A 72,089-nucleotide genomic window follows, 5' to 3' on the forward strand; every position below is an offset into this window, starting at 1 on the left:
AGTTCATCTGAATGTGAAGGAGGTGGATGTGTATGTCGTGTAAAGATTACAGCTGCCTCTTCCATAGCTCCCATTTCGCTCACCGCTACTACAACTTTCGCTTTCTTTCGCCAGGTTGTTTCTTGCCTGCCCATGGATTCGGCAGCAGATTGGAAGGTTGACTTATTTGGGACAATCTTCTAAAAATTAAGGAATCTGGTAGTCTACATTCCTAAACGCAGTATCAAGAAGATCAAGTATAGGCCTTTGGGCATATAGCCTTAAATAGATGGGCAAAAGGGTAAGCTTGCAAGTCTTTGGGTTAGCAATACTCGGCCGATTGCATGGCACTTTTACAACCCACTATTTTGCCGATTGCTCTTTACTTCCATTGCAGCTGGGCCATTGAAACTGTCAAATTAAAGCCACCAACTAAGGCTGTTTTTGTTTTACACTTGATTTTATGTTTGCGGTATAACAAACACAGCAAGGTGTTTGGTAACAAATCAAACTGCATTTTATACTATGGGATCTACTAAAAAATTGAGTTTGAAACACTGTTTTTTTAAAGCAGTTTTTACATGTTTTTTTAACTAAATTTTGTAAAACGCTGTTTGTTTTTGCGTTTCAATAACGCTTTTGAAAAAATTTGAGAATTTTTTATTTTTTTCTTTGCTTCAAATTAATATTTTTTTTTATGTTTTTAGATTATTTTGATGCGCTGATATCAAAAATAATTTTTAAAAATAAAAAAATAATTATTTTGATGCATTTCCAAGTAAAAAAAACTTTAAAAAGCAATCGCAACCACACTTCTAAAAAACATTTTATCCTACTGGATTGAGATTGTCGGGAATGATGTGGGTGAAAAAGATAAGAAATTCTTATCCTTTATTAATAGAAAAATGGGAATGAGAGTCACCACCTATTATTTTGGTCACTAGAAACCCTAACAAAGTCCGGGTAAAAGGATTGATTGCGTAAAGGAAAAATATTAACACCCCTAATACGCCTTACCTGAGATAAACTGCATTGTTTATTTGTCTGATATAAAGTAAGGTAATGTTGTGTTTTTTAACTGTTGGTCTATTTAGAGTTTAAGGAAAGTCATTCTCACTAAGAAAATTCTTATCTTATTAGGTTAAAACTTAGTCATTCTAATGCCAACATAAAAATAAAATAAATTGATTTTTTTATTTAATACCAGTAATACTTCTTACGTATAAGTTCACAATTCCACATATTAAAATAAATAAAATAATTTTTTTGTGGTATTTTTGAAATGTAGGTCAAAATCTTTTAGAATTTTACAAATTTGTTGTAAAATCTATGCAATATATTTTTTTAAAACATGTAAAGGATTTTAGATTTTTTTTAAAATATACTTAAATAATTTTAGGATTTTTAGCCACATGAAAGAAAAAAGAAAATATATTTTTTTATTTTTATTTTTTAGGCCTTTAGTTTTCAAAAACTCATTTTTCTTTATAATAAAACTACCAAAAATATGCATAGGGGGTGTTTGCCAAACACATTCTTAAACAAAAAAAGCCCTTTTATTAAAAATATGGCAAACCAAATAGGGTTTTAAACCTTTGACTTAATTTGACCTAATCGGGTCAACCTGACTGGGTTGACCCAACTAACTTGTTTTTAATTTTTTTGTTTGACCATAAACTGAACCAAGAATCCTGATTTGACCCAAAAATAATTCAAAAACAAAACTAAAGCCATAAAACAAATTAAACACCTAAAATACATAAAAACTTACAAATTCTTGAACAAAACGGATTAAACATAAAAAAATGATGAACACCAAGAATACCGAACATGAACCTAGCAACATGAGTTCCAAAACAGATTAGTTTTTTTTTAATCAAAACAAAGGCATATATATGCTGAAAATCATGCATGTATCAATAATCTAGCATCCATTCACTTTAATTATCTCTTAAACATCATGATTTTGTCGAAATGGGTTTCAATTAGAATCGAAACCCTTAAAAACCATTAAAATCATGTTATTGATGCAAATAAATACTAGAGTATTGGTTAATCATGCATAAGGAAGGGTTCTTTGCGACGAAATGGACCAAAACTGGTCCAAATTAAAGGGCTAAGACAATGTCCTTCTTAAAAACACAAAGAACATTGCCCATAAACTTAGAAAAAACTCAGCCATGCCCAACCACTGCAAAGCCCTAAAAATAGGCATTTTTAGCTTCTAAAACATGTTATTTTTATTCCAACAAGTTATAATACCATGCATAAACATGTTTAAATCCAAAAAACCAACAAAAAAAATACAGCAAAACATCAAAATCAAACATGAGGTATTGATCCAAAAACTACCAACCTCAAATAGTCTACATGTTCATGCAACATGGATTTAAAATTGATTTTCTGAACTCATTTTGTGCTTAAACAGACCTAGCAAACCCAAGATAAACACTCTTGCTTTAACATACATGGTTTCAGCTAAACAAAAACTCAAACAACATTATATATATAAACTTAAACAACAACTGTAATATATCAAAAACATTAAAAGACATTAAAAGAATATCATTAAATAAAAACCACAACAACAAATAGGGGAATGCAACATCACTTGTTAAGCATTTCAAATCTCTTTTCTATGCTTATAAACATAAATATAAAACAAAACAAATAAAAAAACAACAAAAGCAGGTCACAAAGGACTTACTTTTGAATCAACATGGCATACCTAGAACAACTACTCTCTCTTGGCTTTTCTTTGGAAAATTTTGCCTCTCACAAACTTGCAAAGTTTAAGAAAACTTTTGTTAAGGTTTTTGGACATTTCTTATTTCTATTTCTCTTCTTTTTCTTATCTTATCTTATCTTTTTATGTTTTTCTCCCCCTTATTTTTCAGCCTCTTTTTTTAATTATTATCTTGAGGGGGATATTTATAGGGATTTGCTAGGGTTTTGGGAGGTCTTGAATCTATTTCTAACTTCTTGATCTTAATGGAAGTATTGTAAACCCTTGATAAGAACCTATTGAGGAGCCTTTATGTGTGAATACATGAAAAGCAAATTGGTTTTTACATGATGGTTGCACTGTCAGAGCTGACTGAGTTGTCCATTTTCAAGGTCTCGTTAGAGCAATATTGATGTCATCGTCGTCTGAGACCATCTAAAGTTGATAGAGAGAGTGCACACCTTTTATTTATTTCTAACTTTGCTCAATATGGAGATCAATAGCTTCACATTCATTCATTTGAAGTTGCCAACTCGATCAGCCGAAACTGTCAAAATAGAGATGCAAGCTGAAAAATGACATGTCATTCACCTTCTTTTCAATAAGTTTGAATGACATGTTGTTTAAGGTCCTTAATTTGGGATTGATAAATTTTAATTGAGTTCCTATTCTTCCAATTGCTTTTAATTGTACCCATAATTGCCATTAGACTTTTAATTTCATGTAATTTTACCATTGCCAAACTTAATTGTCAGCCCCAAAGTTGACTGTTATTTTCATTTTAGTCCTTAGTTATAAATTTATGCATTTTGACCCTCAATTAACTAATAAACTTTCAATTTATTCAATTTGGCCCATGATTTGGTGAATTTCAGCCCCTACATTCACGTGCCTTTCTCGGTTTGGTTATTGGTTTTGAATTTCTTCAATCAAGTCCCTAATTGCCCATCAAACTTCAATATTTATGCAATTAAGCTCATAATTTGACTAAATTAACTTTTAAAAATTGCAATTCAACCCCTAGACTGTAATTTCTTCTAATAAAATCCTAAATTAACTTCAAAATCAATGTTTCTTGCAATTAAGGCCTCAATAAATTAAATTAATATTGAAAAATTACAATTAAGTCCTTAACCATTCAACTTTGATTTTTCCTCCTTAAATTGAATTTTCTTTGCCAATAAGGCCTTTATCAGTAAAAAATACACTATCAAATTTTTGAATCTTGTATATTTTGATCTTCCTCAACTAGTCTTCGATAATTTCCTAGGCATTATGGTATATTCTTCTCACTGAAATATTTTATTTTTTTCAATTGTTTTTTTTTGTATTTTTTTTATATATGTGGTGCCCTAAAATGGGTAACAATATATGCCCCGTCTTTACAATACTTATAGAGCAAAGTATTGTTAAATGCTTTGCGTAGTAAGTTTGTAAAGACAAATGAACTGTCCTTCAAAACTAATCTTTTTAAAGTTTTTAGTTTAATTTACTTGAAATTCTGTCTTTGCAGCAATCCCCTTTAATCCAGAACTATAATCCAAATGTTTACAACTTGATTAACCTGAAATCCCAATATAGGGATTCACTTTAACCAAAACTTCATGAGGGTGTCTTTAACTATTTTGATTGAATCCAAAACATTTTGATTGCAGAATTCAAAACTGAGATTCTTGATGGAACGGTTCCTAAAACTCATATTCTTGATGGTAGTTTTTCTTGTTCTTCCTGATGACAAGGTTTGTATTTTCTTATTTTCTTGAGAATTTTGTCATAGTAGGGTTCTTCTCACTTTTCTTTCTGATTACAGGGTTGAATTTCTTAGTGCTTCCTAATAGTAGGGTTGACTTAAAATTCTGTATCTCAATGGTTCCCTTAGAACTAAAATTTCATGCTATAGCTCGATTAACCTGAAATCCCATTCTGACTATTTGCTTTAACCAGAACCTTGTTCTTTGTCTTCAGCTCGGTCAACCTGAAATCTCAATTTAACAATTTTTTTTAATCAGAACCAAAATTAATGCCTTCAGCTCAGTCAACCTGAAATCTTAATTTGACAATTCCTTTAACCATAACTGAAATTTATGTTGATAGCTTGGCTAACCTGAAATCCCAATATGACGATTTCCTTTAACTAGAACTAAAATGTTTGTCTTTTTATTTAACTAGAGCTTTCCAAAAACTCCTTCTTTGTTAATCTTTTAACTAGTGTAAGTTTGATTTCAAGCATTTTTCATGTAAAATAAAACCTTGTGCAATGCGTTGGGGTTAAATGAATGCACCCTTACCTTGTTTGGAAACATAGGTCTCACCCTTTCTTTAGTTTTCTGTGAACTCCTTTTTGGTATGAGCTCGTTCATTTGCTCAAATTTGTATGCTTGAGCTAGGATCTGTTTCTTGTGATGCCTTTCTTACCTACCTCATTTTTGGGAAGAAGTCTCCAACTTTTGTTACTTGTGGGGCCCTTTCTTACTCCACTGAATATGTGATTTGACATTGCTTTCTATCATACTTTTGTCAATGCTTTAATTGCCTTTTCCACTTTAAAGGCTTTTTGGTTTTTTTTTCAACACATAAATCTTTTTCAAGAAGAAAATCTTTGAAAGACTTAGTTGTGTTCATGAAAACTGAATCTTTCAATGTATGCATCAAAACAGTTCTTTAAACAACTCCTTTGAGGGTTTTATTGATTTTAAAGTGTGGGTCGTCTTTAGGTCAAGATTTTACTAGAAGTGACCTCTATTTCATTTTTCAAAAAAGGTTTCAAGTATTTACTTGAAAATATATATAGAATCAAAGTTTTACCTTATATTAGAATTTACATTTTTCTGTATGAATAAAAGTGAGTCACTACTCATTTATCACTTCGCGTGAATGATAAGATCGTTGTTTATCAACCTAAGTTGTGTGTGCTTGATTAGAAAAGACTTTTAAAGGCATGTAATGCAAGTTAGACTTTCTTTCTTAATAAAGAGTCTCTCTTCAGGATCTTTGCTTTAGTCTTTAAGTATCATAATACCATTATTTCATTTCATTTTCCTTTCTTTTACTTCTCCCTTTTCTTCTTTCTCTTTGTTTTCTTTTTTATGATGATGCCCCCTAGTATTGGGTTTTGACTTTCATAGATCCATGCATGTATTTGTATTTTAGCAATTTGCTCATATTGTTTTGTTACCCCTAGTATGGGGTGTGATCCTAGTCAGAGTTTTTCCAAAGAAAAACTTATTTAGGCTCAAATGAGGACCACATGGGATGATATATTCTTAGAAAGTGAAGGGATAACAAAGATGACTATTCCTCATTTCAAACTCACATCGTTAGTATTGATAAACTTTTTCATTTTCTAAAAGAACTTGCAGGTGATTACACAGAGTGACTACCAGCCATTTATCCATACAACTCAAAATGCCATTCAAAGATAGGTTTTATATCATAGTTATCTTTGGTTTATTTGGTTTGGTCACCTCTTAATTGAAAATTGCTGAACCTTATCTTAAGCATAATATGATTCATTCCTTGCAATCACGCACAAAATCAGTTCTTTCAAGATTTTTTTTAGTAAAAGGATTTCAAATGTTGTAAGATCATGCAAATTATAAAGAAAGGTTCTTTACATGAAGAATTCATGGCCAAACTTCACTATATTGATGTGGAAAGAAAACTAGATACATCATACATAATATTTTTTTTACAAAATCGAAATTCACAGGTCTAGCTAGATCTTCTCCATCCATTCTAAACAACCTTAGATCTCTTTCTAAGAAAGCTTCTTCACTACATAAGAACCCTCGTAGTTTGGCTCTTATTTACTCCGGTCTTCTCCTGGTAAAGACAATATTTTTATCAGCACTAGATCTCTTTCTTGGAACTCTCGAGGTTAAACATTCTTGTCATATGCCTTAGCCATTCTTTTATGGTAAAGTTGGTGATAACAAATCACAACTACTCTTTTCTCATTGATCAGGTTTAGATGTTTATATCTTACTTTGGCCCACTCGGCCTCTTCTAGTGTAGAATTTATCAATACTCTCAACGAGGGGATCTCTACTTCTAAAGGCATCATGGCCTCCATTCTATATGCTAAAGAATACGGGGTAGCTCTTGTTGAAGTCCTGACTGTAGTGCGATATACGTGAAGGGAAAATGACAACATCTCGTGCCAATCTTTGTAAGTGATCACTATTTTCTGAATAATTTTCTTGAAATTCTTGTTGGCAGCTTCTACAGCACCATTGATCTTCGACTTGTACAGTGAGTAATTGGAATGCTTGATTTTCCATTTGGCACAAAGCTTTAATATCATCTTGTCGTTGAAGTTCTGTGCATTATCGGTCAATATCTTTTCTGGTGGATCATATCGGCAGATTAAGTCTTTTTCTATAAGTCTTTTCACCACTTTCTGTGTTACATGAGTTAGGTGGTGCGACTGGGATCGGACCTTCGACCGAAAAAGGGCACCCCACGGGAGGAACAGGTAGGTGACTTCCACCCCTTCTAGCATAACGTTAATTCCCTGAAGTGAATTTCTTATGAAGTGTTTTTTATTGTGTTATAGTTAGTACTAAGCTGTTATAGAATGTCTGTACGAATATCATGAAGGATCTACTATTGTGATATAATGAATGTTAAATTGTTATGAAATTTTTATACGAGTACTATCATCAAGGATTCATGCATGCACTAGGATTTTATCTAACAATCCCTCCTTATTGTTGAAAACACTATACTTACAAAGTATTTTAACATCCCTTTTTTATTTATTGATATTCAACACTTTTAAATCTTGCATACATTGGCCTTTATATTTATAGGGAGATTATACCTCTAACTATCATAATCTAATAAGGATTCCAATTAACTAATTAAACAATGATTCTTATTAACTAGTCTATATCACAAATCTTTTTTTTTTTTTTTTATCAAGGATTCCCATGTATAGTAGGATTTTATTTAACAATCCCTCCCTTAAACTGATGTTCTTAACACTCAGTTTCACAATAACAAACTCTTCTCTAAACAAGGTCTTCTTGAATACAAACACCAAGTAATCTCCTACGCATCACAAGCAATTCCAATTTTAGAGACTTGTTGAATATATCAATGACTTCATCTTCACTTTTGCAATATATTATCTCAATCGTTTCATCCTTTGTGAGATCTCTTAAGAAGTGAAACTTCACATCAATATGATTTCTTCTACCATGTAGAACTGGATTTTTTGATAGTTTAATTGTTGAGTTATTGTCACAAAAAATTATCATAGGCCCTTATCTCTTGAAATTAAGTTCTTTAAGAATTTTCTTCAACTATATCATTTGACATGCATATGAAGTCACAACCATAAATTAAGGTGGTTAATAAAGTGACAATTGATTGCTTCTTTGAAGACTATGAAATAACGCTTGAATTAATCTTAAAAACAAACCCATAAGTTCTTCTTCTATCATCTTGATCTCTTGTCAAATCTGACTTTTCTCTTTTTTATAGAACAATCTATACTCCACAGTACCTTTCAAGTATAAAAGTATCCTTTTAACAATCAAAAGATAAAAGTATATTAGATTCTCCATATATCTACTAACAATACTTACTGAATACATTATATTTGTCTTTGTTGTTGTCAAATACATCAAACTCCCTATAATTTGTGATGCAATCATGGCTATGACATCAAAAGATCGATTAGGAGTGTCCATTGGGTCTATTATAGGCCTAAATTAAAATGGATCCAAGAGGAGTTTAATCAGCTAAGTCAAGAGGCTTAGGTAAAAATGGTTCAAATTTGTCAATTTGCACCTTTGTCTATTTTTAAGGTCATATCTAAAGCTTCAAGAGGAGTTTTGATGCGATTCAAGTAGGTTGGAAAATAGACATTTATACCATTCCAAAGATATATGGTAGGCATTAATCTGGAAGAGAGAGAATGACATGTTTAAAGTTGTGTCTAGAATCTGCTAGCAAAGTACGAAACGAGAAATATATTGTTTCCTTAAGAGTTATGGATTCCATTCACTACAAAAAGTCTTTAATGCTATTGGGAACTTATGTGACAACGTTTAGCTTATTTATTTTACAAGGATTCCATATCAAACAAGAAGAATTAACTAGTCAGGAATTATTTCTTATTTTATAAAGCATCAAACTTGTGTTCAACAAGGATTCTTCAACAATTATTTATCTTAATATTTTTCACTATCATATGTGGAAAAAGGGTGAAAAATAATTTAGACTATTTTTTTTTTATTTTTAAACCTTAATTTAATTAGTTTGGGCTTTTATTTAAATTAAATGCATGTCCGATCCATTAGCATTAAGGTTTTTTTTCCAAGAATATAAATACTCTTTGTAAGCACAAAATATAAAGACTTGATAATACTATTATTGTTGAATTTATTCAACTTTTGTGAGAGAGATTTTTTCATTATTTGATTCTCTAACGAACTAAATTGACTTATCGAAGATTAACTGGCTTCGTGGTGTCTTTCTTATACTTCTAGTTCGCGAATTGGTATTCGTAGATGATGATTTTTATTCCAATGATGCTGGTGCCTTGGGATAGGTTTTGATTGTATCATACTCCTATCAAACTTGTTTCAACTTTTCGAGATTCATTGTTAATCTTGTTATGAGTTGCGTGACCACATGATCACGAGGTTCACATTAATTTGCTTGTAAAGAATATAATCAACTTTTTTTTTTCCTCCATGATCCTCATTTAGCTTCAAACTAAATTTAATTGGTGTACTCATGAATTACAATTCTTCATTCAAAACTTCTCTAAAATTTCTCAAACATATCTCTCTTAAGAAATAAATATTCTACCATTTTATTGAACCACTTCAAAATCATGAAAGTAATGTAACTTTCCAAGATTGACATATCAAATTGTTATCATAGGCCTTTTAATTTCTCCAAACATAACATCTTTCCTCCATCTTTAATTTTAATAAAAAAATATATTCTCATATAGACATCTTTTAGATCATTCATTCCTTCAATAAATAAGTATCTATATAACTATACCAAACTCTTGGAGCTTTAACTCATAAAAAACATTTTACAAATTATATACCTCATGCTCATTACCAAATTTCACATAACCTAGAGGTTGATCAACAAACACCTATTCTTGAAGATCATGTAGAAAAGCTGACTTCATATCCAACTGGAAGATAAGCCATGAATTTTGAGTTGCCAAATCAATGATCAATTTTATTGCATCATCCCTTGCAACCAGAGCAAAAACTTTTTTTGTAATCGACACCATGCTATTATTTGTAACTTTTAGCTACCAAGCGTGCTTTATAATTGTTAATTTTATCATTCTTCTTTAATTTTTTTTAAACACCCATTTTACACCAATGATCTATTGTCATTTTAAAAACTCCATCAACTCCCGAGTGTTTTTTTTTCCTCAATGACACCAATTTTATTATCCATAGTATTTTTTTATCACGGTCTCTTTAACATCATCTTTAAAATTCATTGAATCAAATGTTGTTTATGTGGGCTGCATTTAGAGGGAGGAAGATAAATTGCTCACAGGACATTCCAAATCCTCAAAGGACTTGTTTTTCTGAGTCAAATGTGGCACAATATTGTTTGCAGATGCTGCATTCCTCTGCTCATGCGAGTAGAATTCTGTCTCCCTAAAATATTTTTAACAATTCTCAACAAACATCAGACTCAGGAGACATGCCCTCAAATGTGCCTACTCTTGCTCTTGCTGCAAAAACAAGGTTTCTTCTCCACTTCAGAAGTTTTTAGGTTTTCAAATTTCTGACGAATGGCTGAGTTCTGATGGCTCTTCAATGAAGAGGAATGTGAAAACAATGACACCCTTATCAGGGGCAAGAAAAGGAAAAAGAGGAAAACAAATTAATCCAAATAAAGAGTGAAACAATCAATAAACACTCACTTGGGGATGTTCAAATACTTGCGTGTTTAGTTTCCAACAATTGGGACATGGAAGTTGCATGGTCATCTGCAGCAAAGAGTGCGACCTAATGCCAGTATAACGCTTAAGAATTACTTTGTTTTGATATCAAACTAATTTTGTTTGGGAGGTTTCTGAAGCCATTTCCCTTGAGCTAAATTTATGAAGCTAAAGCATCGATCATCTGCTAATTTGACTGCTTCAAATACATAACTTTGATTGTTCATTGTATCCCATCCAAGACCTGCCTTCTCAGGATGCAGATGCTTAAAAACAAAATTTTCTTGATCAGATACAGATCCTGTCCAAACCAGTTTATAATGCTCACAAACCAACCATGACCAAACACAAAGTCACTTGTTCAGTTTGAGATGATAAAAGTCCATGGTGAGCATTTCTTAGCAGCATGGACAGGTATTGTTACTATTACAGATAGAGCACTATAGATTTCAGAGATGTGGTTCAAGAAACTCTGCTCAATTCAACAAATTCCCAGGTGCTAATCCTTGATTCAGTTGCACTAGTTCTACTTCACTGTAACTCATAAGATGAAAAACTGAAACCTGATCTTCCCTCATTAGTGGATTTCAGTTCAAGCTTCTGAAACGGGCTGCAAGATAAATGAAGAATGATTCATTTCCATATTTCATTCATAAGTTTGTTTTGCAGTACAGAAAAGTAAACAGTGACTATACGGCGGGGACATGCTTGATCTAGTTTAACGCATATGATATTTCTAAAAATAGATAGAAATTGCCATCATAACATTTAATATCCAAAGAAAACAATAAGTAACGTTATGTAGAATCTCAAGCCCAAGGAAAATGGGAGAAGTACCTGCTGTTAGGATCATAGTAGAAGCCATTGATGGAACCATCAGTACAAGAGAAGCAAACATAGTAAAAACCAGCTATGGTCAACCCACAGTCTGTTCCAACGTTGACAAAGTATTGCTCTTTCCATCTCTAGACACAGAGACCACACAAAATCTCAAGTTACTAATTCTGATATAATGATTCTATCACCAACTGCTCAAATGTTTTGATCATGCATTACCATAAATATGTACGGATAGCTAATCAAGTCCAAAGACTTGCCACCATCAACCTTCACTTTTTCCTGTGAATAACAAAATCAATCAGAGAGCAGATATCCGGCGTATATGCAAAAGAAGTTCTGGATCTTACCAGAAATGGTTGGAAAGACGGAAACTTAGTCCAGTGCCTTATATCATCTTCTGACCTGTAAATTTTTTTGAAATAATTAAAAAGGAAAGTATTGTCCACAATCACTCATATCTAACATGATCCATGCATTAAAGATGGAGTTAAGACACATACGAAGCTTCCCATTTGCCAGTGAAGAAAGTGTAATTCTTGCCATCAACGATTTCTCCTTCCCAAAAAGTTACTACCTGACACACATCATAGCTAAACAAAGTAAACATAACTGCAAGTACATTCTGCATATTCACCAGACCACCATAAACCTGCAAGAATAAAAAAAAGGTAGCATTTTACAGAATCCATGCATCCCTTTGATTAGGTCCAACTGCATTCAAGTCCCGTCCTAAGGATACTCTAGCAGGAACAAATCCATTCCAAATTGGATCCATAAGAATTAAGAGCGAGAAATGAAATAGCAAGACACCAATATGTTACAATAACATGAAACACCCTACAAAGTTAATACCACAGGGAGATCCAAAGCACGTGTTGTTAGCTCAGACTGCAGGTGATCACAGAAGCATGGAAACATAGTCGCACATTAACAAATGAGTTAAATCCTAATTAAACCTTTGATTAGCCAAAAATGGAAGAAATTTTTTTTATAAAAAAAATACTTATTTTGCAGGTCTCAAAGTAGGAAGATAGAAGGAAATGGAAACGTACGGGAGTGTCAGCCATAGGAACATTAAGGGCTTCCATAGTACCACATAGGTAACCATGATCAAGGTCACATCCTTGAATGCGAACATTAACTCTCCAAGCTTCATCCTTCTGAAGACTAGAAACATTCTGGGTTCCAGAAAAGGCCTGTTTCAACCCAACAACAAAAAATTAAACAACGCACATGAATTCACAAAAATGAACAGCGAGAAATGGGGGGTATTTTCACCTTCACAGTGTTATTGTCATTAAAAAAATTAAAAGAGAGAGAGAGAGAGCAAAAGGCTTACCTGTCCAACAGTCAAAAGAGTACAAACTGGAGGTGAAGTGTGTCCTGATGAATTTTCACCTTCACAGTGTTAATTAATCATCATCATTGATTATTATATTATAATTAGATACTAAGCCTAATCAAATCGAATAATTGAATTAAAGGTGGTGGTTCGAACGAAGGAAGCAACGAATACCTGAAAGTTGAGAAGGTGCGGAGGAGGAAGAGGAGGTGGAGGAGGAGGAGGAGGTTTCTTCTACTCTCACCGGCATTATCTTTCTGTTTTATGTATTTTCTTTCTTGATCACTTGCTGTTGTTGTTTTTGCTATTTCCTTTTCAACATACAAATGCAATTTCACCCTCTCTCTCTCTCTCTCTCTCTCTCTGAAATGATTTTCTTTCTCTGCTATTGTATGACCTGTAGTCTATTATAAGTTACGCGTCGTTTCCAAGGCCCTATATATTTATTACATTGTTATTGATTAACTTAACAAAAAAATAAAATGAAAGAGGGGGATTTAACTTTATATCTACTTAAAAAATATTATTTATTTAAATAGTTTTTTTTTTCAATCTATTTTTTTATTTAAATTTTATTTTTCCATATTAGATTTACATATAATTATTAATTTTTATAATTTACTTTTTATGTATTATCTCAAACTCATGATTTAGATCATTGATTTAATAAGTTAATTAAGTTGACTTTAGTTTTTTTTTCTACTTGGCTTTTTTTTTTCAATTACATCCTTTAATATTGGATTTATTGATATTAGACTTTATGATTTGTTTCGGTTTTCTTTCTATGAGGTTATTTCTGCCTCATGACTTAGGTCATGAGTTTGGCAGGTTAATTCAGGTTGACTCGAGTTGTTTTTTTCTGTTCTTTTTTTATTAATTTTTTTTCAATTCCATCTTTCCACACCAGGTTGATTGAAAATTGAGCTTCATAATTTTCTTCAATTTGCTTTCTACTGCGTTATCATGGTCTCATGACCCGGGTCACGAGTTTGATAGGTTAACCTGAATTGACACGAGTAATCTTTTTTAATTGAATATTTTTTAGTTTCATCCTTTAACATTAGGTTTATTAGAAATTGGATTTTATAATTTTGCTTTAATTTGGTTACTAAGGGTTATCATGGTCTCGTGACATGACATGCGGATTGTCAGGTTAACCCAAGTTGACCCGAATCGATCCAATATGTAATCATTTCAATATTTATAAAAAAATCTCATTTTAAATATTTATTTTGAGTCAAATTATATTTTTATAAGTCATTGAGGTGGCTTTTGAGCCTGCCAAAGCGACCAGATCATATCGGGTCAATATCTACACGGTTTATTTTTTTTTACTAGAAAAAATATTAGCAACGCCTATATATTTTTTTCACTTAAAAAAAATTGTTCCGACCCACAACGTATCATAAGCCAATGATCTAGTATAAACTAAAAGACATGGGCAAAATATTATAGATACAAACTCATTATATTGTGGATTGCCACAGTGTAATTTTTTTTCATCCTTTTTTTTTTTTTCTCTCTTATATGATCAAATTGAAGGCCAATTTTAGTTAATTTGATAGGAAATGACAAGGTTAAAAGCCAAAGGACTATAGTGAAAGAAATAGAAGACATGGGTGGCGCTTTCAAAATTCTGGTAAAATATTCATTATAGTCCTTGTACTTTTTGAATTAAAAATGTTAGGCACTTCATATTTTTTAAATTTCAAGAAAAGTCAATTTTGGTCGAAAACTTATTTTTCTTATTTTTTTCCTCTATTTTGAGAGAGGAGAGAAAAAGTCATTGGATTTCAAAAGTAGAAAGAGAAAATCATTACTTGACACTCATTTCAGCCACAAAAATGATCGATCTTAGTGTCAATGAGTTCTATTTAATTAAGGAAGTTCCACTTAGCTATTTTTTTCACTTTCAAATTGCATAAAAAAGTAGATTTGACATCAAGAAAAAACCATTGGTTCTTATATGTGTTGTTAAAATAATTAAGATCAAACACAAAAAAAAAAGAGTCTAGAATTCTGAATGATCTGTATATTATGAGTGCTTAGTCTTAACTTAAATACAAATAAAGTATATATAGGTTAAACTGAAAGTACTATTCTACCCTTAATAAATAATACTACATAAATATTATTTAACATCTCCCCTCAAACTCATGATGTGGCAGCTACAAGCATCGAGAGTTTGCCAACCAGAAAACAAAAATGAGAGATGGAATGCGCCTTAGTAAAGAAATCTGCAATCTGCAAGGAAAAAGGAATAAAAGGTAAAGCAATGGTGCCATGCTTGAGATGATGACGAGTAAGATGACAATCAATCTCAATGTGCTTAGTTCGCTTATGAAAAACCGAGTTGTGAGCAATCTGAATAGAACTCTGGTTGTCATAATACATAGGAGTAGGATGAGAAAAGGAAACTCCCATATCAGTAAGTAACCAACGTAACCAAACAATCTCTTTTGTAGTAGATGCCATGGCACGATATTCTGCTTCGGTGGATGATTGAGAAACAATAGATTGTTTCTTGCTCTTCCAAGAAATAAGAGAATCATCTAAAAAGATACAGAACCCAGTAACAGACTTGCGATCTGTGGGATCACTACCATGATCAGCATCAGAGTATGCACGCAACTCTAAGGAAGAGGTAGATGAAAGTAAAAGACTCTGAAAAACTATACTCCGAAGATATTGCAAAATACGAAGAACAGCTGCCCAGTGAACAGTAGTAGGAAAAACAACAAACTGACTAACAATATGAACAACATATGCAATATCTGGACGAGTAATGGTGAGATATACCAAACTCCCAACAATAGTGCGGTATAAAGTAGGATCTATCAAAGGTAAACTATCAGAAGAAGAGTACCTCGCGTTGACCTCAACCCGCTCAAGAATATCTGCAACATATTTCGACTGAGAAAGAAGGTAACCTCTAGGTGAGTATGCTACCTCAATACCCAGGAAATATCGAAGATAACCCAAATCCTTCATTTCAAATCGTCTAGCCAACTCTGTCTTCAAGACTGAAATACCATCAATGTCATCATCAGTAATAATCATGTCATCAACATATAAAGACAGAATGATACGACCTGTATTAGTGCATTTAACAAAAAGAGCAGAATCATGTCTACTAGAAACAAAGCCAAGAGACGAGATCACAATAGAGAATTTCTCAAACCAAGCACGGGGTGCTTGTTTAAGACTATATAATGCTTTCTTAAGATTACAAACATATCTAGAGTCGTGTAAAATACCAGGAGGGAGTGCCATATAAACTTCTTCTTGAAGATCTCCATTCAAAAAGGCATTTTTAACATCAAGTTGAGAAATATGCCACTGACGAATCGAAGCTACGACAATAAGAGTACGAATAGTAGTCATTTTTGCAACCGGGGCAAATGTCTCCTCATAGTCCATACCATACTGTTGAGAGTATCCTTTTGCAACCAGCCTAGCTTTGTATCGCTTAATAGACCCATCAGAATTAGTCTTGATCTTATACACCTAACAACAACCAACAACACTCTTATCAGGAGGTAGAGGAACCAGATCCCAAGTATCTGTCTTATGCAAAGCAGAAAGTTCCTCATCCATAGCTTGCTGCCAAAGTGGATCAATAATTGCCTCTTTATAGGAAGAGGGCTCAAAGAGACAATGAATAGAAGCTAAAAAGGAAGTAAACGATGAAGAATAACTAGAATATGGACCCAAGTAACTGTACTCATTCGGATATCCCGAATCAACGAGATAATACTTCCCTACATAAAATTAATTATTGTTTAACGCTTACTTCCTATTTCATAGAAAAAAAAATTAGACCAGCTGAACAACAACCCTATTTTTTTGCGAGTGAATACCTTTCAGTGGCCTCGGAAATTGTATGTTTGTATTTCCAATCGCCTCATAAAATATTCTTGTATCGTGTGCACTACCTTCCCACCCAGCCCAAACAAATGTAAATTGCATGTCAAAGCTATATGCTGCCATTATATTTTGCGTTGGTACACCTTTTCTACCAATAAATGGGATTTGATTTTCTTGTGATACACATGCATGTACACATGCACGTACATGTGTTCCATCAATCGCTCCAATACAATTCTACAAAATCAAAAAATTTGTTGCCAAATCAATTTAATTGTACTTAAATATTTAATTGTAACCTTTTGAAATATTTAACAACTTCTAAAAAAGTATTTTTTTTTATCTTAAAATGGGGCATTTATCTCGGATTAATTGCAATTTTCAGTGGTGTTGCTGTGAATTCTGGATCTACTGGTCTGATTAAATCAGCAGCTAGCACGCACACAAAACGAAGAACTTCGTTGAAATTTCTGGACACAGTTTCACCTGAATGTTGAAATCTCTCCTGAACTTCCCTGTTCGAAGCACCTAGAGCTAAAGTGTAGAGAAACATGCTTACCTTCTCAATAACACTCATCTGTCTAGACGGTTTCAACCCATACATCGTTTCCAACTCAAAAGACAAACTCTTCAATGTGTCTGCATCCATCCGAAACATGTTCACACAACGCACCCAATACCCATTTAAAATTTCAATCAACCATCGCATTCCAGTGTTGTATGAAACAATACATGGTTCTTTATAAATATACGTATTGTGATACAAATCCAGTGCTCCAGCAGTGCATATTACTAATTTAGTGCGATCACACTCTTTATGCCAAAATAAATCGCCAACGTCATCGTCATCCTGTTGATTTTGGTTGTCATCCTCCACCTCATTGTTATTGTTCCCATAACCAGCACCGAAACTACCTCCAAAACCACGTCTAGAACTTGTACTAGCAAACCCATCAGACACATACCGAACAACATTATTCATAACATTTTCATACTGGTCATCAAAAAATGCATTAAACCAATCCGCATCCATATCTACAAACACAACTTAATATCAACTTTGAACCTGCAGAGTACCGATAAAAATACATGTTCATGGAAGAATATGTTTTGAATATTTTTAACGTTAATGGCGACCTTAACTTAACCCAAAACATTTACGTTGGAGCAATCCCTAATTATCGAACATATTTTACTTATAAGTAACTCATTCAATATTTTAAACACAACAATAATTTTAATTTTCAACCTGCAAAGTAACGGTAAAAAGACATTGTTCATTGCGGAATTTGTTTAGAATATTTTAACGTTAATGGCGACATTAACTTAACCCAAAACATTTACATTGGAGCAATCCCTAATTGTCGAACATATTTTACTTATAAGTAACTCATTCAATATTTTACAACACAACAATAATTTCAATTCCCAAAACAAAGCAATACACGTAGGAATGCTTGAAATATTTATTGGCAGCCAATGAAACTGTTTTGAAATGAGAATGCAACTTATAAATAGAAACACACATAAATGAACTTGCTTTATTGACTAGACAGTAGCCCTATCAGATTTAACCTCATAATTTGTTTACAAAACATAAGGATCAAGCTTTATTGACTAAACAGCAGCCCTCAAATCAACAACTAACCTTCTAAATTCAATACACTTGACGTGGCAGTGTCAAACCAGCAACAAAACCTTCTCAAAACAAAGCAATACAAGTGGGAATGCTTGAAATATTTGTTGGCAGCCAATGAAAATGTTTTGAAATGAGAATGCAGCTTAAATAGAAACACACACACAACACAAACCACTAATCTTTATTGCCATTCAACTCAGCAACCCCAACTTGTACCATGACCAACCATTCAACTCAGGAAACCCCATTCAAACCATTATCAGCCATTAAAGTCCGCAACAAGCATTCACAGCAGTATCAACCATTCAAGTTAGCAATAATCATTCAGTAACTAACATTCAACAAATTAACAGCCATTCAACTCAGAAACAACCATCAAATCCGAGAAATTACAATATCCAATTCAAGGCTGAAACAACAAACTCAACACAAAGTTTTTCAGCCATTCAAATAAGTCTATAGAAGTCAACATGAAACCTAAAATTACAGCTTGTAATAGGTACAACAACAGTTGTTACAGACATCTCAAACATAACCCATTATCCTACAGCTACAAATACAAAGGAATTGCTCAACATATCATACGTTACAAATTAGAAACCTGGAAAAACAGCAACGACAGAACCGTTTGCATCAACCATTTGGCAACAACACAACCGCAGCAACACCTTATGCAGTGCACCTCACCATAAGAATTGGTATTGTAATCTTTTAACTGCGAAAAACACATAACCATACAATATGTTAACGACTCATTAAAATAAAAACCAAACATGATAAGTGTGCTATACATTCAAACAACACTTCAAATATGAAATGCATGCAATGCTTACCAAAACATATAACACACAATAAAATTTACTTGCTGCTAGATATAATATACATAACTGTAAGTGTTCCCTATATCAAATGTACACTTACATCAAGGTCTGTAGTTTGCCCTTCGATCAAACATTAATTCCAGCCACTGAAATTTTTGGTCCATATCACTAATTGCTGCCCATATTTCCCTCCTACTTCTAACCATAAAAAACTCAGTTGCAAAACAATACAGCTCACTGCCGAAAACCACTTCCTCAATGGAGTGAAACTCTGTCATCACCTCTTCTATGCTACATCCTTTTTTATCCAAACCACTTGATGTGCATTCATTCTTGGTAGATACCCTATCAACCAACTTATCTAAACGCGAAAACAATTGCGATCCCCTTCCGGCACCCTTTTTTTTCTTATTTTTTTGTGAACTTTGTTGCACACCTTTTTTCTTCCCACTACTACCAGTGAGATTGCTTGTGCTGTTGGAAAAAATGACACCAGCAACCATATTACTGACATCGTCAACAAAATTTGATAGACTATCCTCCTCAGAATCTCCACTACCTTCCTCTAGATGAGGGTCCTCATTTACTGCGTTAGTTCGCCTTTCACTGACATCATCTTCATTAGAATTCAGACCCTATGATGGAGCCCAAACATAGTGACCGGTAGCAACAATGTTTGTAAACATGATATCATATTTACAACACAATGTGGGATCGATGCCAGCATGCCTAAACTTTCTTGCTTCGCGTATCTCCTACAACAATGGACAATCAAGATAAAAATGCATAAAAAATAGTCTAACAGCAGTCAATTAAACAGTTTATTACAGTTTTACACATACTGAAAAAAAAAACAGACCTTGATTTTAGTTGTCCACCACTCATCAGGTGCCAAAATTGTTCCAAGTTCAGCACTCCAGCCTACTCCTATTTCAGAAATCAACCTTTTCCATATCCTCAAATCTTTTTTAATTCCGTCCCACTTATTATTTAATTGTGCTTTCGTTAATGCATGGCCAGTTTGATCCTTAAAGCAATTCATAACATATTTCCAACCAGCTTTGTCGAAATGTGTGTTGGGTCACATACCTTGCTCAATTGCTTTAATACATATGTCACAAAAAGCATGCAACATCTCTCTAGTACAAGAAGCCTTATCTTGTGATTGAGAATCGTCCATGTTCTCGGTTAAAATGTTTTATCTAATATACAATTAACAGGTTAATTTCCTAGACAATGTAAAGGACATGGAATGCACAATCTATCTTAATTAAATCGCCAACTTAAATAAAATATGCAATTTAAGAACATAGACCTAACATAATCAGCTTACCACTTTAATTACTATGTATATTTACATTTATGTTTCTACAAGCCAATGTTTTCATTTCCTAGGCATAATTTGTCAATTATATAATATAACATTAGCTGCTGAGATTTCTTAGATATAATTTTCTCATGTGTTTAATTACATAATCAGATGTGATATAGAGCAGATAAATGTCTTCAGTACCATTTTCAGCAACTAGATATTCACACAGGTTTTATGTTTATACCCATTAAACTGAGATAATAAATCTAACAATTACACACATGTAAAGTCTAAAAACACACAGCAACTGACATTGATGCTAATTGTTGAACCGAAACAGAGATAAAAAATCTAACAATTACACAAATGTAAATTTAGAAAACACACAGCAACTGACATTGATGCTAAATGTTCAACCGAAATAGACATAATAAAATGTAACAATTACACACATGTAAATTCTCAGAAAACACACAGCAACTGAAAATTAAAGATTAATTGTACTTGTGCAACTGAAACAGAGCAACTGACCTTGAAGTTACTTGTGCAACTGAAACAGAGATTGGTAAGACTGCTTGTGCTTGAGCTTTCCAGGAGACTGATTTCGATGCCCTCTTTGGTTCTGGCAAACAAAACAGTGTTAAGAGGAAATTATAGTTAAAGAAAGCTGTTTTGTATGTTTGTGGCAGCAGATAAGGCATGATATATGCAGTTTTTTAGGTACAATGACAAGATAATTACCTTGGTGAGTGCGTGTCTTCTTAAACCGTGAAAGGAGTTCATAAAGGCAGCAGATCGGTGGCAGATGGGCTTGATCTACACTCGGCTACAAACACTGGTGACTGGGTTCGGTCTGTGTGAGAGCATGAAGAACAATGTAGGGAGCAAGGAATCAGCCAGTCAAGGTGAGTGTGTGAGGTTAGGGTGAGCTTGGCATTACAGAGGCAAGCACGGTAAAGAGAGCACATGAAGCTCGTAGAGAGGAAAAAGCAGCAGGGAGGAAACGGTTTGAGGTCTGTTTAAGGTTGAGATAAGGAAGCTGCGGGGAGGAGGACAAAGCGACGAGATGAGGAAAGCTGTGGAGGAGGAGATACGATTGCAGCTTTGCTTGGGAGGCGAATGTGGAGGAGGATATATAGGGCTAATTAATTTTTTTTGGTAAAGGAAGTTATTGTTTGCAACATTTTCTGAACAGCAGCCATGGCAAAAGCAAGGCAGAGTTGTTTTTCCTACTCCTGCATTTGGAATGCAATTTTGTGTGGGCCCTAGGCAGTTGAAACTGTGGTCAGCTATTAACCAAACAACTTGCAAAATGAAAACGCAGGAAACGTGAACGCTACCACGTTACCAAACGGGGTCTTAGAAGGTACTGCTAGTACCGAAGGATTTGAAGCAGAAAGGATTTCCTTTTCAGAATAAGACCGAAGACATATTTTTTCAGCCAATAATTCACTGACAACAGAGTCAACAGAAGACAGTGGAGAACGATGTAGAATTAAACCTCTAAGTCATTCAAAATCACTGCGAAGTGCTATTAAAAACTGTACCAATCGTTGCTGCTCTCTACGCTCGATATAGGCACTACATGCCTTTAATTCTGCCGATTCTGTAAGAGCCAATTAATCCCAAAGATTTGTCATAGCAGAATAAAACTCTTGAATACTCATATTCTTATGATGAAGAGCTCATATTCTCTAATTGATAATGTTTTGCAAAATTTGATTGTGTGAATAACCTTTGCAGATGATCCAAAACCTCTTTTGCTGTCTCATACTTCGCCAACTGCGTACCTATCGAATGCTCAATAGAATTGTTGATCCAAGTAATGATCTTTACATTATTTCCTTCCCATGTATCTATCAAAACAGCATCCCCCTCCTCAATATTCTTAGGTATCATATAAGTTCCACTAACATACCCCCACATCTTCTTACCCTTAAAGAAATTTCTTATTACATAATTCCAATACGAATAGTTCTTCCCATCCAACCTCACACTCACAAACTGAAGCGAATCATCTCTTTCAGTAGCCATAATCAACGGTCACAGAGAACCAGAATGCAAAAGCAGCGGAAAACAAAATACCAAATTGCAGAAACTGAACAGAGATTGCAGAAACTAAACAAATATCTTCTTGACGAAATACCAAAATAATTGCAGAAACTGAATGCAAATACCAAATTGCAGAAACTGCAGAGGCTGAAGGAAAGACGAAATACCAAATTTTGCAGAAACATAAGACAAAATCTCACTCCAAATTTTGGATCCGCGAAGCTGTGTTCAGGATTAAGCTTCGTTCCATAAAACCAGCTCTGATACCATGTTAAAATAATTAAGATCAAACATAAAAAAAGGCAAGAATTCTGAATGATCTGTAGATTATGAGTGCTTAGTCTTAACCTAAATACAAATAAAGTATATATAGGCAAGAATTCTGACAATCATACAATTTGATTACTTAAATATCTTTATATAATTTATATTATACCTAATATTTGTCTGTTTGTTACCCTTGATTAGGACATGTAGTCAGGATCAAAACATAACACTCTTTATATAATATAATTTAATGATCTCAAGTTTAAAAATCACTTACACAACTATCATATTAGCCTTTCTATAGACATAGATGCTCTCTGCATATGAAATTCTCTTGCAGGCTAGTTGAATGTACATGTCATCTGACAAGCACTTGCATATTAGTTTCAGGTATTCTTCACACCGTAATTTATTAGAGCAACTGCTTCTTTTCATAAATGAAGGAATATAATATACAACGGTCTCTATAACTTTAATTAATGTCCAATGCATTGAAAGAATATGAATCTCATAATTATAACAACTTTATAATTTTCTATACAAAATATCTTTGTTTCATAGACTTTATCTTTGCTTCAAATTCATTAATAAAATATAACTGAAGATTAAAGATAAAGAAAGCCTTTTTTAATGATAAATATATTTTACATGAATAAAATCAGTGTTGCGTATAACCAACCGATTAGTTACATGACATATTCACTAGCAAACATCTCAATACTTTATATATATATATATATATATATATATATATATATATATATATATATATATATATATATATATATCCAATATGTGTCATATTTTGAATTCATGATTAATTTTTGTTCTCTTAAAAAACACATTAATGATGTCTAGATATTTTTTTTGTCTGAAAGAAAAATATTAATTTTTATTTTCATGTTTTTTAAATGATTATCCATTATAATAATAATTGATTCCAAGAAAAAAAGTTATTTAACACAACGGAGTTCGTTGTCCATGTTGCGAGATCATATATCTTGATACACATATCTATCACATTTTCAATTTAGTCTTTAGTTATCATCGTTGTCCATGCATAGCATTTTTCATTTTCTGATTATAGTTTTTTCTTTGTGCCAAAAAACACATTGTGAACGCTTGCACATTCATATTTTGTGCTGAAAAATAAAATTATCTAGCCTGCAGCGAAACATGAGCCACATAACTAGTAGAAAACACTAAAAGATATGGGTAAATCATTGTAGCCAATGCCATTAGTCACACATACATAAGGCATTATGGATTGCCATAATGCCCTTTGTTTCCCTTAATTTCACCATTTTAGGACCAAATTGATGGCTAATTTAAGTAAATTTGTTAAGAAATGATAGGATTTAGAGTCAAATGACCAAAGTGAAAAAAGTCGAGAAAATGGGTGACAATTTCAAAATTATGGCGAAAAGTTTACTTTTTAAGTGATAAATTTTAAGTCCTTTAATATTTTGAAAATTCAATTTTGATACAAAAATTCATTTTATTTATTTTTCAGTTCTTATTTTGAGAGAGGAGAGAGAAGGTAGTTGAACTCCGGTTGTAGAGAGTGTTTTGGTTGACACCGATTTTGACCACAAAAAAGATCAATATTGGTGTCAACGAGGCCTATTCGATTAGGGAAGTTTTAATTACCTATGTGTTTTCTTCCCTTATCATCGTCTAAGATGGTAGATTTAAACTCAAGAATTTTATTATTCCAAGTTTATTTTGGGTTTTTGTTCCGATATTTGTTTTTTTAAGACCATTGAAGGATTTATCAAGGTATTTTCTAGGTGTTTTCGGTTAAGAATGGGTTAAAAATAAATTGTTTTGGTAAAACAACTCATGGGCTAACTTTTCAAGAACCCTCTGGTCGCTTGAAATTGAGCTAGCAAACGACGTGTTGCTTGCACATTGTTTCTAGGACGGACGACGCGTCATTCGCTCTTTAGTTGAAAAATAAAATTAAAGAGGCATGTTGCGTAGGTCATTTCTCTTTTAGATGACCAGGCGCGCAGGCCCATGCAGGTGCCTAACATGTTTTGCTTTCTTTTTTCTTTCTGGTTTTCTTCCTTTTTGTTTTTATAGGTTTTCCCTACATTTTACGTTTAAGGCCATCAACTAAAAAATAATTTGAATTTCTTTTTATTGTGTACCATAGAAATTCCAATTTTCTTCATCAAATCATATATTTTTTTTTAATATTAGTGAGCGCTCCTTTTAACCCCCTGATAATTACAATTCAATCGTTTGTATTTTTTTAAAAAAATTGATGGCATTATTTTTTATAACATTAGCTGACATTTTGTTTATAGCCCTTCATAATGGTTTTGGCTAATGGTAACCAAAAAAAAAAAAAACAAATTACTAACACTAAAAAAAATACATTGCTAATAGCTACAAAAAGAAAATGAGTGGCGGTTTCAAAATTTACAAGAAAAGTTCATTTTAACCCTTTAACTTTTTTAATGATAAATTTTCAATCTCTTGATATTTTAAATTTTTAATTTTGAAATAAACTTTATTTTTATTATTTTTAAATTCTTAGTTTGAGAAAGATGAGAAAGAGTGGCTAAATTATGGTTGTAAAGTGAAAAAATTTTAGTTAACACTAATTTTTTTTTCCCGTTAAATTGCATGAAATTACTTCTCATTACATTAGCTAGTATTCTGTTTTTGTAACCCTTTGCAATAGTTTTGGCTCACCATAAAAATTATTTTACTCACATTAAAAAAATCGATGCCTGCAAAAATTATACTGCTAATGGCTAAACCTTTTTTTCTAGAAAGAAAATTTTATTCAGCTAACGCGGAATGCGAGCCAAATACTTTGTATTAAGGATTTCTGGCCGCAAGCTTCACAGTTGAATGTGAATGAGAAATGGGTTTGGCAAATTACACAATTGTCGCTTCGTTTTTACTGGAGGAGCTACTGTTTTCTTTCTATTTTGTTCACACACTGCAACATCATTCTCTTTTTTGTTAGATTAAGTATGATTTAATTTGATTATATATATTAACCCACATTCATGTGACTGTAATTTTCATTCGTCTTTACTGTTCAGAATTCATTCCCCTCGATTGCCTCTTGCAAAAACCAAATTGAAATTGAAACTTTAAGCGTGTATTTGATGCAATGTATCGGTTGAAGGGGAACCGCGTCAAAAGGGATGCTGTGTTATGCATCCTTTTATTTTTCTGCAGGTGATCTTGATCTTTCATATGCATCTCCAAAGGACAGTTTACTACATGAAAAATCCAGAGGATAATATCTTACATATTGGCCTTTTCAGGAACACCTCGGATTCCCCAGATAGATTGTACATGAATTCTTGACAAGGTCTTGAAAGAAAACGAAGAACTAACGCCCCCCTGAAAGGAGGGACTCTGCATACGGTATGTGAGAATGCCTTGTCCATGGAAGATGGATAAGACATGGCAAAATCGTCTAAACCTTCACGGTGTGAAAACGTTAGGCCCCCAGCAGAAAGACAATGTGGTGAAATGTCTGGCAGAGGAACCTCAAGCAACCTCAAGCAAAATTACATCCTCTGTCTGTTGTATTGGTCTTCTACCAGAAGCAACCTCAAGCAAGAAGGCCCCAGAAAAAAACACATTAGTGCTTGTCGTCGCCTTTCCATTTCGTGCATGCTCAGGTGCAAGATATAACCAAGAGTTCCAACAACATGTGTTGTTTGAGGATCTGTTCCGTGATCATACAATCTTGCAAGGCCGAAATCTCCTAATCATCCATTCAGTTCACCATCTAGCAAGACATTACTAGCCTTGACATCTCAATGAACCACAACTTGTTTCCATTCTTCATGTAGATAAAACAGCCCTGAAGCTGCACCTTTGATGACCCTAAATCATTGGCTCCAATTGAGGGTGACTGTTGGTTGGTCATAGAGGTATTTGTCTGAACTTCCATTAGGCATGTAGTCATATACCAAAAGTAGCTCTCCTTTACGCCGGCAGTAGCCTAAGAGTGGGACTAAGTTCCGGTGAAGAAGGTGGACAATGCTGACAATTTCCGCCAAAAATCCCTCGTCCCCTGTCTCGATTCATGAGACACCCTTTTCACTGCAATCTCAATCTTAGAGGTTGGCAGGACACCTTTGTAGACTCTGCCAAAGCGACCACCACCCAACAGTTCCTTGTCCCTAAATCCTCTAGTGGAAATATAAAGATCTTTGTATTTGAATCAGTGAGGTCCATAGTCAAGCTCCCCATCTTCCAGCACTTCTGCGAACTTCCTTGTCCTTCTTACAGCATAAACTATACATGAGACTGCAACTAAAACCAAACTTAGGCTATGTTTGTTTTCCGGAAAGTGATTTTCAGGAAACCGCTTTTCAAACTCTCCTGTGTTTGTTTGTCATTAAAAAAGTTGGTCAACGAAAAACACTTTCCAGTCAAAGGAAAATTTGGCTTGGTTTCCAGGAAATTGTTTTCCTAGAAAATTTGGGCGGAAAACACTTTCCGGAAGTTGTGAAAAATTTAGAAATGTCATATTATTTGCTGATTATATCAAATTTGGTCCTCAAACTTTTGATTGCTATATATATTTTGTTTTGAATATTTATTTTTCAATTTCATCTCTTAAAATTTAATTTTTATGATAACTTTGGTCCTCATTTTTACAATTGTTATTTAATTTTTCCTTATCATTTTTTTATTGAAATTTTTTATCTATCAAATTTGATCCTCATTCTTTTGATTGTTACTTATTTTATTTGAAATAATTTATGAAATGTTAATTATTATTATTTTAATTTCTTCATCTTTTATTTTTTTTTTATTTTTTAGATTTGATCTCTATTATTTTGATTATTATTTATTTTATTTGAGATAATTTATGAAATTATATTTTTTTTCAATTTCATTCTCATTCAACTTTTTAATTTTTAAGATTTGTTCCTCATTATTTTAATAAACTTGAGAAAAATAAAACATTAATAAGTTATTTTTCAGCTCATTTTCCATGACATAACCAAACACTGGAAAATGTTTTCCAATTTATTTTCCATTACACTACCAAACATCATAAAATAATTCACTTTCTCGGAATTCACTTTCCAAAAAGAAACTACTTTCCAGCAAACAAACGGGGCCTTAAGCAAATCACAGGCAGTCCAATGGTTAAAAATCTGGATGTCTTCTCTTGGGTCCTATTCAAGGAAGCTTAGGAAGCTGGGAGATATCCAGTGCTTCTAGTGCTTCAGCTTGGCCATTTATCTTGAAGCTCCAGCCCAACAAATAATGAGATGTTAGGATCATAGTTTTGAAACCCGGTCCGGCGAGTCGACCTGGGACTCGGCCGATCCGGGGCTGGAACCAGGCCGGGTTTAAGAAAAAATAGGGAAAGGAAAAACCCGGGGTGACCCGGTGGGTTGACCCGGCAAGACCCGATTGCAACCCATTGGCTTTTGTTTTTTTTTTTACTAAAACGACGTCGTTTTGATAAAAAAAAAAGAATTGACCAGGGCGACCCGGTCAAAACTCGAAACCCGAGCCTTGGACCGGGCCGAGTTTAAAAACTATGATTAAGACAGAACCAGTAGATGATGAGAAGCCTATATACATAGTAAATGATGCGATCCTCACTACAACATTAAAAAATCCATTAGGAGTATCTCTTGGATCTATTCTAAGGCCTAAAACAAAATATATCCAAGAAGAGTTCAACGGGCTAAGTCAAGAAACTTGGGTTAAAAAGATTCAAATATGTTAGTTTAGATGAGATGATTCATTCAAAATTATTGAACGAGTCAATGCCTATAAATTTAATTTGCAAGACGAGGAAAATGTTATTGCTATAAGCAAAGTTTATGATCTCTTTTTGTTTGATATAGGTGATGGTTTGAGATTGAATTCTTTTGAGGAGAAACGAGATGATGTGATCTTGGCTACGACACCAAAGGATTCATTAGGAGTGTTTATTGGGTCTATTTTAAGGATTAAAACAAAGTGGATCCAAGAGGAGTTCAATAGACAAAGTCAACAGGCTTGGATTAAAAATGTTTAAATATAACAATTTAGATTTTTATCTACTTTTCGGGTCATATTTGAAGCCGGAGGAGGAGTTTGGATCGATTTCAATGGAGTTGGAAACTAGATATTTGTACATTTCCAACGATATATGATAGGTTTACTAATTCTTCCGGACAAGAGAACGATATATTTGAAGTTGGGTCTAGAATCAGCCAGCAAAGTGCGAAAACATATTAGACATTGTTTTCTTAAAAGTTATGGATTTCATTCACTACAAGGAGTCTTTGGCTTACTTATTTTACAAAGATCACATATCAAATTAGAAGAATTAATTAGTCAGAAATTAATTATTATTTTACAAGGATGATATGACACTTTTGTTCAACAAGGATTCTTAACCAATTATTGTTTTGGGTATTTTTCAGTATTATATGTGGTAAAAGACTAAATAATCTTAAACTATTGTTTTATTTATCTTTATTGTTCAAATCTTATTTTAATTATTTTGGATTTTATTTAAAATGAGTGCAGTCTTACCCATTAGTTTTAGAGTTTACATATAAATACTTTTATGTAAGAAATTTTATGGAGTTGATGAATTTTTATCTACAAGTTACCACATATTGTGTGCTTATTTATATTTGTGTGGTTGAGTGATTCTCATACTAAATTCTTAATTGAACTTGCAAATTTTTTGAATGATTGATTAATTTCGTTGTGATTTATATTTCTTGTTTGCTTCTCATTATATATCTAGGATATCTAGGATATAAGCGATCAATTACATATAATTTTGATTCTTCAAGCAACTATTCCGTGTCTTGTTATGCTTTTTTTTTTAAAATCTCAAATTAGCAATTCCGTAGTAGTACAGTTCAAGATTGGTGACAAATCAAGAGGCAAAAACAAAAGTGGCTTACTGTGTTTAATAACATTAGTTGGAGCTAAAGTGACACCAAGTTGCTTCTTCATGCCATCATATTCCACCCGAACTTAATTGCATTGGATGATCACTAATAAGTGTTAAGTTTGTGAACTTACCATCAGGATTGGAAAAATATCCTGCTGAAGCAGATTTTACAGATCTTAAACCATTAATATCAATCCCAACATGTCTGTCATTGATATCTTTGAACTCACTGTATATCGTGTAAAGCTCCACAGCAACAACATGGTTGGTCTGATTCCCATTGTTGCTCTCGTTAAATAGGCCAAGCCACTGGCTTGGAAGAACTCCTGGGAGACCTCTTGTGGGTGCAATGACAAAGACAATACCATGGCCACTAAGAGTTCATATTCAGGTCTGATACCGAAAACAAAGGTAGTGGAGAAGGCGAAAGCAGTGTCATCTACAGAGTTCTTGAAGGTTGTACTGGGCTTGGATAGAAGGCGTGACCCTTTTGTTGTTTGGTTTCGTTGGTTAGCCTCGAAGGGCCATTGGAGGTTACCTCGGCTAACCCATTTGCAAGTGAAGTTGAGATCTTCAGAAGCTGTGAAGCTAACTGAGACATGCACCAGAAAGAAAATCTGGAATAACATTGCAACTGTCTCCACCTGTTACTTGTTCATGTTTGGCGATTATATATAATGGAATATCCAATCAGCAACACTAAAAAGAAAGTCTATGCATTAGATGATCGTGATCCTATAACCTACACTTTCAGAGCGTAATTTTAAGGCAATATGAAAATTAGTCAAATCTGGCGACTCTTGTCCCATGTTTTCTGTAAGGACTTCAGTTTGGGAAATTCCCTACCTATAGATTACGCTACTCTTAAGAGTTTACCTTTTTTGCTGATTGGTCAGATTGAATCTGTGGGGACCTGCTTATCTGCAAATATTGAGATAAGCACAAGCTTGCATTGAAGGTTCATGGGAGGCTGCTGTTGGAAGGCACATGCCCATCATCCATTATATATTTCTGGTGAATAGGACTGGACTTTTGTTAATTATGGGTTAGTTGCCACTTATATTCTTTTATATCGTTCAGACTTGACCAGCAGACTCAAGAATCTTAAGGTTTATCTTGTTGTCCGCGTGGTTTTTGACTAGTCCACCATCCCTATTGTGATGCCCACGTAAGAAATATATTTATCTAGAAAGACAATAAGCTTAACTTAGTGTTAAATCTCTCTTCGGGCTTCGAGTGTGAATTAACTTAGTGTTAATTTTGCAATGATAATCCAGAGCTGAGATGCGTTTTCTTCTCTAGTAGCGCTCGTACGAGAATTAATAATAAACAATACCGATCGATCAATACGGTTAGAAGATTTATGTCAATTGTATGGTTTATTTTCTTCAACTCGGATCCATTAGCCATTGGTGGCCAATGTCCACTCTAATGTCATTTTCAATTTATACTTTTCTTTCCCTTCTTTTGCATAGAAGACGCATAAATTTTCAACACGACTTGGATTTCGACGGAATGGAGTAAGGATGTATGATGACTCATTGTGTAAAATTGAGAGAGCTCCTAGAATTGGGCTGTGTGCGTGAGAGAATGGACTGAACAAATAAAGACCTTATGCTGGTACTTGATACGAAAATGCTTGTGAATGTTCTCTATGATTTCTTCTTTCCTTTTCTTTTCGTGTTTTTCACTTTGGCTTGTCTTCAATTAAGCAAGCACGGATATAGCAAAAAAATAGGGATAAATTTTGCGATTAATATAATTAAATAATGAAATAGCACTTGATAAAAAAAGTTTTGGTGAAATAACATTGTTTAAGAATATCACGGTTCATAAATACAACATTTTAATAATATCGTGATTCTGAACTGCGACATTTGATACATGTCGTGTTTTAGAACCATGACAATTGATGTCGCGGTTCAGAACTATTTTGAGAAACGGCTGGACATTTGATAAAACGGTTAGACTATAGACAAAATAGTATGAACATTTGATAAAACGGTTGGACTGTAGCCAAAACAGTCAGACCGTTTTGGCTATTGTAAGGTTTTGTGCCATTTTTGTTTTTTAAGCCTAAAAAGGTTTATAGAATCATATTTTTTTGTTAATCTGAAGTTTTATTTACTTTATGATTTTAGAGAGTTGAAATATCTATAATTTTATCAAAATTTGAACAAAATTTTCTCTATATAGGAACTATATCCAAAAATTTTATCTCGCTTAAAAAAACTTATAAAAAACCCCAATAACCGCAATCAACAAATTCTAACTAAACTCAACATATTCTCACATTCCATAATCATAAGTAGCCTTAAGAATGCCAAAAAAAAAACATGTATAAACATAACTCATCTATTTATCTATGTCTACGTCGTCTACTGAATGATCTGGGCTCATCAGTAGCACCACCGGATTCAGCTCCTACTCTTGCCTAAGTGGCCTCATCTTCTACCACGATGGAGTTAGCCTCTCTCCAAAGATTTCAAGTCTAGTACGCAACCATTTAAACACCTAGACATTACGGTGTGAACTTCACTTTCTTCATCAGTACTACAAAAACAAGAAGCAGCCTCTCGACCCTCCTATAACAAGAAGCCAACCTAATATTAATGAAACATTAATGTTAAATTAAACGATAAATGTATAAAACTCAACGATTAACATATATTAATCATAAAAAGACTTTATTACTTACGTGATGTTGAATCTTCTAGGCATGTTGCTTGTATTGCATGTATCCAGGTGGAGGAACCTGCTCGGGATACAGAGTAATAATCCATCATGTTATACTCATGTACCAAATCATATATTCCTTATTAGTAATCACATGATGCATCTTTATAAATATCTCATTCTTCCATGCATCCCACTATAATACATAAGCATTATGATGGCTTAACCAATCGTAATTATCATTTTTACCCCTACGAGTAATGGTGTGCAAAGCATCACTCGTATTGATATCAACTGGAAAGTGTTGTCTGAAGTTGAATTGTCCATTATTCAATTTGGACAATGTAGCTCGACCATCTCAAAACATATTAGCGGGACCACTGTTGTCCATGTATCTATCCCGCTGATGTAGACAGCTGGAGTAACAACTAATTTTTTTTTCGAGTAAGACGTCGAAATTATCCGTAGATTATAAGTTAAATAAATATCAAACAACAATAATTTGCTGCAAATAGTTAAAAAAAATACTTGGATAGCATGTTGCCTATCGAGCTCGTTCTGATAAAATGCTAGCATATGTGATGAATTATTCTCAAAAACTCATCAAACACACCACCTAGCATTAAAAACATGTTAGTTTAATTGCATTTTTCAAAGTTTCAAAAACACAATATAAATCTATATTGCAAAAATAACATCACATTATCTGCATCCTAGTAGGAGATGAAGTGTAACCCCTATAGTTTGGAGTGTCATATCTGGCAATCTTAATATTTAAGGCCTACCCACATGGAGATTTTCCCACAACTACAACTAATATTAAATAAAAATTTTTTTGTTAATTTTCTTGTACATATTCATGCTCATTATGAATATCATAGGTATGCTCTTCATGATGATAGTAATGCTTACCCTAATCATTGTTCATCCAAATGTGGACAATTCGATGTACCACCTCAAGTGTGTCGAATCTATATAATAATACCTGATATAATAGTATTTGTGATTGATGTGAAATTATTTAAATTTAATATATTTAAAAAATATTATAATATATCATAACATAACCTAATAAATTGTTTTATATATATATATATATATATATATATATATATATATATATTTTCGATTATAAATTTATAACATGTTTTTCATTTATCCCTTGTGTCATTGCATATTAGACAACCAAAACTCACATAGAAAATTATTAGAGAACCTGAAATTCACTTGAATGATGATGCCCACTGTCAAAGCTCAATTCCACTTTAAGATCAATAATTTCTATTCGAGCATCCAAAATCAATAAATCCGCAGCTCCAGACAAATGAAAAGAAGCAAAATCAATGGAGGGGGAAAAAACCCATAAATGAACAACTCATTTTCATCAAGTAGCCTTGATAATTTTTCACACAGACACGATTTGCAGTTTTATTTTACAGGGGAAATACTAGAGGGAAAAAATCAAAATGAAACTTGTTATGGCTGCACAACTTTGGGCCGGCATATAGTTATCCTGTAAATTGGCAAACTTCGACATTCAAATGAATTGTGGTAAGAGATGATTTGTCAGTCTCAACAATCTTTTCCCAGAAAAACATGCCAATCAAAATGGGCAGAGCAATAAGAAAGAAAAACTTTTCTTGTCAACCTGAGTCATTCACTACCCAGTTTCCCCCCTGCCACGGAGAAGTGATAGCGGGGAAGTAGAAAGTGAGGCAAAACTAGCACCGCCACCACCATTTTCCATGAAAGAGCATGTGCTCATTTTATCAAATGAGGACGAAGCAAAGGAGTGTGCAAAATCATCGAAAACCTCGCTCATACCCTTCACTCCTTCATATGCACCATTTGGATCCCTCAAATTTTGAGGAATCCCGACTTCCTCATCCAGATACCTCACTACTTGCCTCATGCTAGGCCTTGCTATTGGAGCATTATGGGAGCACATTAGACCCAATTTGATCACCATCATCACCTCGCTTTCGTTATATTCACCATTTAGCTTAGGATCTATCACATCAAGGGCTCTCCCTTCTCTAAACTTCTCCCACACCAAATCCACCAGCACCAGTTCTTCAGGCAATGCTTTGGGTTCAATAGGCCTCCGCCCACACACAACCTCAAGCAAAAGTGCACCAAACGCATACACATCCGAGCTTTCTGTGGCCTTTCCTGTTCTTGGCAATTCTGGGGCTAGATAACCCAATGTACCCACAACCCGGGTCGTATTTGGGTTCGCTCCATGTTCGTATAATCTTGCAAGACCAAAATCACTAAGCCTACCGTTTAGCTCTTCATCAAGCAAAACATTGCTGGCCTTAACATCTCTGTGAATTACCACTTGCTCGTAGCCTTCATGTAAATAGAGAAGCCCAGAAGCGACATCCTTTATGATCTTAAACCTCTGCTCCCAATTTAAGATCATTTTTGGCTCTTCAAACAAGAACTTGTCTAAACTACCATTAGCCATATAATCATAAACAAGAAGGAAATCATCTCTTCTGCGGTACCAACCTAATAATTGAACTAAATTTCGATGGCGAAGCCGACCAATACTAGCAATTTCTGATACAAACTCCCGCAAACCTTGTGTTGATTCTTTAGAAATTCGCTTCACCGCAACTTCAATCTTTGAATCAGGTAATATCCCCTTGTAAACTTGGCCAAAACCACCTTTTCCAAGGAGCACCTTGTCACTGAAATTATTAGTTGCCTTCTTGAGTTCTTGATAACAATATCGATGTGGCCCCATTTCCAGCTCCCAATCTTCTACTATGTCAGCATTCTTGATTTTTCTGATCAGATAAATAGCAGTTGATATTGATACGATAACAAACACAACAACTGCAGCTGAAACACCGATTACTAAACCTGTATACTGCTTCTTGTGACCACCTGGAAGTGAAGGTAAAGAAGAAAGATCCAGAGCTGGAGCTTGCCCATTTAACTTAAAGCTCCAACCCAGCATATAGTGTGAACTAGCAAGCAAACCTGTTGAAGCAGATAAACCCACATACATATATTCTTCAAACAGAGACGACAGATCTACGTGAGAAGACAAGATTGGAATTTTGGGTTTCTTAGAAGTAGGCGAAATAGTTACATTGACAACATTTTGAACTGAATCGTAGTCGATCCAAACTTGGATTGGCTTTCCGCCCTTAAGGTTTAAATCTTGCTTTGAAGAATCGGAATCACCAGTGTAATATGCAGCAGAAGCGGATGCGTTAGACTTCAAGCTGCCGAGATCAATACCAATATGGTTGTCATTAATGTCACCAAACTCAAAATCTTGTACCGTGTCGAATTCAACAGCAAAAAGATGATTTGTCAAGTTAACCACACTTGAATTGAGTAAGCCAAGATACTGACTTGGAAGAGCCTTTAGATCCTTTGTAGTTGCGATTGTGAAAGCAAGACCATGGCCTCCAAGTTTTGGATACTCGGGAACTATAATGAACACAAAACAAGTGGAAAAGGACAAAGCTGTGCCATTACTGGAGTTCTTGAACTTGAATGGAGAAGGATAAAAAGCATGACCCAGTAATCTACTAGTTTCATTGGTTAAGCGAAGTATACCATTTTTTTGAATCTCTGAAACCCCACTCAAGGTTATGTTGGTGGCAGCATCTTTGAATCCGGAGTACAAGAATTCATTCAGCTGGCTTGAGACTGGGATTATTGAGAGAAAGATAAGAGCGGAGAAAGATTCAACAAGATAGCCCATGCCAAGAAAAGATCAAGGTGCAGTGCAGGAGGAGAGGAATCAAACAGATATTAAGCTACGATTTTTGTGAGTTTGGTGAGATAAAGTAAGAGCAAGCATGGTGGGTCATATTATTTTGAGAAACAAAAGAAAAACTAGGCTGTAAAGTGCTCTCTCTCTCTCTCTCTCTCTTCGCCTTCTAGATAGTGGTGCACATTTTTTTTTTTCTTCTTCTTCTTTTCAAGTCTTTTTCTATTTTGAAAATATATAACAAAATAAAAAATATTTTCAAGCACTGTTTGTGAACATAGTATAAATCACATTTTTTAAAAATTTAATTTTATTTTTATTAAAAATTAATTTTTTATATATTTTGGATCGTTTTGATGCATTAATCTAAAAATAATTTTAAAAAAATAAAAAATATTTAATTTTAATATAATTCAACATAAAAAACATTTTAAAAAATAATAATAACTACTCTTCTAAACAAGTATACATAAAACACAGCTAAGAATACCATCAAAGTAGAGCGGTATACGGTTTATTTCGTAAAAAAATAAATTTTTTTATGGTTTTGAATAGAATATAAAGAAGATAAAATTAGAAAATAATAAAATATTCAACTCTTTTACTCCCTCGATTTTGAAACCCTATATATCTAAGTCCCTTATGGTTGAAAAACTACAAGTTTGTTCTTTGACTCTTGCTGACAATCGCCATGTTAGACCTCTGTAGTGTTTTTTTTTTTCTTCTAAACCCGGCCCAAGCATATTATTATTATTATTATTTGATTATTATTAGCATAATGGGGAGTTTGGAGAAGAAGCAAGATGTACATTATAATAAGGGATTAAAGTATAGATTATAAAAATTCTAATTGCATCAAAATCCCGGACCCAGTGATCAATGAATAAAACACTAAAAACATAAAACAAACTGTGGAGTGGAACTCAGCAGGTACGGTCTCTCTCATGGATATAAAACACCTTTGGATTTGGCGCAAGACCACCACCACACCCAAGCCCGAACTATTCCATTCCCACCTCAATCTCGTCAGAATATATATATATATTATCTCTGAGGTTCGTGACGACACTATCAACATGGTTTTTATGTTTATTACCTTTGCGCCCCTTGCACAGACTAGGCGCGTTGTCGTATGGACCTCTCGCTGTTTGTTTTTTTTAATTATTAATGTAGATAATCACTCTAATTTATAGATATCCCAATAAATTTTATATATTTTAAAATTAATAGTTATGAAAATCTTTAATAGCAGTGAGAGAATTAAACTCGTGAATTCAAAATCTAACCAGTTAAGTTATATGTGTTTGTTTTTTATAATAATTTTTTATATTATGTATTATTTTTATTGAAAAAACATAATATATATATATATTATACTTTAGAGTGCTAGTATGTATGTGGACATAGCTACTGGCGGCGTGACAGAATAATTAATATATATATGTCAAGTGGTATTAAGATAATGTCAAAGGAATAGCAAAAGGCTGCTATATGGGCAGTGCTGATTTATTTTGTAAACAGTGGGGGTAAGAATAGTTGCGTTTATACCAGAAATGACCCGAGCCATCTTAATTTGATTTGGTTTGTTCAGCAGCGGATTCGTTTATTTTATGTAAAATATTTTATAAATAAAAAATATTTTTAAATATAAATTGTTTTCTCATGTAAAATGTTTTTAATGTTTGGCTACAAAATGTTTTCAAGTAAATTAAATATTTTATATGTAAAATATTTTTTTAATGATCGTTGTAAAAAAGAAAAAAAAAGTGAGAGAAAAAGATGATTGTAAAATTATGGTGATAATAATTGTGGTGGTAGTGGAATGGTGCTAGTAAGGTAGTTGTTGTGGTGGTAAAGTGTAGTGGTGATTGAGATGAAAAAAAGATAGTAGTGGTGGTTGAATTAGTTAAAAAATATCATAAGTAAATTGTTATTTGTATAAAATTTCATTTGTTGAAAATATTTTTCAGAAAATCAACTAAGTATGAAGGTTGACTGTAAAATATTTTTCATTGACTAGTTTTTATATAAAATATTTACAGGAAAAAAATACAGGAAAACATTTTTTGAAAAATATTTTATAGGAACAAATATGAAAAAATCTAGAAAATATTTTAATATAAAATATTTTACATGCAAAACAAATGAACCCTAAAGCAATCAAACTAACCAAGAAAACTAGATCTTTATTGTTTTTCCTTTATCTTTTTTCAAAAAAAAATAGTGAACAATTTAGTTTTAGAAAATAGAAAAAAACTAAAATATTTAAAGGTCCTTAGATATCGTTTTTTGTTCTTAATTTTTTTTAAAAAAATATATATATAAATTTATTTTATTAAGTCGTCTAAGGTTAGGTTAAAATTGGATCTAAGGTGTTTAATATTAAGGCATCTAGAGATCTAGCCATAACTAGTTCAAGAAAGGTTAAGGCCATAAGAAGTCATGATAGTGCTTAATCTAAAGCACCTAAAGTTAAGTCAAAGTGATATAGACAAAAACAATATAAGATAGATTACAAGTACAAGAATACAAAATTATACTGAATATGGATCACACATAAACTCTAACTTAAAATTTGCTATATATTTTTTCTTCAAGTACTCTGTCTTTTTAGGAGGTTTAGAACTCCTTATATAAAATTAAAAAACTTACCTAAATAAATTAGAAAACCTGAAAATAAAGAAAAATTAATAAAAGTCCAAAATAAAACTGGAAATATAATAAAAGAGTTCTAAACCAAAAGGAAAAAAAATCATAAACCAACTAGGAAAATATAGCAAATCTTGAATAATAACTTCTGGGCATTATTTGAAATCCCTTTCGATCTCTAATTCCTTCAAAATTCTAACCCTAATGAAAATTAGACCTGTAGAATCTTCTGTCAAAATTTCATCTCAGTTCAGTGATTGAATCAAAAGTTATGCACATTAACATATAAAATTACGAATTAGAAACAAAAATTATTTTATTTCGGTCTTCTTGGTTTGGAAAGAACTCTTCATCAAGTTCAAATTGCTCTTATCTCAATCTCGTGAATGACTAAATAAAACTCTTTATTCCCTTTTCTTTTTTCACTTCAAATGTATAAAAATTTTAGACATCAATTTCAATCATTTCATCTTAAAATTTATATATGAAATAACAATTAACGAATTATTTATTTCCTTTCCATTGGCTTCTAAAGTAATGAATTTCAAACCTTAAATTTGCTTCATCAATATTTATTCTATCTATATAACCATTGAGCACATTGACGAGTATCAAAGTTGTGCAAATTTAAACTCTTAAAATTAATGATTTGTAGTATAAAATGTAAGGGTATCATCTTATATAGATATTAGTATTATAAATTAATTACTCAATCAAAATAGGTTATTTAAGTTTAGATTAAAGCAAACCAAGTAAAAATTCACAAAATATGTCAATTTGATGAAATCAACTAATATATAATTTAAACGATAAGTAATTCAAAGGAGGATTTTGTTTATGATCTAAACTAACCAAAAACAAATTAGAAAGTTAAGAAAACAAAAGAAACCAATTCTAAAAATCAAGAGGCTAATTTTGTAGAATATAAAATATAAAGAGAAAATGTTTTAATATCAATTTTAAAAAGTGTTCCTTAAGGATAATTAAACATCAATTATTGAATTATATATGTTTTCTAATATGATTTGTGATCATAAATAAATCAACCATGAAAAATAAATTTTTCTACCTATCCTTACTTTTTAGTTAACCTAGCATTCGTGTATCAAATAACCTTACTCACATAATAATATTCATTAAGCATGTAAGATTTAATTATATGACAACATTAAAATTAAAATTGGTGTAATTGATTCATGATAATCAAACAAGTATAAGGAGTTAATTTAATCAAGATTTATTTTTTCCAAGTAACAAATAATCAAACATGAGTTTGAAAATTATATACTTCAAGTACTTAAGTTAATTAGTTATGAATTCATCATAAAATAATTAATAGTAATAAATTTAAAACCAAAAGCATATGTTGCGCATCATATAGAATTTTAGTCATCAATCATCAAATTTAATTATAGAAAAACACAAGATAGTCATGTATTACAATCAGATATAGAATATTTTTAAGCACAAACACTTGTAATAATTTAAGATCCAAAAGTACTAACATTTTAAAACTAAAAACTAAGTTTGTCACAAATTAAAAGATAGAAAGATATAGAAAAAATAATTTTGAAAACAATAATAGCCATCATTCTCTTCTCCATGTAGAGGTTAGGACTGGGTATATATAGAGTTAAGGAGGTGGAGGATTTTTCTAGTTAATAACCATTTCCTAATAAGACTACTTTTAGGTGTCTTTATCCTATTTTGATTCTCAAGACTTGTGTATTAACTTTAACCTTCTAGAAAGGTTTCTTGGTTTTATAAGACATTTTCCATATAATTAATGAGCTACCGTGTTACCGTGTTATCATTCGAACATGAAAAGATGGGCTAGACTCAAGTTAATCTGGTGGTAGATTTCAAGTCAATTTCAAACATATTTTTAGGCATACTATATATGGATGAAAAGGTTGAGATATCTAATTTTTATTGCAACTTGAATCATAACAAAAGTATATTTGTAGCTTCAAATATGATCTAAAGAGTACACAATGGTTTAGTCTAATATATTTTCTCTAACCAATCCTAATCCCATCAAGATTCTTTTATCAAGCTAGATTCCTAATTCAATTAGGATTTTCTATTATTATCTCCAATAACTAATCCCAATGTTTTCTTTTTAATCCTTTATTTAAAATTATGCTAAAAATAATTCATTTAGCTCTTTTTTACACTTTGTGTCTCTATAGCATTATTAAGTACAAAATAAGTTAAATAAGCTATTGTAAGACATAAAACATGAATAAAAAACTAAGAATAAGAAACTAAAAAGATATAATAATATGATTGTATCAAATTCCTCCAAACTTAGATCTTGCATATCTTTAAGCAAGGAAAAGAAAAGTCAAAGACAATAAACTCTAAAAATAAGACTCAAAATTCAAAAAGAAAGAAAAACTAAGGATTCAAAATAAAAACAAGCAAATTAAAAAAAAGAAGAAACTAAGACAAAACCACCTCATTATTCAATTTTTCTTCTAATTTGTCAACAAAATTAAAGATTACAAACATTATAGGAAAGAAACAAGTTCGAATAGTTTAAAGCATAAAATTTCATGAATTTATTCACAAGGCAACTTTCAAACCTTCCTTAGCTTTTGGAACTTGAATGAAATGTCTGTTATACCAAAATAATAAGTCCTCTCATTAGTGTACTCTCTACCACTGAAGTGTTTATGATTTATATTTTTTCACTCAAAATCATTTAATGTCGATCATATGCTTGCTTTTCAATCTTATCTCCACTACTAAATATTATAAGCAACATATGAATCAAATAGTCTTTATTTATAATGGGGATGTGGTTAAGATGAGGTAAAAAAAGGGTAAAGAAAAGGCTCCACTACTGAATATTATAATCAACATATGAATCAAATGGTTTTTTATTTATAATGGAGATATGGTTAGGATGAGGTAAAAATAGGGTAAAGAAAAGGTTAAAAACCAAAGAATCTAGTATAACATATAAATGACAAACTCAATAGTGTATAATCACAAAAGCACACATATTCATCATCATCAAAGCACAAATACTTAGCTTCTTTTGATTTCAAATCCCACAATATATTCTCATTAAAATTATAAAGGATTTTTTTTTATTCTATCTAGCACCATCGTGTTTCAATTTTTTTTTTTTTGATACTTGATTTGGCTAAAAGTGATCATAATCAAATTCAACACAAAACTCCATCACATAACTATTTTTTCTCAAACTTTCCAACCATGAACCCATATAAACATCACACATATGTTTTACTAGTCCTTGGCTAGGAATAAAGAAACATATGAAAAATTAAGGCTTGTAAAATATAGGTAAAGAAAAAAAAGATAAATAATCTGAAAAGAACTTATTAATGGATAACATACTTTAGTTGGCTTTTTAGGCTTAAATGGTCAAATTCCTACATGCCCTTATCATATTCATGCAAACATGTAATGTAAATATAGTCTTTATAATATATTAAGCAAGTTTTGGAAATACATAACCTTTGAATGTATAACACTCATCAAATAATCATGTTGGAGACTAAAAAACTTACAAAAGGTAAAATCATATGCTAAGTCATCATGACATACTTTCAAAGTCAATTCCTAAACTAATTAAACTTAAAATATCACAAGTAAACTCATTTATCTAGTTTATACCTTTATCAAATTCAACTAGTTTGAACCTATAATAGACATATTATCATCAATCATTAGGAGATTAAAAGATAAAATAAAACTCTTAGGTTTTGGGATAAAAATCCAACATATTGTTTTGTACAAAAACAAGCACTAATACCCAACGTAAAGTAAATCACACATGTAAAGGGAAAACACCCAAACATGAACAAATTCAACTAAATTTGATAAAACTTGTATAAACACACCCAAAAACAAAAAGATGATGAAAATAAAAGAGATAAGCAAATCTATTTTTTTCTTCATATGTTGGGTTTTCTCCAAAAACAAAAGTTAATTAAAAAATAAAAAAACACTTGAGTTAATTGGGTTAACTTGTCAAACCCGTAACATGGATCATGACACCGAGATAACCACAAAAAAGACAAACCACAATAAATTATGAAGTTCAATATCTAATAAATCAAGTGTTAGAGGATGAAATTAAAGAAAAAAATATTTTTTTAATAAAAGCAAAAGCAAAAAAATACTATTTGGTAGGAACAAAATGGTTAGAATGGAACCAAAATGTTCTAGGCGGAATCCCAGAACGGGCTGAGATTCTAAATAAGATGAAATCTATTATGGTTTGTTATGTATCTTGAACTCAAATGAGATATACTACTCATTCCAAGCGAAATAGAAAAAAATTGACAACCTTGATTTATTAATTGCAAGACATTTAATACTTTAAACTTTTCAAGTGTTAATGTAAGAAACTTATCACACAAACTAGTAAATTTGGACACATTTTTTATGGATTGAAATAAAAATAATTCTCTTGTAACAAAAATTTATTTATAATAAACTCAAACCCAAACCCAAAACATTTAATTTTAAAACTCACATGGCCTATGTCCTCTCCCCTCTACTAATTTTAATGTCTTGTAAGCCTAATTTTTATATTTTAATTTTCCACTATATAAACCACAAAAAAAATCTTGTAATTTTTTAACTTGAAATTAAGATATTTTTGAATTTGAAAAAATATGTCAATCAAATTTTTTTTTAAGATTAATTTTTCTTTCACTCATAAATGATTTTAAACATGTTAAAATACTTATATTGAAGAATAATTTTCAACAAAATCTTAATTCAATACAAGTGAATCCCATATTTAATTTGTAAATTATGTTCATTAACCACAAGTTAAAACCAAAGTCTTCGAGGAGTGGTAGGACTACATCAACAACTTCAATGTACAATTAAATACCAAGAAGAACTGCAAAGGGCTAGAAACCAGATCCAACGGCTAGAAAAGATGGTTCAAATGCTAGAAAAGAACAACAAATCATTAGCCACCAATAATGGAACATTGCTTCATGATAACACTTTGTTTCACTACATGATTAAACAAAATGATAGGCTAATTGATATAGTGGCCCAGAAGGCAAACGAGCTGCGAGTAAAAGCTTTCAAGATTGACAACAACGTCCATAAATATGAAGAATATTTGAATGAAGTCTCCTTTTTTATCAAGAATGTAGCCAATAGAGGAGTAATATTTGAGTAAAAAAGACTCTTTATATGAAAACTTGTTCTTCATAAATGAAATAAGCGAATACCCACTTTTTAAGTACTTTTTAATATGTGTGAGATTCAAATGACCTAGAAACTTGGGTAAAACATCTTTAAATTTATCAGACTGTGGATTCTACCCGTGCTTGATAAGGAGATCATTAATTAGCTCCTTAAACAGGTTTATCCATACCTGATGTGCATATGCATACATTTGCATCAACACATATACATCTATTCATTGTAAATAATAAACATACATGCACTAGATTAAAATATAGGTACCCAAAAAGCTCCAATCCATAAAGTCTACTACACTCGACTCTAACAAAGAAACACAGAAGATGAAGAACGCGCTTACCATAATGCTCACTTCTAGGAAGAGTTGGATTCTTTAAAAGTTAGTATGACTCTCTTCACTAGCTTACTCGAGCAAGCACTAAAGAATGCTTTTGGTGAGGGTCTTTCCAATAGACCTGCAATTTTTGTTGAAAATCAAGCAACAACTAAGCCCGAAAAAATAACAGGAGAAAGGGCTCAGGATCCCCAACATAATCTAGCATTTGTGCAACCAACGATACCAGTACCAACACCCGCAATCATATATACATTCACAAATGAATCCCATAAAACAAGATCATCTAACAATATTGATCAAGATAAAATGGCAACACTAGAAGCCAGGATAAGGGCTATTGAAGGGGTAGACTTGTATGACCCAGTAAAAACCACAAAGAAGTGTCTAGTCCCGAACATGGTAGTACCATATAATTTTTAAGTTCCAGAATTCATCAAATACACCGAAACACAATGCCTCATTATCCATTTCAAATCATACTGCAAAAAAATGATAGAAGTAGTACATGATAAGAAGTTACTGATACACTTTTCCCAAGATAGTTTGAGTGAAGCGATATTAAGTTGGTACATGAGACTAGAAAACACCAATATCCGTAGATGAAAAGATTTGGCAAATGCTTTCGTCAAACAATACAAGTACAACATGAACATTGCTCCTTGCAGAACCAGCTTGTCTAATTTGGAGAAAAGGAATAAGGAAAGCATAAGGGGATACTCCCCTGCTCTTGGACAATGAAATGGTTACTTCATTTGCTGACACGCTCAAGGCACTATACTACGAACATGTGATGAGTAGTTCGGCAATACTATTCACTAATGTTGTGGTAATGGCAAAGCGTATAGAGCAATAAGTGAAGAGTGATAGAATCTTTGCACCCGTGGAGAAAAAAAAAGGCTTCGGAGAAAAAACAAAAAGGAAGCTAATCACGTCAAAGGCAATTATAAAGGTAATAAAAGCCAATTCCAAATATACAACACTCCATTCTCTTCATCCCAAATTATCAATATCAACTTCAACTCCTAAAACTTATTTGAAAACCTAAGCCGCAAAACAACCAAGTGAAAAATCAACCAAAAGTTTTCCAAAGAAAAAACTACAACGAGTCTATGAATAATTAATTATCTTCACTGTAGCTACTCTTAAATAAAATGTACCAAAAGCTACTGAATATTGTACGGATAGCTCCCTCCCGTACCTTTTGCGCCTGTACATCATCTTTACTAGCTCAATTATAAGTTAAACCACTACATGAGACAGAGTTGCCACCTCATTCTAGAGTATACCATCTTTACAACATAATAACATTTATAAGCAAGGCCTAAAAACAGAGGCAGCTGCCATCATCACTCCTAGCGGTTTCTGCCAATGAATTAGTGCAGTCTTCTGGAACAGGAAGGTTGACCTGTTGGGCGGCTTTGCTTGTGTCCAAAAAATTATAGAGAAGCTTGATTATTTCTTCTGATATCTTTATTGCACAATCCTAAAGCCAGATGTAAATATCTCATCAAGGCGTTTAATTTGGACCAAGGTCTAACCATAGAAGCTTCCGTTCTTCATGGCATCTTCATTTGCATCTCCAAGAGCTGCCTCTTTCAAGTATTTGTCAGACAACCGGACTCTCTTCACGTTCTCCTGCTCCAGGACAAGCATGTTGCCATACTCAAGGAGCTTCTCGAGAGTCATCTTCGGTTGTTCCAAAATTGGAGGTCCTTCCTTTGAGTTCACAAGCCTTTTCCCAACATTTTCTACACCCACACCAGAAATCCACTTCCTCACTTCGTCGTCGTATGCTCTTGCCCTAAGTGCACCGAAGAAGTCTACACTCAAAACAGAGATAGTCATCAGCATTCATATTCTAGTATAACAAAATCACGTCTCACAATCAAAACCAAATTGAACATGGCTTAATCAGAAAACTAGTGGCTTGAAGTTCGAGAGTTGTTCTTCTCACTCTAATGCAAAACGTGTTCAGTCAATTATTTACTAATTAAATTGCTCAACCATATATGCTTATCTTCAGCTGTTTCGTGGTTTGGATTGCACGGCTTGAATGCACCATTGACTCTTAGATCAAAACTTTTCTAGGAGTAAATATAAAATAATTGTGTAAACCTTACCAATGGATTGCCCATGGAAAGTGTTGACAAGCTTGACAATGTCCTCCCTGGGAACATTATCACTGCCAAAGATCCCTGTGCACACACCAATTCGGTCTTCCCGAGTAGGGGCCCAGTAGAATTTCTCCATTCGGCCATCACGGATGAGAGGGGCATACAACGTGGAGAAGTCATTACCAGTGACAATGATCGGAACGCGGGGGTTCTCCTCCTTGTTGTACATACCTGGGAGCTGGACACTGGTCGGGTTATCAGCAATGTTCATGAGGGTAGCATTAACCATCTGATTGTTTACTGTGTATTGGGTAGTTCCACCAAACCTACCGGCTCCTGCATCTAGATCATTGATGAAGAGGCAGCACATCTTTCCTCTCTTCTTGATGATGTCCGCTGCCTCGCGATACCTTTGTCTGATCAATTTTGCAGGCTCACCAGCGTTCCCACTTTCCAATTCTCCAGCACTCATCACAACGGGGCTGAATATTCATCAGCATAATATCAGAGAGTAAGCATTCAAGTATTTGTAGTCAAATTTTTCAAAACTGGGCTTCCTCTCTTATCTTGAACTTGAAATCAAAATCCTTGGAAAAAAAAAAAAAAAAACAGAGAGAGAGAGAGGCGAAAATTATATCAACTCACTTGATTCCCATCTTGGCAAAGACAAGCTCACACTGAAATGATTTTCCTTGACCTTTGCCTCCCCAGATACCCAAGATGAGAGGAACCTGTTACAATAATTATTATATGAACCACGTTTGTTTTTTTCCTGCATTTGTCAAAATAGCAATACTAAAAAGTTGAATAATTCTCAAAAATACAAAAAATAAAAAGCCAAATACTTGCCTTAATGTTTGGGAGTTGCAAGAAATTCTTGGTGATGTGAACAACAAGTTTGTCCATAAATGAAGATGCGATGTAGAAACCATCCATATTGTTGTCCAGTTTGTACCTAAATACAGCTCAATAATTAAGACCTCGAGGTTCAAAATTCCATGCCCAATAACAAGGATCAAGCATAGTTATCCATCCCAGTAATATTTATAAATCGAGTTCCTGGATCTTCAACTCAGAAAAATTGATCTACTTACTGTCTTAGACCTTTGCTGGTATAGTCATAGGAGCTCATGACAGCATAGTGAGTTCCTGTCCCCATGGGAGCTTGGAAGAGAGAGTCAACCATTCCCTTACCTCTGGTAATGTCCTGTTGGTCATCCGATGTGTCAAATGCAAGCCCCTTCCATTTGTCTTTCGAGGGCTGCTTTTCCTTATCATATTCGGCAGCAAGCTTCAAATTCCGTGTCAAGAGCCTCTGGTTGGTGATCTTTGAGCCCAGTACCGTTTTCAAGCTATTGTCAAAGAATGCAGAGGTTGGCCATGAGGGTCCAGAGCCAGCGCCTTTTAAATTCAACTGCACAAAAGAAACGTGTTTCTTTGTCATCGATGAACCAAAACACTGTAAACACAGCACCAACTCCATCTCTTTCAATTGAATTTCAAACAAAAAAACAAGAAAAAAAGAAAAAGGTTCTTTGAACTAAACTTATAATCATGTGATTATCTTGTACTTTCTCAACAAAGAACAACGAATCTTGCTTGTGTACTAAAATCGAAAAGCTAGAAACAATGCTACATATATTTTTTTTTTTTATGAAAACAAGAAAAAGATTCATGGGCTCACTCGATAAAATCTAACACAATATAGAGTTAAACTGAGAACATAAAGAAAAGGGCGGGAAAATCAGTACCAGCCCTCTGTTACCAGCACCAACGGTAGAGACAGATGCAGCCATTTATCTAACGGTGGAGATCGAGTTGGAGGTTTATAGAGAAGAAGACGAAATGGAACAGAATTAGGAGTACTGTTTTATAGCTGCCCTTGGGAGAGGGCGAGGGACTTGGATAAGGATTTTATAGAAACGCAGAATTTAAAACAACACTCTCCATCTCTGGATCCCATTTTGTATGTTCCATTTTTTCTCCATGAATTTAATTATCAAAAGGGCATATTAGGGATTTAATAAAAAGGGGCTAAAATGAGTCAGAGTCAAGAAAATAAATTATTAATTTTCAAAAAGGAAGGACTCAGCCACAACATTTCTTGAAACCAGGGACTAAAGAATAACTGAATTTTGTTTTGGAGCGTGTGAGAAGGTGAAGTGGAGAGATGAGATTATAGTCTGTGGATTGGCTTACGAAATTATAGTCTGACGGCCGCCCCGTTGGGATTTGATTTTATTACGTGGCACATTGGTTGAGGTGGACGTTGGTTTTGCGGCAGCGGAAACCACTCCAGTTTTCACACACAAAACGGAGGCTTCTGAGCTGGGAACTTGTTTGTGGTCAGGGTTTAACATCCCGTGTTTGCATTGTCATACCTTCTACTTTAGAGAGGTTTTTTTTTTTTTTAAAAAAAAAAATATATATATATATATATATATATATATATATATTGTTTTTAGTATTATTTTAATTTTTTTAATAATTTTAATAGGTTAATATAATTTATTTATTTTTATAAAAAATAGTATTTTAATATATTTTTAACTGAAAAATACTTTTAAAATTAACTATACCACCACCTTACCAAAATATATTCTATGCTCCACTACAAATTAGTAAGTTTATTATGCCACTAAATTTTGTTTTTGTTTGAAAACGAGGAAGTTTATTGTAATATACATTTCTAAAAATACCATGTTCCATGGGCCATGTTTTTAAATAGATCACATACCCAAGCATTAATTAACTTAAGGTAACTTAGGGTATTTAGGTTAATCCATCGTTGAACAATTTAGATTTATATTAATGGTGTGCTTGTGTCCTGGAAAGTGGTTTCTGGAAAATCACTTTGCAAATTTTCATGTGTTTGTTTGTTATTAGAAAAGTTGGTCAACGAAAAATACTTTTCGATCAATAAAAAACACTTTTCAGTCAAAGGAAAATTTGGCTTGGTTTCCAGGAAAGTGTTTTTCATTTATTTTGAGCGGAAAACACTTTCCGGAAGTTGTGAAAAATTTAGAAATGTCATATTATTTGCTGATTATATCAAATTTGATCCTCATTCTTTTGATTGTTACTTATTTTATTTGAAATAATTTATGAAATGTTAATTATTATTATTTTAATTTCTTCATATTTTAATTTTTAATTTTTTATATTTGATCTCTATTATTTTGATTATTATTTATTTTATTTGAGATAATTTATGAAATTATATTTTTTTTCAATTTCATTCTCATTCAACTTTTTAATTTGTAAGATTTGTTCCTCATTATTTTAATAAACTTGAAAAAAATAAAACATTAATAAGTTATTTTCCAGCTCATTTTCCATAACATAACTGAACACTGGAAAATGTTTTCCAACTTATTTTCTATTACACTACCAAACATTGAAAAATAATTCACTTTCCTGAAATTGATCTCTGTCGTTTATTTTTGGGTGATTTAGTTCATGCCTTCCATCTATACCTATGTTCATTAAAAGGTGTTGGATGTAGGTACCATGCTACACCTCAATGAAGATAGATTTTATAGCACATGTCTTCAAATTATTGAATTTTGTTTCTTTGTTTGCCCTCCACTTCTCATGTTTGTTAGTGTTTTTCATCCTTTGCTTCACCCTTAGGTTTTTGGTGGTTAATTCATATATATAATTGTCTATGTTTGTCAAATTAAATTGTTATGGTGAAATTAGGTATAAATTATCATTGTGTGAATTCGAGTTGAACTATATTTTGGCACGAGCTAAATATATTTCATGTAATTATTAACAATATATTTGATAAAATGATCTTTTTCAACTACACGAGGAGCAATGGTATGTTCAAAAAATGTTTAAGAAAATATCTCTCTTACGATGAAAATCGTGTAATTATTAACAATATATTTGATAAAAATAAATGAAGGAACTAATGTTGTTTAAACTTCTTAATTAGATATGGTTTATATCTTGTGAAATTATTAATAATAATTGTGACTAATATTGATGATCTGCTTATAGTTTAGGGTAACATTAACTGTTTTTTTTTATATTTTTTTTTAATGATGAAGGGGTTAGCTTGCTTTGGGTACCTGGATTAATATATTTGTCTATTTCTAAGTTTGTTCTTCTTCCTAACCATTAAGGTATAACCAATGCCTTAATCATTCATTTGTTTCTTTTTTTTGGTCCCATGTTAATTCTTCTTTTACTTTGTTTCCCAAAGTCCATGATGTCATGTTTTTTTTTAATGGTATGTATTCTTTGACATTGTTGTAGCCCATGTATTTACACAATTATTTTTGCTTAATATCATACTTTTTTTTCTTTCTAAAATCACAATAAGGATAGAAAAAAGCATAAAATGATTTTCCTCAATATCATGCTTTTTTTATTTCCTGAAATTTTTACAATGTCTTCCACGTACTTTGTACCCATTGCTTCTATTGTGTTTGTTTGTTTTTCCCTTATTCTTGGCTTAACCATGGCGATTGTTATGCAAGCTAAAACACAATAAAAATAACAAAAAATACAGAAAAATAGAGTAGTGGCTGAATTAGGTTTATCACAAACAAAACCCTTAGTTGTAGTTTTACTTTTAAAATAAAGTTTGATAAGTTTTGCCTCTCTAGAAGGTTTATATCCCTTTTGAATAGGTCAGAAAATCAAAAAAAAATAACAAAATTGGCTTAGACAATATTTTTAGGGCCTAATATAGGGATCTTTTAAGGCTTAACTAGTTATAACAAGGTGGGCTTCCTATAGAACCAGGCTTGTAGAATTACTTGGAAAAATTTGAATTTGATCAGTAATAAGATATAAATGTGATGGTCTTTTATTGTTATTATGTTGGTTTTGCGCGACCAGACCTTCTCTTACGTTTATTTTTGTCCAACTAGTTTATAACTATTCCATCTATACTATCTGCATGATCTATTAGTAGAAGATATTTATATGACTGTTTAAACACTATACCATTAAACAGTTTTACCGACGGATTCATTCCGTCGGTGTAAGACACACAATTTGTCGGTAACATTTTTACCGACGGAATACGTCTGTCGAAATATTGATCGTCGGTAATTCCCCTTTCCGTAGCTACTTCTGTTAGAAAAAAAAACCAAACACCAACAGTCCTACAGACGGGGAAGCGCTCGAAAAAAATATATTTTCGCGAGAACTTTACCGACAGACCTATTCCGTCTGTATCTCCAACGGTAAATCATCGACGGCCAGTCCGTTGGTGATTGTGACATGTGCAGTAAATATTTTCAGAACTCTATAAAATACCAACGGAAGATTTCCGTCGGTAATGTCAACAGTAAATCACCGACGGAATAACGCCGTCAATGATTGTGGCACGGGCAGTAATGTTTTTGAAACTCTCGGTAAAATACCGACGGACCTTTTTCGTCTATACGACCATCGGTATTTATTTAAAAATATTTTTAAAAAAATTATTTAGAATAAATAATTTTTTGTTCAAATATTATATTGATTAATAGTAAAAAAAACTACTTAACCAAATAAAATTGTATTAAACATTAAAAATATAAAAATAATGTTAAATAATATTCATCCAAATATTCATTACAAATTTAATGTGTTTCAAAAATAAAATTAAATTAGAATAACGACGGAGCTGGAGGAGGAGGAGGAGGCTGGTTGTTCCCGGGATCGTACGACCAAAAAAGGGCTGCACATGTATCATCGCCCATCATTGATCTAATGTCCATGACCATTTGACAGAGCTGATCATAATCCATTGAGAGTCATTTATGTTGTTGTTTCAAGGTCATGAACTCCTCAGACTAGGTGCATGATATTGATGGAGAGCTCCCAACGGTTGAGACACTATCGATCGCCCGCAAGTTTTTGGCCGTAGTGTTAGAGAGCCCGTCGACCTGATTTTTATCGGGTCCACCAGACAATCCTACCTCCATCCACAAATCCGAATCGAAATCTAGATGGGTCGAAAGATCGTCCCTATATCTCTCCCTCAACCGACTATTATAGGTCTTTTGAAAATTAAAAAAAATCATCATATTCAATTTAAGAAAATAATAACTTATGAAATAAAATGATTGAACAAACATACCATGAAGTGTTGAGCACGGTTGTCCACGAACTATTGCACCCCCTTTTGGCGGTCTTGAGTCCGTACGTGTCTCTACAAACAGCTCCATTGGGCTCGACTCACGTCCAAGAGACATAGCCTATAAGAAAAAAAGGTTGTAAGTTAAATATATTTATAAGCAACAACAAATTAATTAACAATACATTTCATTTAAATTAATCTTACCATCTGCTTCGCATGTGCACCGAACGGGACAGAGCCGTCGGTGTGCGTGGTCACCGAACCATGAATTTGCTGGTTTCGGTTGTCGGCATCGGACTGTGAGCATCGTGCGAACCGCTCAGACGTCACATGCTCAATATATTGCGTCCATATATCCCTCGATATGAATGGCGGTTTGAATTCCCGCCAAACCGCCACCTCATTCCAGCCTTCTAGACCGTTATCTCTCGCATATCTTTTTGCTTTTTTTTTGTGTCATACCAAAAATCACGCAACCTACTTCCATAGTAATAAATTAGAATTTAGAACATAAAATTATAAAATAAAAAATTATATTATTTTCGATGTTACCTAGTTGCCGCGTGATTCTCCCATACCCTCCTCACAACATTGTTGTTCGGCCTATCCCACTCAAATTTATGTTGTGTATAAATAATTCATTTAAAATAAAAATAGTACAAGATATAAAATTATAAAAATAATTTATTAAAAATAAGCTGGAAATTAGAAGTTAACACCTACCTGAAATCGTCGAAACCATGCATTGATATTAGGTCTCCACTTAGGATGTCTGGAAACCTGACTCCATTGAAAAAATGGAATCTCCATTGACGATTTAAACGCCGATATTATTGTCCGGGGCAGCCTCAATGTTTGTGAACCTGAAACTAATGAAAATTAATAAAATATTAATTAGTTGTTCCTAAATTATGTTATAAGTATAAAAAAAAACTAAAACCTAAATAAACTAACATTGAAAGGTCATCCTTCCATTATGCCTGGTACTTGCAGGTGAATTGACCCTGCTGTGAAGGCACACTGCCTCTGCGCTGTGAAACCACGCTAGAAGAGGCAGCATCACAAGTTGGCGTAGGTGTCTCTTCATGATCAGCACCTAAAGATAAGTCATCCTCACTGCTAGAAGAACTAGCTGCAACCATCTGCTGAAGATGTGCTGTTGATTTCATTCTGCGCATCTACACAAATTTATACGAATAATTACATAATTAACTTCAATTATTTAAAAAACATTCAGCAGCACCTCCCATATACTGGAGACTACCCATAGTTTTCAAACCTGCAAATATTTACAATAACCACAAAGCAATTGGAAAATCTTATATACAACCTAACATCTATAGAAATTTAACATCTATATATTTTCAACTAACATCTATATAAATACATAAATGACAATTAAAATTAATGAAAATAATAAAAACGTAACAAGCAATAATAGAATAACATTGAGATAAAATAATTAAATTTAATTCTTCATTTCCAATTACCATTTCCATGGTAAATTCAACAATAAGAATTAAAATTCAACAAAATTTTCAAATAATTATTACAATACAAACAATAAAATAATTAAATTTTCATTCTATACATTTACATAAATTGATACGAATAATTAAATTCAATTATTTAAAAAATACAAAGATAAAGAAAGGAGAATCATACCTTTTAATATGTTGAAAACTACAATCAAAACAATAACAATGAAATGAGAAAAATGAGAAACGTAGAGGAGAAGAGAAGATGAAGAAGGAGGAACATAGAAAAAATGAACCACGAAGGGGGGGCTGGGTTTTATACTGCAATTTTACTGACGGAATTACCGACGACAATTAAAATAATATTTTCTTGGGCGGTGGCATTAATTTCCATTGGTATTTTTTAAATTTCACACTAAATTTTTAAAAATCCCTCTAGATTTTTCGAAGTCCGTTGGCATGTTTGTTGGTAAATAGGTCTCAGAGCACGCGCACATTGGATTTGCAGCTTCTGTCGGTGATGCCGTCAGTAAATGTGCCGACTGACCTAGCAGTCTGACAGTCGCACGCATTGAGAAAATATTTTCTTATCTTTTTTTGTTTAATGTAGGTGATGATTTGAGGTCAAATTCTTTTGAGCAGAAGAAAAATAATGAGAATCAATAAGCACCACTAAATAATCTATTAGAGGTGCTAATTGGTTCAATTACAAGGTCAAGGGACAAGAAAATTAAAAAGACATTCAATGTGTCAATTCAAAATATTTAGGTCAACTCAAGTATAAAGATGAGTTCGAGAGATGATTAGGATTTAATTAATATAATCCAATTACCAAAGAATTAGGAAAGCCTAATAGCTTGTGGATGGGCAAGAAATCTTGGTTGCTTGTGGATTGGACAAGAAAAAGTGATTTTTAGCTTATTTTTTCTAAGCATAGTTTCACACTAAAAAATATAAATTTTAATCCAACTATTAAATGAAGCTAAATTTTTTCCAGAAGTTTATGCAGGCCTTGTTTCGTATAAGGTTAAAATATCATAGTGATAGGATATCAATAAAGCTTTGCGATAAAGTCTAGAATCTACTGTGTAGAAATTGCATTATTTTTCTAGTTGGTTTATGATTTTTTTTTCTTTTTTATTTATACTGTGTAGGATCAAATCTCAAGCCACTTTTTTCAAACATATATCTTTAATTTTCTAAGTGGTGGTTTAGGTTATCTCTTTCTTGTATGAACTTGGTCAAACAAGACGTGCGAATTCTCGGAAGGAACCGATGAATTAGATATGAAACTTAGTAAGTGAGGTAGCTTTTTCAAACCAATATTTATTTTCAACGAGGCATCCTTTTTCCTCGATGTTGAATTCAAGTTCTTAAGTTCTTTAGCCATTTTTTCTCAAGGAACCGACACTACTAAGCATGTCAAGTTTCCTTTTCAAACAAACATTCATTTAATTTCAACAAGGCATCCTTTTCTTTTGGCAACATCTCAAGTTTTTTTTTTTATAAAAAAAAAAGCAAATCAAGGTTCATTTAAAAGACATTTTTTTTCTTGCATGTTCTTGTAAAATTATCATGCAATTCTTCAAAAGTATTTTTCAATTCTTCACAGGAAATATCATTGTCAAAGTTTATTACCTAACTAGATGTGATCATCGGTGGAGCTGCTTATCATAGGCACATCGTCTCCTCTTTTGAATTAGCCTCCTCAAGCTCGAACATCAACTAAAGGTTAGCCAATTCCATAAAGTTTGAATCTCCATCATAAGGTGGATGAGCTATCATCATCATTACATAGAGAAACAATTCGGATCTAGCAAGTTTAAAATAATGGTTGTGTTTACTTTTCAAAGTGCTTTTCACTTGGAAATACATCAAAATAATTTTATTTTTATTTTTAAAAATTATTTTTAACATCAACACATTAAAATGATTTAAAAACATTAAAATAATATTAATTTAAAGAAAAAAAATTTTAAATTTTTTTAAAAATACTTTTAAAACATAAAAATAAACAGGATGTTAAAAAGAAATATTAGGTGGTTAAAGTTAACCACGTTGCGTGCCTCGGCGAATTGTCCTTACTTTTAATTGTGTGGCTCTATATTATTGGCTTTTCAATTAAATGATTGATTTGGTCTAAATTGTGAATTAGTTTTGTTGTTATAGTTAAAATAAAGGTGCATGAATACTCCAATGTGTTTGAAATTTTTGTTCTTATCCACATGAATGCGGATTTGAGTTATGATGGGTGCCATTGATCACCTGGGCTTAATTAGTGTTCTAGCTGGACCGTTTTGGTCCTGCAAGTTTATTTTAGCCCAAACAATTACGTCATAAAGTTAATTATTTGAAGCAGTGAAAAGTTACGAATTATGGGAAAAGTGATGACTTATGGCTTCAAAGTCTTAAGACTTTGATGAGCCTGCCAATTCATATTAATAAAAAACAATAATAATTCCATTCAATTATAAACTATTACATTGCTCAGATCATGTACACTGAATATTTATATAATTGTTAATTTTAGGGTCTGTGAGATTGTTGAGGTGCATACAAACTAATCCGGACACCAACATTAAACTAAAAAAAAATTATAAATTATTCCATTTCGTTATATTATATTCTTTTTCGGTCTGAAGCTCTGGCAGATTCGCAGCCAAATATAGAACATCCTAGATAGATAGCTCGTGTGTTGTTTTGAGCTCATTTGTAAACAATATAAATTATTATTGTAATACTAGTTAAAAGTTAGATTCGTAAACATTTTAATATTTAAGTTAAACTTCACAGTTTATCATGTTCAAATAATTTGGGTTTATGATCATACTACAACCAAAAACCTTGAATTAAGTTACTTGATTTTGGCGCCTTACCAGATCTAAATTAGACCCAAATTAGTTGGGTTTGACGAATATACTAGATCCAAAAGTCTAATTAATAATAATAAAAATAAAAATATTTATAAAAATATTTATAGTGATATTTTTTAATAATAATAATAATAATTTTTAATCTTACTCTTAAAATCAAATCTATAGTTTTTTTTCAATAGTAATAATATTTTTTTTAAAATTTATTAAGAATAATAATAATAATTTTTAATTTTACCCTTCAAATCAAATCTATGGTTATTTTTCAATAGTAATAATATTTTTTTCAATTTTATTAATAATATTAATTAATAATAATGACAATAATAATATCTATAATATTAATAACAATATTAAACATGTCTGACCTAAGTTCTTATTGTTTTTAATTTTATTCTTAAAATCAAATCCATGTTTTTTCTCCAATAACAATAATTTGTTTTTCAATTTTATTATTATTAATAATAATAATCATAATATTACTAAGAATAATACTAATAATATTAATATTAATATTAATAATAATAAATATTAACACTTGGATATGAAATCACCTTCCAGACTTAAGTAACTTGAGTCGGAGCTCCTGTTAGACCCAAGTAGCCAAACTCATTGCTGGACCCAAGTTACTTGGGCTTTACACTTCTGCTGGACCCAATTCACTTGAGCCTTTCACCCTGCAGGACCAAAGTAACTTGGGTTTGGCACCACTATCGGACCCAAGTTACTTGGGTCTAGCGCTCTAACCGGACCCAAGTTACATGGGTCTGACTTCTCTATTGGATCCAAGAAATAATAATAATAATTTTTAATTTTACCTTTTAAATTAAATATATAGTTTTTTTCAATAGTGATAATATTTTTTTAATTTTTTTAATAATTATATTAATAATATTAATAATAATAACAATAATAATATTTATAATATTAATAATAATATTAAACATGTTTGACCCAAGTTCTTATAGTTTTTAACTTTACCATTCAAATCAAATCAATGGTTTTTCTTCAATATTAATAAATTTTTTTTCAAATTTAATAATAATAATAATAATAAAATTAATATTAATAATAATAAATATTAACACTTGGGTATGACATCACCTTCCACACCCAAGAAAACCCAAGTAACAACAACAATAACAACAACAACAATTTTTAATTTTACCCTTCAAATAAAATATATGGTTTTTTTTCAATACACTACAAGATTTCACAGTTTTACCGACGGAAAAATTCCGTCGGTGTGTGATTAGAAGTTCGTCGGTGATTTTTTTACCGACATCATCACCGACGGATTACGTCCATCGGCTTTCCCTTCGTCGGTGATTCCCCATTCCTTCGCTATATCGGTCGGAAAAACAAAAAAACCATTTGCCGATGGTTTTACAGATGGAATTTGCGCGCAAAAAAAAAAAGATTCCCGCTTGAAATATACCGACGGATTTTTAGTCCGTCGGTATATTGTGATTGACCGACGGAAAATAACCGTCGGTAAATCTGTCGGTGAGTGTATGAAATACCGACAGAATATGTCCGTCTGTAAATTCGTCGGTAATTGTGGAAGCTATTGTTAAATGCCGACGGATTAATTCTGTCGGTAAGTCTGTCGGTGAGTGTTTAAAATACCGACCGAATTCATCCGTCGGTAAAATCCTTGGTAATAGTTTTTTTCTTAATTTGTTTTTAAAAAACTATTTAGGATATATAATATAAAACTATATAAATTAATTGTAATACAAACCAATTATGCAAATAAAATTTATATTAAACATAAAAAAAAAACAAAGTTAAATAATATTCATTACAAACTAAATATGTTTCAAGAAAAATATTAAATGAAGTTTTAAAGGTAAATAATGTTGATTACAAATTAATATAAAGATGATGGAGCTGGAGGAGGAGGAGGAGATCCTGGCGAATGCTGGTGGTTATACGACCAAAAAAGATTAGGCGCACATGTTTCGCTATTTGACAATTTCATAATCATTTCGTGAAGCTGTTCATAAGCCGCTTTTTGTTGTTCATGAGCCGCTTCATACTCCGCTTTTTGTTGTGCTTGAGACGCTTTGAGTTGCTCAGACTCTGCTCTTTGTTCCGCTCTTTGTTGTGCATGAGACGCTTTGAGTTGTGCGTACTCCGCTTTTAGGTTATCGTATTTCTCGGTGAGTTGCTGCAAAGCCACGAACTCCTTAGATTGGGAGCTCGATATTGATTGGGAGCTCCTAACGGTTGAAACACTACGGGTCGACCGCAAGTTGTCGGCCGTAGTGTTGGAGAGCCCGTAAACCCGATTTTTATCGGGTCCACCTGACGAGCCAACCTCCATCCACAAATCCGGATCGAATTCCGGATGGGTCAAAGTATCGTCCCCGTATCTCTCCCTCAACCGATTATTATAGGTCTCCTGAAAATAAAAAATAAAAAGTAATCATCATATTCAATACAATAAACATAATAACTTACATAATAACTTACAAAATAAAATGGTTGAACGAACATACCATGAAATGCTGAGCACGGTTATCAACGAACTGTTGCGCCCCTTTCTGGCGGTCTTGACTCCGCACGTGCGTCTCCACAAAAACCTCCATCGGGCTCGGCTCACGTCCAAGAGACGCAGCCTATAATGAAAAAAGATATATTAACAACAACTGAATTTAACGATATATTTCATTTAAATTAATCTTACCATCCGTTTCGCATGTGCAGCAAACGGAACGGAGCCGCCAGTGTGCGTTGTCACCCCGCCATGAATTGGCCGATTCCAGTTGCCAGCACCGGACTGTAAGCGTCGTGTGAACCGCTCAGACGTCACGTGCTCAAGATAGTGCGGCCATATATCTTCCGGGATGTATATCGGTTTGAAATCCCTCCAAACAGCAACATCGTTCCAGCCTTGGAAACCCCTATCCCTCACAGTTTTTTTTGCCTTTTTCTGTGCTTCATACCAAAAATCACGCAACCAAAAATTACATTTCGAAACATAAATTTTTGTCTAAAAAAAATCCTGTATTGTTTTCGATCTTACCTAGTTGCCGCGTGATTTTCCCACACCCTCCTCACAACAGTGTTATGCTCAATGTCCCAGCAGAATTTGTGCTGTGTATAAATAAACAAGTTTAAATAAAAATAATAATTTATTTACAATTATATTAATAAGCTGAAAATTATAAATTAATACCAACCTCAAACCTGTTAAACCATGCATTGATTTGAGGCATCCATTCAGGATGCTTGGATATCTGACTCCATTGAAACAATGGAATCTCCATCGACGATTTAAACGCCGATGATATTACTCGGGCGGCTTCAATGTTTGTGAACCTGAAAATAAATGAAATAAATTCAATAGTGATTACTTCATAAATTATGTTGTAATTTTTTTTTAAAAAAAACTAAAACCTTAACAAACTTACATTGAAAGGTCGTCCTTCCACTGTGCCTCGTACTTGCGGGTAAATTGATTCCGCTGCGAAGGCACGCCGCCTCTGCGCTGTGAAGTACCGCTGGAAGAGGCAACATCGGTTGACGGCGTAGGTGGTGTAGGTGCCTCTTCTTGAGAGGCACCTAAGGAAATATCATCCTCGCTGCTAGACGAACTAGCTGCGACCGCACCTGAGCGACCAGCTCTGGTTTTCGTTCTACGCATCTACACAATTTGATACAAATAATTATATAATTAAATTCAAATGTAAAAAAAAAATTCGACAGCACCTCCCCTATACCGGATACTACCCAAATCCATAAACCTGCACATATTAACAATAGCCACAACCAATTTACCCAATCTATACTAATTATTCCAACATATTCAATTACTAATCCTAAGGTAAATTCAACATTAAGAATTACAATTCAAGTAATTATTCAATAATTATGCCAATACAACAAAACAATAAATAAAAAAAAACTCTAGAATAACAATCAAAATAAATGGAAAAAATTAAACACAAAGCATGCAATAATAGAGTAAAACTAATAATTATTCCAACATATTCAATTACTAATTCTACGGTAAATTCAACATTAACAATTACAATTCAAGTAATTATTCAATAATTATGCCAATACAACAAAACAATAAATTAAAAAAAACTATAGAATAACAATCAAAATAAATGGAAAAAATTAAACACAAATCATGCAATAATAAAGTAAAATTAATAATTATTCCAACATATTCAATTACTAATTCTATGGTAAATTCAACATTAACAATAAATATTCAACAAATTAACTAATAATAATTTTGCCAATACAACAATAAAAAATATTCAATAAATTAAAAAAAAAACTATAGACTTTAGCAATGAATTATGCAAAAAAAAAACTAAAGACTTTATCTACATTACAAAAAATACACCAAAACAAAAAAAATAACCAAAAAAATAGCAAAAAAAAACTATTAAAGTAAAATGAAATAGAGGAAACACTAACCTTTTAAACTGATGAAGATGATGAAGAAAACTTGCTAGAGATTGGAGGTGAAAGCTTTGAAGAATGGAGAGGAAAAAAAAAATCAAATTCTTAAGGTGAGAAACGAAGGAGAAGAAAAAATGAACTGAACGGGCGGTCACTTGAACTTATATGGCAGTTTTACCGACGGATATAAAATTAATTATTATTTTAATTTATTCCGTCGGTGATGTGTTAAAAATCCGTCGGTAAATTTTGAATTTCGCACCAAAATTTTTAATGACCCTCCATATTTTTCGTGGTCCGTCGGTAATTCCGTCGGCAAGATGACGCGGTCAGAGGCGCATTTAATGCACAACCCTTTGAAATTCGCGCGGTCCGTCGGTAATTTTGTCGGTAAAATTGACCCGCCGACAACTTACCGACAGATTTAAATTCATCGGTATAGCCATCGGTGATCGGGTGGCATTTCAAGTAATTATTTTCGAACTCTCTGTGAAATGCCGACGGACTTAAGGCCGTCGGTGATAGGGTGGCATTTCAAGTAATTATTTTCGAACTCTCTGTGAAATGCCGACGGACTTAAGGCCGTCGGTGATAGGGTGGCATTTCAAGTAATTATTTTCGAACTCTCTGTGAAATGCCGACGGACGTAAGGCCGTCGGTGATTGGGTGGCATTTCAAGTAATTATTTTCGAATTCTCTGTGAAATGCCGACGTACTTGAGGCCGTCGGTGATTGGGTGGCATTTCAAGTAATTATTTTCGAACTCTCTGTGAAATGCCGACGGACTAAATCCGTCGGTGATGTGGTGGCATTTCAAGTAATTATTTCATGTCACAAAATATATCATCCATGATCAATAATTATTTCAAGTAATTATCTCATAATTGTGGCATTTCAACTAATTATTTCAAGTAATAAATATTTTGTGTTTCAAAATATATATATCATTCATAATCTAAATTACATGAAAAAAAGGGTTTTACATAGGACTTCATTTTGGTAGTTAGTAAGAATTTTCTTCTTCTTCGTCATCAATTGAATTGTCATCACCTTCATCGCAATCTTCAATATGAATATCATCTTCTTCATCGATATTTGGTTGTCCGCTAGAGCTCAAAACAAAATTTAACTCCTCTGCGTCAACATCAACAAGACTATCATCAAAAACATGAAAATTTGAATTTTCTTCCAATTCAATCGAAGGAGCAACTCGATATGGTTCAACCACCTCACTAACTTGAAAGACTTCATCTCGCACACTTGTGTCTTCGTTCTCATCCTGAACAACCTCGACACGACTCCGGGGTTTCGTTTTTAAAACAGACAACCAATCCACTCTTGATCGATCCTTTCCAAATGAAGGGGTGTATGTGTAATAAACTTGTTGACATTGCTTTGCGAAAACAAAGACATCGTTTATGTTGCGGAGTCTAGCTTTTGAGTTGATTTTGACCAGACCATAGTGCGGATCAACTCTGATTCCTCTGTCAGTCGTGTCATACCAATAACATTTGAATAAAAACACTATATTCTGCTCGTTATGATATTGCAGTTCGACGACCTCTTCTAATCTACCATAGTAGTCAACTTCTAACTCACTACTAGTGGATCCCTTAACACAAATACCGCTGTTGTATGTCTTTCTTTCTTACTCGTATTCTTCAGTATGGAAAACATATCCATTAACAAAATACCCGTTGTAGCACTTACATTTTCTTTGAGGCCCCAGGCTTAGTGAAGACAATGACTTAGGTGCACTCCTTCCCATTTGATAAACCTTGTATGTAATGTACATCAATAAACAGTAAATGAACGAGAATCTCGTAATGACATGCATACGTACAGTAATTTTGCAAGTTAGAATGAGTTTGTGATAGTGCTTACATGTGTTCTGAACCACGTGGCAAACTGCTCATCTTGTAATTGAAAGATCTGGGATTCGGTCAGCTGTGAGTTATTGGAGAGCAAATATTGACGATGTTGCCTGCAAGTGATAATGAGTGTATGATATTATAATATATAATTAACAGTATATTACTAACAAAGTTTAATTAGTATAAACTTACTGAATAAAATGTCTCAGCTCATCACAGTTAAATAGAACATAGTTGTGTGCTTGTTTGAACTCTATTTCCGACAAATATCTTCCTCTTACGACATTTTTAGGTGTGGGTCGTCCAGTATTGGAGAATATTGACAAGTTCCCACTGGAAGGCACTTCACCGCCATCATCATGCCGTGGAACGCGATTGATTCTCGTTCTCAGATGAGGTTCGAAATAGTACGAGATAAATGTTGAGATCTCCTCAACAATATAGGCCTCACATATCGAGGGCCTCAACATGCGCCTTGTTCTTAACCTTTTTCTTGAGATTAAACAAGTACCTGCATTGAAATATTAATCAAGTATTTTCAATTAAGAAAAACATATAAAATACTTTTATATATGAATTACATTGCAACTGTAATATCTAACCGTTCGCATGGGTACATCCATCTATATTGGACCGGTCCTCCAGCTTTTGCCTCGAACGGTAGATGTATAGGGAGATGCTCCATTGAGTAAAAAAATGATGGAGGGAATATCATCTCAAGTTTGCATAGTGTCTCGACGATATTCGTTTGAAGCCTCTCAATGTGATCAACATTCAACTTGCTGGAGCATATATCTCTGAAGAAATGACTGATCTCCGTGAGTGCATCCCATATTCCCTTTGGCAACAAATCACGAAAAGCTAATGGGATGAGTGTTTGCATAAACACGTGGTAGTCATGACTCTTCATTCCATACAATCTGCAGTCCTCTATATTAACCAGCCTTGATATGTTTGATGCATGTCCATCCGGAAAACGCAGACTCTTAAGCCATTTGTAGACTAGCAGTTGTGCGTTTTTCTCTAACACGAAGCTTGCTCTTGGTTTTGCGACCCGTGACTCATCATAAACCAACTCCATATTTTTACGGTTACAGTATAAAGCTATATCCAATCTAGCCTTGATGTTGTCCTTTGTCTTCCCCCTCACATCCATGACGGTGTTGAAAATATTCTCAAACATGTTCTTTTCGATGTGCATGACGTCAAGGTTATGGCGGAGCAGATTGGTTTTCCAATAAGGAAGCTCAAAAAAGATACTTCGCTTTACCCAATTATGGGTCAAACCAAAACCAGGAAACTTTTGCTTACCTGATTGAAGGCCAAAAACAATGTCACCGTACTCTGAGACAACATCATGCAATTCTTCACCAGAAAGACGCGGGGATGCAACATCTTTTTCAACTCTGCCAACAAAGAAATCTTTTCTGTTCTTTCTGTACCTGTAATGAAGTGGCAAGAAGCGACAGTGACAGTCAAAAAAAGAAGCTTTACCTCCATTTGCTAGCGTGAATGCCTTGTTGTTTTCCATGCAGTATGGACATGCGAGTTTCCCATGCGTGCTCCAACCAGAAAGCATTCCATAAGCTGGGAAATCATTGATAGTCCACATCAATGCCGCCCTCATAAGGAAATTTTGTTTCCTCGATATATCATAAGTCAGAGCTCCGGAGGACCACAACTGCGCCAACTCATCAATCAACGGTCGAAGACAAACATCTATATTCCGCCCCGGGCTTCTTGGACCAGGTATTACAGTAAATAAAAACATGAACTCCGGCCTCATACACATTCCCGGTGGCAAGTTATAAATTGTGAGTATGACCGGCCAACAAGAATAAGAAGCAGCAAATGACCCAAATGGGTTGAATCCGTCTGTACACAACCCAAGACGCACATTCCTTGATTTAGCTGAAAAGTGAGGATGAACACTGTTAAAGCGTTTCCACGCTTCGCCGTCAGAAGGATGAACCATCATCCATCAACCGCATGGTGTGCTTGGTGTCATGTCATGTGCTCAACAGTCCTTGGTGAAATGAATAACCTCTGCAGTCTAGGTGTGATCGGGAAGTATCTAAGTTTTTTATATGCCACTAGAGTCTTTCCCCTGCCAGTTATAGGTTTGTAACGGGAATGCCCGCATGTCATGCACTCGGTCATCTCAGCATTTTCAATTTAGTATAACATGCAGAAGTTAGGGCACATGTCAATTTTTTGGTATCCTAAACCGAGGGGTTTCATCATGGACTTCGCAACATAGAAGTTCTCTTTCAGCCTGTTCCCTTCAGGTAAAATGCTTCTTGCCCATTCAATAATCTTGTCATACCCGGCCTCACTCAACCCGTGATCTGACTTGATGGTGAACACCTGTGCTACGGCCGATAATTTACTGTGGTTCATGCAGCCATCCCATAATGGTTCGTCAGAATCTTTCAACAAATCAAAAAACCTAGTTGCATCTAAATTAGGTTCTTCTTCTACGATTGGACATTGACTGCCATTACCTTGATTTATTCTCATTGCATCCATAACCATATTTCTGTAAGGATTAGTGTTGTCATTTGTCGTTTCATGCACGTTGCTAGCACTAGAAGTAGACTCAACCACCGTTTCTTCCATTCTCCTCTCACTCTCGCTAACAAATACTTCTCCATGTGCATACCAACACTGGTAATTCTCCATAAACCCTTTGTGTAGAAGATGCATCATTACAACATCTGGATGCAGATACTTTTTATTTTCACACTTCCTGCATGGACACCTAATACTGCCTCCAGTAAAATTTCTGGGAATAGATGTTGCGAAATTAATAAAACCCTGAACCCCATTACAATAATCCATCCTCCGCAATCCTTGGGGTGAATCTCGATACATCCATGAACGATCATCCATGACTTATATCGAACCTCTATAAAATTATGATGACATCATGTATTAATTAACTAAGTTAGGTAAATAAACTTGCAAAAATATTACTTTACCTCGAGATTATCCAACAAACCAATCACAACTTCTCATAAAATATTAAATATTCATTATCATTTATCAACGTCCATACGAATTAAAATATATAAATTTACAGAAATTACCACTCCGCAATAGTACCATTGATAAAACTTTAAACGGGCCCATTAAGCAAGCTATTAATTATTTCAAAATAGCACATGTAATTCGGTAATTCCATAAAGAAATAACAATTTACAAACAAATACAATCTTACAAAATCTAAAACAAACCATAACAGATACAAAATTATACATTCATATACTACAAGTTTGTTTGAGAAATAACAATAAAACATGTACATCTACTAACAAAATACATATACTAAAAAAACAATAAAATTGACATTTAATTAAATGTTAAAATTTAAAAAGATAGAATTACTTACAAAAATTGATAAAATTCGTCGGTAAATCAGAACACGGATGCTGTGACCACAAAACTTCAAGAAATATAACTTGTTGTGCTGATATGAGGAAGTTTTTTTTTTTTTTGGGAGGGGAGGGGGGGCTGGTTGTTTGCAGATGGGGAGAGTTGGGATGAGGAAGAAGAAGGAGAAATAGGGGAGGAAAGGGTCGACAGAGCTGTCATGTATTAACTTTTTCCGACGGTTTCACCGATGGAAACTCCGTCGGTTATTACGTCGGTGATTCTGACGGAAACATAGACACGTCACCGTACGGATCTGCCATTTCAAATCCCTCGGTGAGTTCGTCGGCAATTTAAACGGCGAACCGGTCACATCACTGTACGGGCTGTCGTTTTGAATCTGTCGGAAAAAAATAACCCGCCAAAACCTCCACGTCAGCGACCCGTTTTTTTTAAATTCGAAAACTTTTCCGTCCGTAATTCAGTCGGTAACTACCGACGGAAATGTTCCGTCGGTAGTTACCGACTGAATTACGGACGGAAAAGTTTCCATCGGTAATTACAGACTGAATTACAGACGGAAAGTTTCCGTCGGTAATTTCGACCTCAAAATATCGACAGAAATATTCCGTCGGTAAATCCGTTGGTATTTAGCGAATTTCTGGTAGTGATAGGAATAGTTTTGTTTTTCAATTTTATTAATAATTATATTAATAATAATGACAATAATGACATCTATAATATTAATAATAATATTAAACATGTCTGACCCAAGTTCCTATAGTTTTTAATTTTACTCTACAAATCAAATCTATGGTTTTTCTTCAATAGCAATAATATTTTTTTTCAAATTTATTATTAATAATAAAAATAATAATAATATTCAGAAGAATAATACTAATAATCATAATATTAATAATTCAAATAATAATAATAACAATAATAATAAATATTAACACTTAGATATGACATCACCTTCCAAACCCAAGTTACTTAGGTTGCTTGATCCAAGGAACTTAGGTCCGGTGTCCTTGCTGGACCCAAGTAATAATAATAAAATAATACTAATAATAATTTTTAATTTTACCTTTTAAATCAAATATATGGTTTTTTTCAATAGTAATAATATTTTTTTTTCAATTTTATTAATAATGTCAATAATAATATTTATAATATTAATAATAATATTAAATATGTCTGACCCAAGTTCTTATAGTTTTTAATTTTACCTTTCAAATCAAATCTATGATTTTTCTTCAATAGCAATAATATTTTTTTTCAAAATTAATAATAATAATAATAATAATAATAAGAAGAAGAAGAAGAAGAAGAAGAAGAAGAAGAAGAATACTAATAATCATAATATTAATAAGATTAATTACAATTATATTAATATTAATAATAATAAATATTAACACTTAGGTACTGCATTACCTTCTAGATTTAAATTATTTAGGCTGACGCCACTTCTAAATCTAAATAATTTGGACCTGGTGACCCAGTTAGAACCAAGTTATATGGGTCGGCTTTCTCTTCCTAACCCAATAAAAAACAATAATAATAGCCAAAAGTAAGGAGATGGTCCTAGTCAATTTCAGCAGCCACATCCAACGGAACCCTCTGAAATCAAGCAAAATCCAAATCTAATAACCGAAATAACCAATCAAGCACAGTGAGAAGGAGCTTACCTGCCTAGAAAGAAGCATGCCACAGAAACCCATTGACCACCCACAACCCAGCAACCGTGTAAACAAAAGATGTACTAGAAAGGTTGATGGCTCTACGCAGGGAAATGGAAGAACTGCATGCACATCGGTGCCTGCGAGCTACATCAGAACGATTCTGTGTGCCAGAAGAAAGAAAGAAATGATCTTGAGGGCTACATCAGTAACAGTAGATGCATGCAGAAAGAAAGAAACGATGTGAAAAAAATAATGGGAAAGTCCTGAGTTGTCAAAAAGGACGTGTGGCAGAAGAAAGAAAGAAAAACGATCTGAAGACATGGCGTGAATAACGCAAGAAACGCATGAAAAACTCGCGAGAATGGCCCAAACTCCTCCAATAAACACTGCTTAAATCCACAATAAATACACTCACAATGCACAATACGAAGCTGATCTTTTTTAGTTTTGTTTGTAATAAGTGAAGGTTTAAGCATGACGTGAAAGAAAATTCCTAAAATACCAGCAACATGAAGACCTTATATCTTAAATAAAGAACTAGCAGAAGGAGAAATAAAAAAAAAAACCCAATATTATAAATGGTCATACGGCATACATAATGAAGATAAGAGAGAGAGCAAGGAGGAATCTATCCTTTAAGTTATTAGATAATAGAGAGTGAGGGTTGAATTAAAAAATAGAGGATTAAAATGAAAAACACGGTAAAATAGATGGCTTCTCTGTAATTTATTTTAAAAGTTTTTTTTATTCCCTATCTTTTTAAGTTATTAGATAATTGGTCCCTCTAATTTTAAAACAATACATTTTAATACCAAATTTCATTTTTCTCTTGTATTAGTTTTTTTTTATTAGAGGAGAGAGAGAGGGTCGTTAGATTCCAGTTAATAAAAAAAGTTGTCGTTGGTGAAGATTTTGGCCATCACAACGGTCGATTTTTGTGTTAAATAGTTCCATATGATAAAAAGAGTTAAGATTAAGTGTTCTTTTACCTTGAAAACACTTATAAAATATATTTAAGCTTTAAAATTTTTTTTATATCAGATTGATTTTTGCATTTGTTTTGATGTCATGAATTAGTTTAATATGGTTTCTACGATATTTCCTAGGTGTTTTAAGTAAAAAATAGATAAAAATTAGTTTTTTTATATAAAAAAAAACAAAAACCAGACCCTTTTTTCAGGCCATACGGTGTTTGTTTTTGAGGTGGAGGTGGAGTTTTGTGTGTGGAACCCACAAAAAAACTAAGAAAAACAATAAAAAATAACTTTTATGGTTGAGTTTTGTGCATAAATAGATTGTATCCAACCTCAACTATAAAAGCTAAAGCAAGCACACCAAATTAATAGACCGGTGGGGAAGGGGCTTAAGACCAGCTCTAGAAAAAGAGCGAAGGGAGGAGGTGGGTCACGTAGTATTGATAGCTAGAGAAGCTAGCTTTGAAACATAGGGAGGAAATTTCAACTTACAAATGCTCTCTTTGAAAGGTTCTCTATCAGAGCTTTAAACATGCGTGTAATTTATGGCCGGAATTTGGTAACTAATAGACAATGCCGTCTGTTTTTTCCAGGTTATTATGGGCGGACGACACATTCACTTAAAAAAATTAAAGGCTTATGCGCGTGGGCCTCAACTTATAGACCCACACGCGAACCCTTTCTCTGTAAAATAGGTGTATGGCCTAACCTCATTTTTAATTTTTTTTTAATAGAAATTCATTCCCCTTTCTCTTTCTCTGTAGGATGCAAATTTAGAATATTATCCTAATTTTAAATGATTCACTCAATTGGTATGGATTTAAACAATAAATTTATCTTTTTTTTTTCCATAAAAGGTTTCATACTCGCCCTTCTTCAATTATTATGGAATGATCATTTTTTAATTGCTTGAAGTTGCTACTCTCTTTTTTATTATTTTTACAGAGTTAAGTTGCTACAATGATTATAATTGCAAAACAACCACTACAAGATTTCACAGTTTTACCGACGGACAAATTCCGTCGGTGTGTGATTAGAAGTTCGTTGGTGATTTTTTTACCGACGTCATCACCGACGGAATAATTCCGTCGGCTTTACCTTCGTCGGTGATTCCCCATTCCATCGGTATATCAGTCGGAAAAACAAAAAAATCATTTACCGATGGTTTTACAGACGGAACGTACGCGCCAAAAAAAAAGATTCCCACTTGAAATATACTGACGGATTTTCATTCCGTCGGTGACATTGAAATTACCGACGGAAAATATCCGTCGTTACATCGGTCGGTGAATGTATGAAATACCGACGGAATATTTCCGTCTGTAAATTCGTCGGTACTTGTGGAAGCTACTGTTAAATGGCGACGGATTATTTCCGTCGGTAAGTCTGTCGGTGAACGTTTAAAATACCGACCGAATTCATTCGTCGGTAAAATCCTTGGTAATAGTTTTTTTCTTAATTTGTTTTTAAAAAATTATTTAGGATATATAATATAAAACTATATAAATTAATTGTTATACAAACCAATTATGCAAATAAAATTTTTATTAAACATAAAAAAAAACAAAGTTAAATAATATTCATTACAAACTGAATATGTTTCAAGAAAAATAATAAATGAAGTTTTAAAGGTAAATAATGTTGATTACAAATTAATGTAAAGATGATGGAGCTTGAGGAGGAGGAGGAGATCCTGGCGGAGGCTGGTGGTTATACGGCCAAAAAGGATATGGCGCACATGTTCCGCTATTTGACAATTTCATAATCATTTCGTAAAGCTGGTCATAAGCCGCTTTTTGCTGTTCCTGAGCCGCTTCATACTCCGCTTTTTGTTGTGCTTGAGACGCTTTGAATTGCTCAGACTCCGCTCTTTGTTCCGCTCTTTGTTGTGCATGAGACGCTTTGAGTTGTGCGTACTCCACTTGTAGATTATCGTATTTCTCGGTGAGTTGCTGCAAAGCCACGAACTCCTTAGATTGGAAGCTCGATATTGATTGGGAGCTCCCAACGGTTGAAACACTACGGGTCGACCGCAAGTTGTCGGCCGTCGTGTTGGAGAGCCCGTAAACCCGATTTTTATCGGGTCCACCTGACGAGCCAACCTCCATCCACAAATCCGGATCGAATTCCGGATGGGTCAAAGTATCGTCCCCGTATCTCTCCCTCAACCGATTATTATAGGTCTCCTGAAAATAAAAATAAAAAAGTAATCATCATATTCAATACAATAAACATAATAACTTACATAATAACTTACAAAATAAAATGGTTGAACAAACATACCATGAAATACTGAGCACGGTTATCAACGAACTGTTGCGCCCCCTTCTGGTGGTCTTGACTCCGCACGTGCGTCTCCACAAACAGCTCCATCGGGCTCGGCTCACGTCCAAGAGACGCAGCCTATAATGAAAAAAGATATATTAACAACAACTGAATTTAACGATATATTTCATTTAAATTAATCTTACCATCCGTTTCGCATGTGCAGCAAACGAAACGGAGCCGCCAGTGTGAGTTGTCACCCCGCCATGAATTGGCCAATTCCGGTTGCCAGCACCGGACTGTGAGCGTCGTGTGAACCGCTCAGACGTCACGTGCTCAAGATAGTGCGGCCATATATCTTCCGGGATGTATATCGGTTTGAAATCCCTCCAAACCGCAACATCGTTCCAGCCTTGAAAACCCCTATCCCTCGCGGTTGTTTTTGCCTTTTTCTGTGCTTCATACCAAAAATCACGCAATCTGCTTCACGCAACCAAAAATTACATTTTGAAACATAAATTTTTGTCTAAAAAAAATCCTGTATTGTTTTCAATCTTACCTAGTTGCCGCGTGATTTTCCCACACCCTCCTCACAACAGCGTTATGCTCAATGTCCCAGCAGAATTTGTGCTTTGTATAAATAAACAAGTTTAAATAAAAATA

The 72,089-nt window shown here is 33.2% G+C and overlaps 4 protein-coding genes and 2 pseudogenes across 7 annotated transcripts; all 6 read right to left on the minus strand.

The window, feature by feature from the left end:
- Positions 1-10,799: 10,799 nt before the first annotated feature.
- Positions 10,800-13,211, minus strand: LOC7486521 (uncharacterized). 4 transcript variants are annotated; one of them, XM_024587412.2, is made up of 8 exons: positions 12,997-13,211; positions 12,820-12,863; positions 12,533-12,676; positions 11,981-12,129; positions 11,828-11,882; positions 11,697-11,759; positions 11,478-11,605; positions 10,800-11,250 (listed from the first exon to the last, which is right to left on the minus strand). In XM_024587412.2, the coding sequence occupies exons 1-8, from the start codon at positions 13,070-13,072 to the stop codon at positions 11,172-11,174; spliced, it is 738 nt and encodes a 245-aa protein (XP_024443180.1). In that variant the 5' UTR covers positions 13,073-13,211; the 3' UTR covers positions 10,800-11,171. The 4 variants fall into 4 exon arrangements, with proteins under 4 accessions (XP_024443180.1, XP_024443179.1, XP_052304032.1 ...); XM_024587411.2 differs by having other exon boundaries at positions 12,820-12,878; XM_052448072.1 differs by having other exon boundaries at positions 11,981-12,054; positions 12,997-13,208.
- Positions 13,212-19,250: 6,039 nt separating this feature from the next.
- On the minus strand, positions 19,251-20,329 carry LOC127904449 (L10-interacting MYB domain-containing protein-like; annotated as a pseudogene).
- A 5,637-nt stretch (positions 20,330-25,966) lies between these two features.
- Positions 25,967-30,478, minus strand: LOC18106250 (L-type lectin-domain containing receptor kinase IV.1-like; annotated as a pseudogene).
- A 3,223-nt stretch (positions 30,479-33,701) lies between these two features.
- Positions 33,702-36,251, minus strand: LOC7468817 (L-type lectin-domain containing receptor kinase S.4). The gene has a single exon (XM_024588124.2). The coding sequence runs from the start codon at positions 36,082-36,084 to the stop codon at positions 34,018-34,020; it is 2,067 nt and encodes a 688-aa protein (XP_024443892.1). The 5' UTR covers positions 36,085-36,251; the 3' UTR covers positions 33,702-34,017.
- An 8,956-nt stretch (positions 36,252-45,207) lies between these two features.
- On the minus strand, positions 45,208-48,330 carry LOC7468818 (ribulose bisphosphate carboxylase/oxygenase activase, chloroplastic). Its single transcript, XM_024587537.2, has 6 exons — positions 48,150-48,330; positions 47,493-47,812; positions 47,248-47,353; positions 47,044-47,129; positions 46,405-46,880; positions 45,208-46,104 (listed from the first exon to the last, which is right to left on the minus strand). The coding sequence occupies exons 1-6, from the start codon at positions 48,192-48,194 to the stop codon at positions 45,818-45,820; spliced, it is 1,320 nt and encodes a 439-aa protein (XP_024443305.1). The 5' UTR covers positions 48,195-48,330; the 3' UTR covers positions 45,208-45,817.
- An 11,599-nt stretch (positions 48,331-59,929) lies between these two features.
- Positions 59,930-60,532, minus strand: LOC127904440 (uncharacterized). The gene is made up of 2 exons (XM_052448073.1): positions 60,254-60,532; positions 59,930-60,161 (listed from the first exon to the last, which is right to left on the minus strand). The coding sequence occupies exons 1-2, from the start codon at positions 60,484-60,486 to the stop codon at positions 60,005-60,007; spliced, it is 390 nt and encodes a 129-aa protein (XP_052304033.1). The 5' UTR covers positions 60,487-60,532; the 3' UTR covers positions 59,930-60,004.
- Between the last annotated feature and the right edge of the window lie 11,557 nt (positions 60,533-72,089).

This window comes from Populus trichocarpa, chromosome 16 (genome assembly GCF_000002775.5).
Source record: "Populus trichocarpa isolate Nisqually-1 chromosome 16, P.trichocarpa_v4.1, whole genome shotgun sequence".
Classification (NCBI taxonomy): Eukaryota; Viridiplantae; Streptophyta; class Magnoliopsida; order Malpighiales; family Salicaceae; genus Populus; species Populus trichocarpa.

Excerpts from the sequence above, each read along its gene's own strand:
- LOC7486521 (XM_024587411.2), bottom strand. The coding sequence starts at position 13,072 with ATGCCGGTGAGAGTAGAAGAAACCTCCTCCTCCTCCTCCACCTCCTCT. Across the intron at positions 12,879-12,996 it reads CGCACCTTCTCAACTTTCAG|GTGAAAATTCATCAGGACAC; the intron begins GTATTCGTTGCT and ends AACACTGTGAAG. Across the intron at positions 11,760-11,827 it reads CGTCTTTCCAACCATTTCTG|GAAAAAGTGAAGGTTGATGG; the intron begins GTAAGATCCAGA and ends TGTTATTCACAG.
- LOC7468817 (XM_024588124.2), bottom strand. The coding sequence starts at position 36,084 with ATGGGCTATCTTGTTGAATCTTTCTCCGCTCTTATCTTTCTCTCAATA.
- LOC127904440 (XM_052448073.1), bottom strand. The coding sequence starts at position 60,486 with ATGCGTAGAACGAAAACCAGAGCTGGTCGCTCAGGTGCGGTCGCAGCT. Across the intron at positions 60,162-60,253 it reads TGGAAGGACGACCTTTCAAT|GTTCACAAACATTGAAGCCG; the intron begins GTAAGTTTGTTA and ends ATTTATTTTCAG.
- LOC7468818 (XM_024587537.2), bottom strand. The coding sequence starts at position 48,194 with ATGGCTGCATCTGTCTCTACCGTTGGTGCTGGTAACAGAGGGCTG. Across the intron at positions 47,813-48,149 it reads GTGCTGGTAACAGAGGGCTG|TTGAATTTAAAAGGCGCTGG; the intron begins GTACTGATTTTC and ends TCTTTTGTGCAG. Across the intron at positions 47,130-47,247 it reads TGCAACTCCCAAACATTAAG|GTTCCTCTCATCTTGGGTAT; the intron begins GCAAGTATTTGG and ends TTATTGTAACAG.